General features: G+C 39.4%; 2 protein-coding genes across 2 annotated transcripts; one reads left to right on the top strand and one right to left on the bottom strand.

Annotated features, from left to right (window-relative positions):
- Positions 1–11,258: 11,258 nt before the first annotated feature.
- On the top strand, positions 11,259–12,235 carry TMEM215 (transmembrane protein 215; the record flags this gene model as incomplete). Its single annotated transcript, XM_081321126.1, has 1 exon — positions 11,259–12,235. The coding sequence occupies exon 1, from the start codon at positions 11,492–11,494 to the stop codon at positions 12,233–12,235; it is 744 nt and encodes a 247-aa protein (XP_081177252.1). The 5' UTR covers positions 11,259–11,491.
- Positions 12,236–19,602: 7,367 nt separating this feature from the next.
- On the bottom strand, positions 19,603–33,080 carry LOC308662754 (atrial natriuretic peptide receptor 2-like; the record flags this gene model as incomplete). Its single annotated transcript, XM_081318895.1, has 8 exons — positions 32,912–33,080; positions 31,393–31,480; positions 28,076–28,215; positions 26,295–26,447; positions 25,526–25,624; positions 25,127–25,173; positions 19,708–19,716; positions 19,603–19,614 (listed from the first exon to the last, which is right to left on the bottom strand). Exons 1-8 carry the CDS (start codon positions 33,003–33,005, stop codon positions 19,603–19,605), a joined length of 642 nt encoding a protein of 213 aa, XP_081175021.1. The 5' UTR covers positions 33,006–33,080.
- Between the last annotated feature and the right edge of the window lie 39,009 nt (positions 33,081–72,089).

The following is a 72,089-nucleotide window of genomic DNA, read 5'->3' on the forward strand; positions in this document are numbered from 1 at the left end:
TCCAGAGGCTTATCTTGCTGTCCATCTGCTCCGGCTAAACAATAATGAAAAGTCAAACACGACTATTGCAGGATTTTTTTTTCTCATGTGAAACCTTCCTCTTCTTGATAGCATTACATGTGTGTACCTTCAACCCCACTGCATTTAATTTCCAGTAAATTTAAAACAAAAACAAAAATGTGTATGTACTTTCACATAATAAATGTAATTCTGTAAGCAACTCCCCTCAAACATACATTGTTTTATATGAAATGTCTGACTTATCCAAGTTGGTTAGTCTTCAACATACATGTAGAGACGTGCACATTCAAAAATGAGTTCCACTGTTCTCGAGAGGCTTGCTTCCAAACAGAACGGCTCTTTAAGGTGGAATCCTATAATTGTTGTTGCCACTAAAAACCCTCTCTTCTTTAGAGCCAGTTTTCTGAACAGCCAAGAATAATTGGTGATTTAGTTGTAAAAGGCTCTATGCTGTCATCTATCAACAAGCATTTGTAGAAGTTTAGCTCAGCTGGCATCATTTGATTCAATCCTTGTTTTTCTTTGTTTTTAAAAAGAAATGCATAATTCTACACTGTATTTCAAACTGCTACTGTTATCATTCACACATACGTTTATGTGTATTTATCACTGGTTTCACACAGTCCAAAAAAGTTCTGTAACTTTACGTTGCTGAAAAGGAACAAGGACACCACATAATCAACATTCTCTCTGTTCAAATAACATATCTTTGTAGCCTGAATCTTTAGGATCTGGATGCATTTTCTATTCAAGTAGAACATAAAATAGTTGAAAAGGTTAAAAAAAATCACAAATTATAAAGCAGTCTAATAATACTTATTTTATTAATAAAATATTAATAACCTAATGAAAAATTATTTATATTTAAGCGTTAAACCTAAAAGGAATTTAGGTTTAATTTTTAACCGATGTGCTAGCAAATAAATCCTTTCTTGTTCCATGCTACAAAATAAATTCAAGTATCGAAGGGCCTGGAACACTTGATCTTTTTGAGATAAATTGCCTAGATTATTTTTGTGGCTATTCGTCACCATGCAAAGCATGTTTTAAAAATGAGCTCCTCGCTTTGTGCTAAAATGCGCTATTCAAATGATTGCCTAAAGGGCAACGATGGAAGCGCTGATCCAGAAAGCTATTTGGGCTCACATAAGGAACTATTGCTAGTACAGCATTTTTTAAATGGTTGACCTGCATATCAAGTAAACACACGTACTTGTGCAAATGCAAACAACCATTCCCATTTCAAAAACAATTTATTATGCTATCATCAATCATCGTCATCATCCAAAACCCTTTAGGCTCTCAGATTTAGTTTTACTATTCTTTGTTTCTTAGATTTAAGAGTCAAAGAAGGTGGAATTAGGACTCCTTCTCATATAGAAAGGCTAGGTGTCTAATTTATCTTAAAGTATTAAAGGTAAAGGTTCCCCCGCACATGCCTGCTAGTCGTTTCTGACTCTAGGGGCCGGTGCTCATCTCTGTTTCAAAGCCGAAGAGCCAGCGCTTGTCCGAGGACGTCTCTGTGGTCATGTGGCCAGCATGACTAGACGCCAAAGGCGCACAGAACGCTGTTACCTTCCCACCGTAGTGGTGCCTATTTTTCTACTTGCATTTTTACGTGCTTTCGAACTGCTAGGTTGGCAGAAGGCGCTCACTCTGCTACGCGGCACTCAGGATTCGACCCGCCAAACTGCCGACCTTCTGATCAACAAGCTCAGCGTCCTAACCCACTGAGCCACCGCGTCCCTGTATTATGTATTATGCTCCTCCTTTCTCCTCTGCTTGAGAGCATTAGCCTTCCAAATTGAGTTTAACAACAGGAATGGAGTTTATCAATTGCCTTGTTCAGTGGCTGCCTAAGAATGAAATGGGTTTTTAACCTGTATTTTGTATTCATATAAACTTCCTGCCATGGACCACAACTGCCAAGATTTCCCAGCTCCATGGACGTGAGTGGGGGCATGACAGTTGGGTTTTTTCCCCAGCATGATTGAAAGATAACTGGATCCTTCGTCATAACTTCCGTTTCCATTAAGATTTTTTTCTAATATTTAACAGAATATTCCTTGCTATTCTGCAATACGAGAGCCAGTTTGGTGTACTGGTTGAGGGTAATGGAGTGCATGAATGACCTTGCAGAAAAGAAACAATAACAGAAGAAGGGCAGGAGCCCGCAGTTGCTTATCAGTCAGAAAAAGAAACTTAGGAAAGACAAGTCCTAATGGATATAAGTCATTAAAAATGGAGATGGAAAGTGTGTCCCTCCAGACTTGGAACATTCTGTTAATGCAGCCTTACAATAAAGTGGAATTCATCTGGTTGTGTCTGTTCATGTGGGAGAGCTGACATTAGGCATCAGGCTAGAAATTGTGAGTTCCAGTCCCATCTTAGCCAGTTGGGTGACCTTAGGCCAGGGGTAGGCAACCTTGGCCCTTTTATAACTCGTGGACTTCAACCCCCAGAATTCCTGAGCCAGCCACGCTGAGGGAAAAGGGAGAGGTTTCCAAGCTGAGCCATGCTGGCTCAGGAATTCTGGGAGTTGAAGTCCACGAGTCATAAAAGAGCCAAGGTTGCCTACCCCTGCCTTAGGCCAATCCCTCTCTCTCAGCCCTAGGAAGAAGGCAATGGCAAACCACTTCCAAAATCATGCCAAGAAAACTGCAGAAACCTATCCTGGCAGCCACACTGAGTCAAAGATACAAAAATTTTTAAAAAAATAATCTGTAATATAAGCAGTCTAATGCACCAATGCCCTGTTTAATCACAATCCTATGTAAAATTAACGTATATCCGTGGTGGTTGGATTTTCTGCAAAATTGTTTTTTAAAAAACTTAGTAATGTTTAATAATACTACTACTTGTGAAGCCTTCTGAATAATGGTGAAATGATGCAAATGTGTTTTTATGCATTTTGAAACAAATAATATTTGTTCAGAAACAGGCCACCCTATTAAACGAAGTATCTAGCAATCTTCATCCTTAAAATGCAAACAAGATACAGCATGATCTCTAATTGGAGAGTATCATTATATTCCTCAAGAAATTCAGCACAGCATGGAGTCAATATTTCCATACATGAACTTTGCCCTGCACCATAGGTAACTCCACATCTCTGCAGACTTCGATGTTTTTATATTTGGCAGCTCAGCTGCATTATATTCAGAATGGCAGAAAAAGCAATCTTTCCTTTGTCGGGGATGAAATTTTGCATAGCTTATGGGCAGGCCTTGTGCCCACTAGCAAAAACACACGGTCCTGGCATAAGGCCCCTCCCCCCATTTTGTAAATCTTCAGCCTCTTCTTCTCCATGTATAGCTGTTTTAAACAATTCCTCCCCCCACTTTTCTAGTTGCTGTAGTAGCATGTAACCACAATTAAAAAGAGTGGGGAAAATGCTTGGCTCTGGAAGTGCCAACATGCTTTATTTCACCATCACAGATGCAAGGAATGGCATCTTGTACACAAGATGTTTCCTTCGTGGTACCAAAATTGGTTTTTTTTAAAGATTGCATCAGGCAAATATACATCACATATACTGAAAAAATGAATAACGGAACATTAGGAATTTAATTTTTCTTAGAATGCAATTTTTATTGCTCCAGCTACAGTAACTTTAAGGGAAGTACATTCATACATACTGTAAATATGATCACTTCTTTTGAATAGCTCTGTTAGTAACATGGAAACAAACAATAATTCAATTTGTGGTATACGACATTGCACAAATTATGTGAATTATATCATTTATATTACTCATATATCACAACAAAAATAATGTACACTACAAAACTCATGATGCATTTGTCTCCACTCCTTGTAGACTGATGCCCATGGCGGAACGCAGGACTGCAAACAAATGGAATAAATGTGGTCATGGAATAAAATTTGAATAATAAACCAAGTGTAAATTTAAAAAGACACCTTGATACAAACCTGCAGATTATTTATTTTACAAAGTCAGCTGATATAAAAATTTAACCCTCTTGTAATATACTGCTCAAAAAAATAAAGGGAACACTTAAACAACACAATTTACTGTATTTAATAGTAGGATGTCTTATTTTCTGTTCCCTTTAATTTTTTTGAGCAGTATATATTGCTTCTCAACAAGCAACATGTTGGCACGGAATAAAGTATGTCTCATGAAACAAACAAATCTGAGAGTTCCTATGATTATGGCCATATTTGAGCTCAAAATATCTGTTGCCAAACATGACAGTTGAATGAATTTTATTACTTTTCTTGCCAGAGTTGCTAAATTAATCACTTTAGTAACACAGTTATTAAGTGAATCTGGCTTCCCCACTGAATTTGCTTGACAGAAGGTTGCAAAAGGGCATTGATTACATGATCTGGAGACACTGCAACCATTCTAAATACGATCAGTTGCCAAGCATCTGAATTTTGATCATGTAACCATGGGGCTGCTGCAACAGTCATAAGAGTGAAAAATGCTCATAAGTTACTTTTTTCAGTCACTAAACAAACAGTTGTAAGTAGAAGACTACCTGTATATAAGAATATATTTTCCTCTAAGAGAGAAGAAAAGCATATAATTTTGTTCCAAAAGATAAAAAAATCAATGGGGTAACCACGTAATGAGATTTTCTAGCACACCTGCTATGTTGTTCCTCACGGCCTTTGCCTCTGATGAATCCTGGATGATTTAGAATTAGATGCAATTTTTTTAAAAAGTGACTTTTTTGGAACGAATTATTGATATAATAGTTAAGACTGCCTTGCACATACATTGTTTACCACTGGGCATCCCAGTGAGTGAAAAAGCAAGCACGTTAGAAGCAATGCTGCAAGATGGATGGAACAAAATTGGCAAAGTGACTGTAGAAGCTGTTAGAATTAATAGCTTCTGCAAACACACTGAAACACTAGCCCTTGTGGAGGTTTTAATTTGAGCTGTACATCAACTAGGCCAATGAACTCTAGGCTCCACATCTGTCAAAAACATGTCAGATACTTTTAAGGGGCCAGTCACAATGCATTTTTCCTGATAGTTATGGTAGTAGCTAGCTTGCATATTTCCTTTTTTCCTTTTTCTCTTCCAACAATGGAGATTTTAAAGAAGACATTGCACAGCCATTTGTCCAAATGGGATAGGGTCTCCTGTTTGAGCAGGGGGTTGGACTGGAAGACCTCCAAAGTCCTTCCAACTCTTATTCTGTATGCTATTCTTTTCCCATCATTTCTCACGTGTGTGTGTGTGTGTGTGTGTGTGTGTGTGTGTGTGTGTGTGTACATATACATATACATATATATATATATATATATATATATATATATATATATATATATATATATATACATATATATACACACACACAGAGAGAGATGTGTGTGTGTGTGTGTGTGTGTGTGTGTAAAAACATGACTTGGGTAGTTAACAATATTAAATATTAAAAAAGATGTAAATTATACAGAAAACATGCTGCATCCAGGAAAAATTACACAAGCAATCATCAGCCACTCAATATAACCAAGACATTTGCTTTATCATATACCCAGGGGCCCAAGCTTGTCCCCAGAGCCAAGTCTTGTGGGAAAATCTAATGTCTGGTGGAATGATATTCCAGAAGGTGGGAACAACAAAAAAGGCCAATCTGTTTATGATTATAACCCCTCACATAGATTCATTATTTGTTTCTGTCCCAAATACAGATAGTCCTCAACTTACAACCATAATTAGGACAGGACTTTCCATTGCTCAGCAAGGCAGTTGTTGAGTTGTGCACAATTTTATTCTCATTTTTGCCATGGGTGTTAAATGAATCACTGCAGTTAAGTGAATCATATGGTCATTAAGTGAATCTCGCTTCCCCCATTGAGTATGTTTATTGGAAGCTGGCTGGGAAAGTCACAGGTGATCCTCGGACACTGCAGCCATCATAAATACATGCCGGTTGTCAAGCACCCGAATGTTGATCATACAAACTGCAGAAATGCTACAACAGTTGTAACTGCCAGACCATTGTAAGTCAATATTTTCAATGGCACCATAACTTCAAACCCTCACTAAATGAAGTAAGTTGAGGACTACTTTCTTAATTTCATTACAGATTTCAGTTCAAATAAAAAGGAAACCTCTGGAAACATTAGAGTTCAGTGGTACTGCTGGATTTTGAGATAAGGAATTCCAACTGCATTCTACAGAATTATGGCATTCTGAAATAAGGAATATTTTACCTAATGCCAAACAATATAACTGTCAGAATCCATTTATATCACATTCATAAATGTATGTTTAAAACATTATCCCCCTCCATATGGATTCTGCCATCTCCCGAGGAAGGAGGAGCATATGTGGATTCAGCCTGCCTTAGGTTATTTCAAAGACCAAGGGAACCTTTTGAACTGGGGGGAACAAAAGGGAGGGTTAGAGACGAAGGCAGCTGGCTTGTGTCTTCTTTTAATTCTGGAGAGGAAGAAGGCAATAACCATAAAGATTCGAAGTTCCTTTTTTTCCCCACGAAAGGGTTGACAAGAAGTAGAAGGATGGGGGCTGACCAAATGGGGTTGAGGGAAGGGGGGTTGAACCGGGTACCCTTTATAAAATTTCAATTTGTAAAACAATACTAAGTCCTGTCCTGTATTCCCACAACCAAGCATGTCCTAGTAAAGATTCCTTTTGGACTAGAACTGACTCCAAGAGTTTTTGTCTTCCTAAGACGTGGTTTGGGGTGGGTCCTGACAATAACTACTCCTTTAGTTATTTAGATCTTAATTTGGAAGTGATTAGTCTTGGGGAGTAGGATGAGGAACCTGAACATTTCAAGTGAAATGTGACACTGGGAAAAAAAACAGGTACTTTTGTTCTTCCCATACATTGGTTGCAACCAAATGATCCTTTCATTTACGGTCCCAATTTATTCACATTTAGAGCCTGTTATGCGCTCCTGGCCACTTTCCTTCATGACCAGAGACAAGCTCGCCTGACCAATAACCAGCCAAGACACAGTGAAGGCCTTTTGTTTCGTTTATTGCAATAAGCGGGGCGGGGGGGAGAAGCTATCAAAGCTTGGTTCTCTCCAAAGTTTCAACCCAAAATATTCCCATTTTTATACATCCCTGGCCCCGGCCGCAAATCCCTCCTCTTTCCCCATTGGCTGAGGTACTATGAGGTTACACTCTTTCCGACCGCCTCCTACATATTTCCTGCTACATACTAAATCACACATCCCATGTACATTAAAATTAAGAGATAATTTATGCAAGGTGTGTCAGTTAATATTAATCAACTAATTGCACATGCTCAGTTGCCTGGGTTCTGGCCCCCTTTTTTATGACCTTTTAGAAAAAAATAGGTTCTTTCCTGTTTTGCTAGTTATTTTCTCTTACAGACGTATTGATAGCTTCTCTTCTTCCTTTCCCACTCTTAAGACCCAGCTAATTTTTGCCTACTGTTTCACTTAGCAACCTCACTTTGCACAAAGCTCTCCTTTTCTGGTTCTCGTCTTCTTAGTAAATTCAGTTTTAAATTTCTCTTTCAATATTAAAATTTGAAGACCTTTCATTTACTTCTATCAGAGCCCAATATAAATTCCCACATTTCTTTTAACTTCGTTGCAATTTGCATGATTGATCACAAGCAATAAAGATTTCTCTAGAGAGCAGTTCCCCCTCAGGCTTTCTTTCATATTATATTATTGAGCCAGAAGCTAAAGAAACGATGGCACAAAGAAGCATTCAAATCTGTATCAAACATTAGATTGCTGTGGTGAGTTCTACTGAAAACAAGATCTTCAGATGTATTTATCTTTCTCTGTGAAAAAAAAAACGTAGCTGACATTTGACTACACTAGCAAACACCTGGTTTGGGGGAGTGTTCTGAAGCAAACTGGCATGAAATGCTTGACGCAAATAATTCACTCTTCCCATCTGTCTTCTTGGCAGCATCACCTGACTACTTAGAACCTCGGAACCTAAGAAGTGATCCTGGCATCCATGTTAGACAAGTTTCGACAGAAAGCAGTGAAACATATTTTATGCACATCCCATCTACAAAAGATATGTATATAATGTGCAAGATGACAATGACGATTATGATCATGATTTCATCTATTCCGTCATGTCCAACTTTCGGCAATTCTATGGGCCAGGTCTCTCCACATCTTCTGATCTTGCACTACTTCTTTGAGTTGTTCTATGCTCTGGCTGGTGTTAGCATTGATAAGAGTCCAACTATTGTGTTCTTTGATGGCCTGGTTTCCTTTTGCTGCTAACTCTTCCAAACATAATTGCTTTCTCCAGTGAATTCCCCTACATGACATGGGTACAATATTAATACTCTCACAACTGGTTTCCTTTTCTCTTTCAAAAGAAATATAGTAAACCTATATAAGGGATGAAGGGACCTAGGCAAGAAAGTTGAAAAAAAGAAAATAACATATATGTCTTAATCTGGAACTAGATAACGGTATGGTATTTGCTCTTTCACATACCCCATGGCTCGGTAGGTGGCAACACCTGATCAACCTTGTATTTGCTTGAAAGATAAACAGGGTTGAGGCCAGTTAGTATTTTCATGTATGCCATGAGGATTCAGTTTAAAGTGGGAAATTGAGGAAGCATCCTAGATCAAGGCAATAACAAATCAAGAAAAGTCCACTGATGAGCTCATGAAGCCATCAACAATACAGCTCAACTTGAAGGTTTTTACCTTTCTAAATAATTTTGAAGTACTTCATCTACCACCCATTTAGACTCACAAAATATCCACTTATCCCATTATTTCTAATTCCATGAATTTTGAAATAATGTCTCTAAAGGAAGCTGACTAAAGGCACCGCCATACTCATACATACAAACCAACCAACCAATTAACTGGATATAAAAGACAAACCTTTTCACTAAGACTGCAGTTGTAATTCAGACTTTTAATCAGAACTGAACTTTGTGGTTTATTTAATAATAAACAGGAATTTCAGTCTTAGAAGTACATGTTTGTATAGAATAGATTCCAAATTCAATTCTTTGAATTCCACAGTCAAATGTAATTTTTCCTGAAAAGTATAAAATAGCAATGTGAAGGATGCCAACTTTGGCTCTTGTAGAACCCTTATGAGGTAGCACAGATTGTACTGTGATAGAGAGACTTGACCTAAGAGGAATTCTCTTACTAAACAAGCAAACAATTCCATTAATTTCCATTCTGGCTTACCGTGTCAAACAATGGGAAATGGTATTGGACACCTAGATAACATTTTGATAAAAAGGGAAAATTAATTTCTATTTAGTTCCCAATCTGAGATACTAGTTCCAAGGACAAAATGCTTTCTTCTGCTACTCTTTTCCAGACACTTTTTTCCCCCTCTCAATACCATTAATTGTTCAGATTTTGTCCCCGAGGCTGCTCGCTCTCTCACTCACACACACACACACACACACACATAGACCTAAAAAGGGACTTTACCCACAAGTATTTTTATAAGGAGAGTGCCAAATGCAGAAAGGTCCATTTGTGGGCTCATAAACTATGTTCCGTTGTAAGCACTACATCGCTTCATGACATCCTCATATTTACCAGAAACTCAGTCGCTAGGTCTGAAGTCACACATTGTGTAAAACTGTTGCCAAGTACATCCCATTTGACGTAAACCCAGGTAACTGCCCTATTGCATGAGTTAACCACAGTCTTCCACCTGCACAAACATTAAACGTTATTATAGTTAGATGTGAGGTGTGGCCACTTTTTAATCCGGCAGCTCTTTTCCTAGATGCTTTTTGTAATGTATTGGCCTTAACTGCTGAAATCAAGTTGCACAAGTGTTGACCTTAACTGCTGTGCTCAAGTGATTGACTGCTCAACGGTTTTGTTATTGCAAGCCAGAGTGTCTGTCTCCAAGCTATTAATTATGTTTTGGACAGGAATGGTTACTTTAAAGCTATTGGTTGCTGCCTACTGGCTGGCGCTCTCTCGCTCTCTCTCTTGTGTGTGTGTGTGTGTGTGTGTGTGTGCGCGTGTGTGTTTTAAAAAAGTACATATTTGTATAGATTCCAAATTCAATTCTTTGAATTCCACAGTCAAATGTAATTTTTCCTGAAAAGTATAAAATAGCAAGCAATGTGAAGGATGCCAACTTTGGCTCTTGTACAACCCTTGTAGAACACAGATGACAGCTGTTGCAAGCAGCCACTATTCTGTTGTTACCGTCCAGCGCTACAAACGAAGGCGGCCCTCACGTGCTTCCCAATAGAGCTGCTGCTCTGTGGGGAGGAACGAGGCAGACTTCTTGTTTACCGTTTAACTACTACTTGGCGCTTTAGCCGCGCTTCCCTCTTCCTCAAAACTGAGGCGCTGAGGTTTGGCGCCCCAAATTTCTAGGCGGCGGCTGCCACCCGCTAGGAAACATCCCGCCATTTCTTCCGCGCAGCGCGGGCGCCTCGGAAGAGGGAACGAAAGCGGGAAGGCCGAGCTCGAGAGGTCGCAGAAGGACTTCAAGCGCTGGTGTTTGGCTTGCGTGGAAAAGCGCGCGGGGGTCGCGAACTGCGCTTCGAGCCTACCTGGAGCACGCCCGGGACACCCACCCGCCGGCTCGCTCGCCGTCTACACGTGGACGGGCCGCGTAAGCGGCTTTGAAAAGGAGGTCCGTGGCCCCTGAAGACGCGCGTCTGCCTTGCCTTCTTACGGCTTGCCTCCTTGGAATAGTTTCGTCCAGGATCTGAACCAGCCAAGCGGTCATTTTTAGGCGCTTTTGTCTTCTTTCTTTTTCTTAGAGAAGGATGTAGGTGGATGAGGGGGGGGGGCGGAGAGAGGTCGATTTTGTTTCGTTCCTCTTGATGGGGCAGAATGCAAGTCGGGAACCGCAAGCATGTGGGTTTTTTTTTTCTTTCTTTCTTTGAGAACTAAATTCATGGCGTCCCACCCGGACTAGTCGAGGATCGCCGCTTTCACGTGCTCTCTCGTCTCCCCTATCCACGCAAGGCCGAGCCCCAGTCTTTGACCCACAAACGTAATCGCGCGTTACCTAATTCCCTCGCTCGCTCGCGTATTGGGCATATTGAGAGCCTCTGCTAGGGTAAAAAAAAAAAAAGCCTTTGCAGTTGCTTTTAATGCATCGCTGATCTCTGGCCCGGCATCCAAACGGAAAGAGCGAAGAAGCCCTCGGGATTTCAACGTTGCCTTCAGGCTGCCGAGGCAAAAGGCAGCTCGCCGAGCGGCATCCAAATCAGCGACTGGGAGGAGGGGGGGGGTGGGGGCGGGAAAGGGGAGCCTCGCAGGAGCCGCGTCCAGTTCTGGGGCTACGCGACGGCGCGCTCCGTCGAAAGGCCGGCCGGGAGTGGACGGGGAGGTGAAATGAGGCCAGGCGTCCGGTAAAGGCTGCGAGCGCCTTTGGAGTCCGTCAAGGAGCCGCCTCCCCAAGGACACGGATCTCGCTCGCTCGCCCTCCCCGCGTTTCTTCGTGGAGCGACGGGACACCCACCCACCCACCCCAATGACCTAGAGCGCCCGTAAGCCATGCGACCCGACGACATCAACCCTCGGACCGGACTGGTGGTGGCTTTGGTTAGCGTCTTCTTAGTCTTCGGCTTCATGTTCACCGTTTCCGGCATCAAGGGCGAAACTTTGGGCGACATCCCGCTCCTGGCTATCGGGCCGGCCATCTGCTTGCCCGGCATCGCCGCTATCGCCCTGACCAGGAAAACCGACGGCTGCACCAAATGGCCCAACGTCAGCTATTGCCCGCCGTGCGGCGGCGGCGGCGGCTGCTGCTGCCGCAAAAAGCCTCAGGACAAAGAGGTCCTGGAGTTGCTGAGGACCCCCTCGGACCTGGAATCCGGCAAGAGCAGCTGCGACCGGCTGGCTCCGAAAGCTTGCGACGGCCAGCCGGTCGAGGCCTCCCTCGGGGGGAAAGACTCGCTCGCCAGCCCCACCGCGCGGGACTGCCTGGGCTTGGAGCCCCGAGTGGCTCAAGAGGAAATGCTGAGGTACTTGGAGAAGTGCTATCCGGACATGCCCGGCGGGAACATCTTTGTGGCCGAGGCCTCCCCTTACGGTGCCTTAGGGCAGCCGCGGCGGGAGTCCCCTGCCCTCGAGGGGGCCGCCGCCTGGCCGGCGGAGGAGGAGGAGGACGATCTGAGCGTCGTCCCCAGCGACAGCGTCATCGTTTGCTCCTACACGGAGAGCAGCCCTTACGACAGGTACTGTTGTTATATAAACCCCGTCGAAGACCTCGCCTCGGATCCCCAGGCGGTCGTCTGAACGAACCCGCGCCGTCTTTGCCGCCTTTCTTCCTCTCTTCCGGTTGGCCCCGCGTTCTTTCAAACCGGGACGGACGAGACTGACCGGCTCTTTTTGTTTTGTTTTGTTTGTTTCCTCTTCCAAATAACGATAAACGGTAGTAAAAAGATCGTGCTAACGTTGTAATCCTATTAGCTGGGGTTTTTTTTGCACTGCATGGGGCTAGCTAGCCGCCTGGCTCAGCTCTTCACTTTAAAATCTGGTAGGTTGGAAAACGATACGCGAACCTTTGGTGCCTGAAATACTTTTTCTTCGTTTTCTTGTCGAGGCAAGTAATAATAATAATGGCTCGTCCAAGGAGAACCGGCCTTTGGTATGATGAGTTCGAAGCAGCCAGGCTTTTTCTTATACAGTACTGGGCTAAAGAAATGGGGTTGAGAATTCCCCCGCCCTTGCCAAGTTCAACGTTTAATCGGAAATGGACTGGGTGCTATTATTAATGTCTACGGAGATTCTCAGTCGTACAGGTCGTGGTTGTCCCAAAGGCGTTTTTTTTTTTTCAAAAGGCAACTGGACTTGTGTTTTTGCTTGGAAGACATTTTGCTTCACATCCAGGAAGCTTCTTCGGTTCTGACTTGAGGAACCTTCTTGGATGAAAAGCAAAATGCTTTCAAGGGAAAAACACAAGTCCAGTTGCCTTTTTGGAAAAAAAAAGCGCCTTTGGGTGCTGTTATTAATTTTTTGCAAGTTAAAATGGAGGGAGGTCCGTGCGCCCCCCTCCCTTGTCTGTCATTCCTTTCTCCAACTTTTAGCATATTAAAGATCCCATTTGGCATACTTCAAAGTGTGTGTTGTGTGCAGAAATCAAAGCCTGAAAACAATTGGGACAGACCACATCGGTGAAGGGAAATTAGTGAAATTACATTAATACCTGAGTTTTTAAACTTTACTAATAGACCATTAGTTTCCAACTGCTTTTTCTCTCTCCCTGTAGTATGCTCAGCATTGTTACATGTCATGCCATCTCCCTTCTGTAATAGATCTCCAATGAAATTGGAAATAATGATGTAAGCTAAGAGTTCTAGTTTTGAACTAACACCAGATTTTAAATTGGGCCATACTTGTGTATTCTACTGTGACTATTCTGAATGTACAGTAAAGTTAAAAATGTTATTTAATCAGCAATGCAATCTGACAAAACCAAGCCATTTTGGGTTCTATTAGTTTTGTGGGGAATCTTGAATGTGTTGCTGAATCTCTCTAGTTGAAATTTATGGCGTTCAAAAGGGCTTAAAGTTTGGCTAGGTTATCCTCCTAGCTTTTTCTGCTCCCCCTCCCCTATTTTTTAATACAAGGTTAGTAGTTTAATCGGCATGTAACTCCATAACAGTGAATTCTTAAATAAGCCTCTCAGAAAATGCAGAATCAGCAAATCTCATATACGTATTTCTGTACATGCAACATCATTTCATATGTATGTTACATATTTAATCTATGCAGGATAACTTCCAGGCATGAAATGTGAGGAACAACATACTTAATAAATTTAGAACAATTTGTACTTTGTTTTAGCTTTTTAAGTTTGCCTAAACCATAAATGTCTTCTAAAAAGCTTCCCGTTTTGAAAGCCAGGCACATTTTATTTCTGATAGGTTTGTTAAGCTTCCTGTGATCCATCTCTGTAGAAAACTAGAGGTGGTCGCGCACAATCCTCCTTCAGTTTTGTTGAGAGCAACTGACCATTGAACCCTTGTGCATATGATCCACCTTAACAGATAAAATGAAAAATACCTGTGAACACTTTGCGGGAAACATGGTTAAGTAACGCTTATTTCCAAGCAGAATATCAAAGGGAGATCTTGTCGTTTCCTGTTAGGAATTTTTAGATTTCTATCGGAAGGCGGGCCCATCACATTCTCTCCTCCCACTCTTCCCTACTACAACATCCTTGTGAGGTAGGTAGGGCTGACAGAATGGGTGGCCCAAAATGAACTTAATGAGGTTTTGTGGCTGAGGATGGGCTTGAATTTTCCCAGTGCCTGGGCAGCATCTTAACCATAATACTACTACTGTTAATATGCATGTGATATTTCTTACTTGTTATGTAAAATTCTTACTGGAGTAGGAGGACAGAATGGGAACAAATTCTTTTGGCCCTTTGCACGTTTTAAGGGAACAGCTAGAAACACCAGACAAAAGTGAGCAAGCATACATCATCATCATCATCAAAGCACAGGGCCACAGAGACCAGATTATGAAGAGAATGGAGCAAGATGTGTCCCAGGACTATAGAAACGCTTCCAGCGTTTCTTTTTCAGGCCACAAAGTTCCCCAGACAGAGCAAAGGCCAAAGTTGGTCTCTTAAAGGTTCAAGTTGATAGCAAATGCTCAATGCACCAGCGTCATCCTTTCAAAAGTCCTGTTCTTCCTGAGGAACAGCAACTAGCTACACCCACTTTTGGAGTGTGTCTTGAAGATGTGCAAAGTCTCCTGTGACTTTTGGGCTAAAAAAAAAAGTGCATCCTTGGCCAGAGGGCAACATACTGCTAAGCTTGTAAGCCGCCCTGAGTCTTCGGAGAAGGGCGGGATATAAATGGAATTAAAATAAATAAATAAATAAATAACATGTGCTGTCAGGTTCCTTAGATTCCTTTAGATTCTCCAAACATTTCAGAATTCAAAGATAACCAGATTCCATTGAGACTAGAGAGCGTTCCACAGGCAAAGTGGAGCAAAATTCCAGGTTTAATCAAGGTGGAGATGTGGTGGAAGAAGGAGGAATTCACCCTGATTAAACTGCATGTGGGAAAGGTTCATTCCCTGAACCAAGTCACTACCTTTCCCCCAGTGGCAGCAGTCTCTGTGGCACATATTAAAAGTTAAGCCCTGTTTTCTTTAAAGCCCTAAAATGATTTGGGATCACATTAGCCGAAGGAGCATGTTGTCCTGTAACTAACTTAAAATAAGATTTTAAGACCTAATGAGGCCCTCTTCCAAGTCCCCACTACCAGCAAAAGGCTTGATGTGGGTCTCGACAAAGAGAATTTTTTTTTTGCAGTAGCATCTGATTTGTGGAATTCTCTCCACAGAGAGGCTCAGCTAGCATCCACTTGAGGATCATTTTGACACAAGGTGAAAATCTGGCTTATTTCCCCTGACCTTTTTACTGCACTTTAATTATACTTTAATTTGTATTGTTTTAGCTTCGTATGATTGCCTTGCTGCTGCCTAGCTTGCATTTTATTTGATTTTTTTGGTATATATTTTTATTAAAATTGTAACTTAATATGTTTTATTGTAAATCACCCAAGAGTTTTGTTATTTGGCAATTTAAATTTTTTAATAAACAATAAATGACACTTTTAACCCTAATACCTACTTTCCCAACTATTTATTCAATAGAACCTTGTTTTGTGCCCATAATGTACCTCCTTGGGCAAATAACTGGGAAAAAGGGGGAAATTATTAAGAATTTAATAAGATGCTTTTAAGAAATTACAGAAAACAATGTGTTCTTTTTCTGGGCCTCAGCCTGTCTATTTGCACTACAGGAATAATTGTATTGATCTACTTTGGTGACTTGTTTTAAAAATTGCAAGTTTATTTAAATGAAACATTTTGAATGTTCAGAAAAGATTTATGCATGCTAACTTACTCTGTGTGACTTTGCTGGTTAGTATGTATAATTTTAGTAAGCTAGTTAATTTGGGAGGGAGATTATTTAGAGTGCCCTTAATAGCCTAATTGAAAAACTTGTATAAGTGCATGACCTGTTGCTAAAAATCAGTGCAATCACAAAATCATTCATTTAAATATGAGCCTTGAAGTTTAATTACAGGTTTTTAAAGGGACTACAAAAGATAAAGTGAAGGATTATTAACTGACTGGATACTGGAAAAGAGTATTTCATCTTAAAATTCTGATGACAGATGATTTCATCTTATTTCCATGAGATGGTCATATTTTTAAAATCCATTGATTAAAATATCAAATATTTCATATCATTAATTAAACATAAAGTAAGAATAAACTTCTTCTTTTCCCTTTTAAACAATTTAGTGTACAATTCATAATTTCAATATTCATGTATTTCTATTCTAAATTTTTAGAATATATTTATGACACTGGAGAAATTTATAGTAAGAATGATCCCAATACATGTAATAGAAAACGGCTTATAAACTCTGAAAACAGGAAAGAAAAAGACCACAATTACAAAAAAATCAACTAGAACTAGAAGCATAGTTTTAGGTCCTACCATGAGATTGCAGTTCCTATGCTTATGGAAATCAATGAAACTTTCAAGATAGAAAGCAACGGAAAGAGAGAAAAGTATTGAAAATGTGAAATGTTAATGTATTCTTAAATAAAAAGAGTTATAATCGCTATTATAATAAAGAACAAATTTTATCTCTTAACATCTGAAAAGCAAGTTTTTTTTCTCCAACTTCTGACATTCAATTAATGCACAAAGCAAAACAGAATAGCAGTTTCATATACTGGCTATACACTGAAAAGAAATTTGAAAGAGAATAGAAGTTACAAGAAGCAAAAAAAATCCTTTAAAGAGAAATTACAGACAATATGAATCTTTAAAAAATAGATAGGGAAACAATTATTATTATTATTATTATTATTATAATTACTGAAATATTACTGATTTACAATTTGGAATCTTAGGGGTAGTTAAGCTCAACATTTTTTCTAATAACGACTGGACAGGAAAACCTTTAACTAATCTAACACGAAAATATTTAGTTACTGTATAAGACTGCAGTATTTACTCCGTTAACCTACAGTTTAAATTCAAGAGTGACAAGTTCTCCAACTCAACACGTAGTCAGCATGCAGAGAAAGAGAAGGGAAATAAAATTTAATAATGACTGGATGTTCTGATATATGGCAAATTTCTCAGAGGGTATTTTTCACAATCTTTAAGCACGATACATGTTTTCTCAACCAGTCTCTGGTTTGGTCCAACAAGGTTTGTTTTTTTCTTAAATCACTAGGAGACTTGAGCATCTTTGAATGCGTGTGCATTTAACTGATGCTGCACAGTTCTGCAACATGAATATCACTCGCAGCAGTAGTTATTTAGGAACAAAGGAAAGCTTACAGGAAACAGCCAAGCTTTTGCTTCAGGAATCAGACTGCTTGGCCAACATCCCAAATTCCCAGAAAAGCCTGAGTGATTGTGATGTCCTTGATGAAAAAAGCCTTGCATTCTTCAGTAGCAAATGGAACCCAGCATCCCAAAGGTGAATTAAACAGTGCCAAGACAGAATGCTTATCCTCATAGAAAAAGGCACAGAACAGTATAGACAGCTTCATGATTTGCTTTCTAAAGTGTTTGCTTTGCATCCAGACCTTGCATTTGTGCCTTTACTGGGTGCCTGTTGCCCTTTCAGCCTCCAAAAAAAGTTCTGAATATAATAGAGGTGAAAAATTATACCATCATGTATGAGTTTTGATACAGTGCCTGGATCAAAATCTTAATAAAACTGCTTTGGACAGCATATCTAACACAAACTGCCGTTTATTTCATTGCCTCCTATTTTTAACACTTTAAGCTCCCCTATTTAGTGTTCCCAACCAAATGGAAATGGAAACGTGAGCAAGCTTGCTAGTTCCAAATTCTTGTGTCCTCTCTAACTTTGCCTAGTAGTTCTGCCCTAAGGCAAGAGGGAGAGTCTAAATCAAAGTCGGGTTTCTACGTACAGACTATGTAGTACGTTCTCCCAATCATGTCCTCTGGGTAGCTCAACAGGGATGGTGTATAAGGGACATTACAAGGGGAAAGAATGAAACCTATTCTTGGCTTTCACGATTGTACAATTGCTGATAGCTCCGCCCATCTTAGTAAAGCTGCTAACACTAGTTCTTGAACAAGAACTAGTGGCCTAACACAAGCTATAAAGCATGGTCACAAATTACAACTGCACTCACAACTCTTGCTAAGCCAAAACCAATGGCAGGATGAAAATGATACGGTATGTGTCCTCAGGTATTCAGAGAAAATACAGGTGAGCTATTGTTAAAAGAAAAATCTTCATCAGGGTCCAGTCCAAGCCGGGAATAAACAAAATGGAGACTGCTTTAGAAAGAAGGTTGTAGTTTACTGATAATGATAACTTTATTGTCACTTTGAATGTACACCAATCGGCATACATCAAAATGAAATTTTGTTGCATACAGCTCTCAAAGGGTCACCACCTCCGATATATACTCCTTGTTCGGGGCCCGCTCAAATTTCACATTGTCAAATTTCAGTATCTAGGGAGTGAACGATGGCAAACAGGACAGATGGAAATGGGGCTCCATGTGGATTAGCCCTGAAGTTAGCTTGTATTCTGAAGAGCAGAACCAGAAGAGATGAGGCTCTGGAGCAGCTGACCACACGTAGCTGAGAGTGGTGGGGTTTTATACCTTCTTGGGCTTTTGAGGTTGTTTCCTGTTCCTGTGGCATGGACCTGAGCTTCAGTGTGACTTTCTAGTATTCTGATGGTGGTGGGTTAATCCTACTATGTCCTAAAGGTCATGGGTTTGGGTGGAGTATGTCGATTTTATAGGTCTTTTATCTTTCTAATGCAGTCTCCATTTTGTTTATTCCCGGCTTGGACTGGACCCTGATGAAGATTTTTCTTTCAGCACTATAAATAAACCGGGGTGAATTCAGATGTACTAATCTGTTAAAAAAATAAGCCATAGTTTGATATGACACTTGAATCTTCACAGCGACTACTTGGGTCAATCTGTGAGCTGAGAATTGTATTGTTTGTATGGTTTGTTTGAAAAACAAGAGCCTTGAGATAACTCAGATTCTTCCTGCTTATAATTTTCTAAAAAGCTGCAGAGATCAGCCATCTGATAGCATTGTTTTGTAAGGGATTTGAAAATGGACCATTCTATACAACACCAGGAATGATACCGAAACCATTCTGGTTAGTAGCTTGAGAGGTTGCATCTGGGCTTAATACCTTCTTCTGAATTATTCCAGACTTTTTTCCTTCCAGCCAATACGTTACCATGTCGCCTTTCCCCTAAAATTAAAAACATAACAATAGAGCATTCTAGTAGGGTCAGTAACCTTACTTAGTTTCTGAGGATATTTCCGCCCTACCCATTATGACAACAGAGAAGCAGACTAGCTTACTGCTTTTTAAAATTAAGTTTGACTAGAGTTACAGGCGGCAAGCAATACTATGGATATTAATCAACTCAAACATGCATTTTAATTAACAGAGCTGCAAGTAAAGATTACAAGATGGGTATGAAGTAGTTTTATTTTCTGGGATCCTAAAATTCTTAAGTTAATTTGAAATGAAACATTATTTCCTATTCTTCTCCCCCTTTCAGGACTAAGGATTGAAATAATTTTGAGAAATGGCTTAGATGTGCTTCTGAAATAAGAAAAAAAAACGCATTCTGAAAATCCTCTCTTAGCTTAATAAGCCAGCTAGACCAATCACCCCCTCCTCTCTCAGCCAACTCACCTCACAGGGCTGTTATGGGAAAATAGGAGGAGGATAGCAATAGCACTTAGATTTATATACCGCTTCACAGTGCTTTACAGCCCTCTCTGAGCAGTTACAGAGTCAGCCTATTGCCCCCAACAATCTGGATCCTCATTTTACCAACCTCAGAAGGATAGAAAGCTGAGTCAACGTAAAGCCGGTCAGGATCGAACTACCAAACTGCTGGCAGCCAGCAGTTAGCAGAAGCAGCCTGCAGTACTGCATTCTAACCATTAGGATGGAGTATTGTGTGTATTTGCTGCCTTGAGTTATATATTATTTATAAAATAATAATATATAACTATATTATATAAAAATAATAAAGGTAGGATATACAAAAATATGAACCAGCCTTTTTGTCTATGACCAATGTGCATTCCTTCCTCCCCAGTTTGTGTTTAACAGAATAAGATAACCTTGTTTGTCACTTTTTTCTGTGAACCCCACTGGCACACATTAAAAATGAAATTCTGATGCCCGCTCTCAAAAGAAAAATATATATAACCATACACCCATGCACGCCCATGTACACATATATACATATGTTGTATATATTCGTGTGTGTGTGTGTGTGTGTGTGTGTGTGTGAATCTTTTGTTAGAATAGCTAATTTCTTTTTATCCATAGTAGAAAACTAGTTTTAGAACTTGTCCAAGATAGAAATGTTAAGTCAGATACATGGGGCTAAACAGCCTGGGCTGTCTTGATGTTGTTAGTCACTAACTAAGCAACAGATTGGTTTACTGAAGGTGCTCTAAGTTGTCAATCAAATCATTGGTCACCAACAAACAGTGAAATGGCTGTTTGTAATAACTTGGAGTTTTATTTTAGAATGAAGCTGTGCAGATTCATCAGAACTGTGTCAGCCTTGTACTACATGCAAGTTATTCAAATCCATTCTTAATTCCAACACTTTGCAAGGAAGCCAACAAGCCATATGCAGGCTTTGCATTGCACATATTCTTTAGTGCTTCACTGGATTCAATTAATGAATGCAGCACCTTTGCTATACAGAGCATCTATCGTTCTTAATAAACTCCCTACTCCCTGACAAAAGGCCATGCCTGTAAGGGAGTTATACCTCTGTAACTTTGGAGCAAATTGGAACAAAAGAAGATATTAACCAGACAGGCAGGAGTAGGCAGGGTTCTAGGCAATGAATATACCGGGGGAAACAAACTCCAGGAATTAAATGAATAGGGAACAAGAAAGAGCCACAATTCTAAACCCAGTCAATACTCTCAGAAAATTTAAAGAGCCTCTCCTGGCATCTGCCTTCCAGCTACTTCTTTCTATTTTCTCTGATAGGGCTGTTGAAAGCTGGAAGTAAAAAAAAAGTCATATAGTAATTCTATGTAGTGTTGTGATTCAGTGTCAGCCTGTGCTCCCAGCAGCTGAATCCGATGAATCTGAGGAGGAGGAGGAGGGGTTTGAAGAGCCTTTGGTGTCAGAGGCAGGCCCTGATGCTCTGCAGGACTCTAAGCCTGGCCCCTCCAGTCGTGTTCCTCATGAGGCTCAGCTGTGTGAGTACGAGGTGTCAGACTCAGAAGAGTCACAGCTGAATCTGAATCTGTTCAGAGACGCTAGAAGCAGAAGGCAATCCAGCAGAGCAGAGCAGAGAAAATCAATGAGGCAACTCAGTGAGAGGAGGAGAAGGCAGTGAGAAGCCACGCCTTGGGACTGATAATAAAAAGGGAAGGTGTGGGCAGGGCTGGTTGCTGAAGGCAACCGTTTGGAGACATTCTAAGGGAATCCTGGTCTGTTCTTGATACTTCTGTTTAACTCTTGTTTGTTGACTCTTGTCTGATATTTTGATTCATTTATTGAAGGAAATATTTTTGAACTGTAAATAAATTTGGGTTGGGTTTTCCCAGCCTATTGACTGTAAAAAGGAAACAGGGGTTGTCCCTGACACACAAACAGGGCCGGTCTTAGGCTGGAACAGAACATGTAGCAATTTAAGGCATCGGATTGGGAATGGGGAGAGTGTAAGATCTAGTTCTGCCTTGGTCATGAGGCCAACTGGATGACTCTGAGTCTTTCTCTCAATCCTAGGAAGCAAGCAATGGCAACCTTGCCAAGAAAACTGCAGAGGCTGAGGGCAGTCACCAGGAGTCAAAACTGACCTGAAATCACATACAAACATACACGGCAGGACAGAAGAAGCAATTTCAAAGTGGATGTGCCTTCAAGGCAAGTCAAGGCCAAGGAAGAAGTCCTAGGAGCCTTCCTAATCAAGAATCTGCAGGCTGAACATTTTTTTTTAAAAAAATGCTGCACTGAAATGAATTGGGTGGGTGAGAGGGATAGCTTTGTCTCTGGCACTTTTGCTAAAGTATAATGAAAGTTGATTGGTTGAAGCTATCCTACGTGATGGCGAGAGAAAACCTTTCTCAGTTTTCTTCAACTGTATTTTATAGCTTCATCTTCCAGGACTATAGCTTGAGGTTAAAAATAGATTCTGGAGAACCTCAGCACAAATGAGGCTCTAGGGTGATAATATCTCTCAATACTTTGCCCAAACTGCAGTTCTCAGGGCCCCTGGGGGTAGACATTAATTGCAAATTGGTCTAAGGAGCAATCCAAACATAAATGCAATTCATATTTCAAATACAGACAGGAGGGTGAGAACAAAATCTGCTAAAGAATGACCATTCGTTTCCCATTTGGGGAAAGCTTGAACATATTTACCTTGATTTGTAAATTCCCCCGGCACGCCAATACATACTCTCCAATCTGTTGCAGCAGCTGGTGTGTGCTTGAACTGCACTGTATTTTGAGAGCTAAAGGGAAAATGAGAAGTAGGGTTGCCATCGTTTTCGTAGGTGAAAAATCCATTTTCAAAGACAACGAACAATAGATACCCTGACTCTTAAAACAGATCGTGCTTTTACTCTTATCCTAACCTTCAGTCTTACTTTGAAAGCATCTTGACATATACACATGACTGTCAACAAGGGCTCAAGGCCACAGCTTTACATCTGATAGTATTTGTTAGGTTCTTACAATTGTTGACAGAATGATTTTTTCCCCTGCCAAAGAGGGCTTCCGACTTACACATAACTTCACTTAGAGCTTACTGCTGTTCACTGTGTAAACAGCAAATATAAAGTCTTCCTCTATATGGACCCTTTTATGAAAATTAAGAAATCGGAAAAGCTTAATATCCTTAATTTCAAGACATGTAGTTGCTAAATAAGCTTAAGAAGAAGCTCAGTAAAAGCACTAATAACTTAAATTTCGCGGTCTAACCGAACAAGAGAATGGTATCCCATTCGTCTGAAAGAGCATCTATAGGAAAACCCTGTGACATAATATGTCTAGAGAAGCACTTGGTAAAGTACCACGTAATTTTCTGATTAGCAAGCTAGTTACTATTGATTGGATGGCATGTCTATTTTGTAGATCTATAACCAACTTAAAATGCAAAATTAAAAATGCTCATCAGTGGTTGAAATGAAATCAAACGAAGCAAATTGGGCATGTGGTGCTTGGTTCTGGCCACAATACTATACATTTTTATTAATGACTTGGATGAAAAGGTGGTGGGAACGCTTTTCAAATTTGCAGGCAACACAAGTTACACGAGAAAGCCAACGTTCTAAGGACAAAAGCAAAATTCAAAATTATCTTCAGATCAAACCATGTGACTTGAAAATAATAAGATGAAATTTAGTAGAGAGTTTCGTGGTCAAGCAAAAGACATCAAAACTACAAGTATAGAAGGGAGGAAACTAGTTTACTAATAATATGTCAGAAAAGATCTTAGAATAGCAGGTGATCAGACACTGAATATGACTTAGCAGTGTGACGTGGATTTAAATAGGGTAACTGATGTTCCAGATACAAGGCAAGAGAACAAGAAAGTATAGAAACAAAATCATAGAGATGGAGAAAGAGGTGGGCTATGGTGGCATTTTCAAATACTTAAAGAGAAGTCACACAGAAGATCAAGGTTTGTTCCTTTATTGTCCAGAGTCCCAGACACAGTAATAGCCATAAATTGCAGGAAAAAGGTCAGTGGAACTTTAGGAAAAACTAATGATAAGAAGAAGGGAGGCAATTATCTCTGTTTCATTGGCTGCCTTTAAGCAGAATCTGGACAGTCACCTGTCACGGATTTGGGGACTTCTTCCAGCTGTATGATTCTCTTGCAGAGCTTTCCCCAACTCTATTATTTTTAAATGCATCCCTCAACTTCAAGAATTCTTCAGAGGATACTATATTAGGAAAAATTAACCTAGTAGATCAGGCCCAATGTTTGTCATTTTTTTACTGACTATACTGCCTCCCAGTAAAGAGAGGAATTTGCTGCTCTAAATTTGTTGATCTAAGACAGTCCACAAGTCATAAAAGGTCCATAGTTCACCATCTTTGATTTAAGACAGGCATGTACAACTGTTTTCTATGGCTTTCTTAGCCATATCTGTAGTTTCGTTATGACAGCTTAGGATGGCATGGCCTTGCAGGTAGTCCTTGACTTATTACCAGTCATTTAACAACCATTCAAAGTTATGGCAACCTCAGAAAAGTTGCTTTACGGTTCATGAAGTATAAGGCACTCCAGCCGTTATCAAATGTTGCACTGGGCCTCCAAGCTAAGTAATTTCATTTGGGGCACTTATCATCCAGCTTGCACTTATGACCAGTTGTGGCATCTTGCAATCATGTGACTGTGATTTATGACATATTTTGCTGATTTCCAGCATTTTAATTTTTGCCCATTTCTAGCAAAATACATCCATGCAGGAGAATGGATTCATTTAACAACCATGCAATTCAGTCTTATGACCATGTGATTTATGACACCATGACACAGTTTTTTGACCATGTGATTCACTCAACGATTGCCATAAAAACAGTCCAAAAATCAGGTCCAATCACAAGGGTGCATTGACTTACAACCGGAATAACGCACAACCAAAATTGTCCCAAATGTGGTTCTAAATTGAGGACTTCCTGTACTTTATTAGAGAAAGATACAACAGACTTTCAAACAACTCTATATCTGAATTAATATAATAATAATAATTCATAAAACATGAAACTCAGTCAACTGAACACTCAAATTGACTGGCACTAATGGTTGACACGGGTTGCTGCCAGCATCCTAGGTATCAACCAGGTATCTCCTTAAAATGTAAGATGTTCCAAGTAGCGCAGTTTTTTGTAGCTTTGCTGGAGTTATTGCAGGAAGCTGAAATTTCTTGTTGTATTTTGCAACATTTTTGGACATAGTTCCCAGTGCCCCGATGACAATGGGTATCACTGTTACACGTTTCATCTATAATCGCACAGTTTCAATGGCCAGGTTGCGGTATTTCTTTATTATTATTATTATTATTATTATTATTATTATTATTATTATTATTATTATTATTATTATTATTATTATCACAAGATCACACAAACTGCAAACAACAGCATGGCATTTCAGCAGTGACTCTGGGAAGTAGACAGTAATAAACATTTAAAATGTAAACATGCATCAGCCAAGATAATTAACAATCATCCACATTGCAAGGAGAAAACACACAAAACCAGAACCAGGGCCAAGTCTCTTAAGGCCATACGGAAAGCCAGCAGGATCAGGATCAACCTAAACTCTGAGGGATAATGTTCAAGGGGTCAGGCACCATACAGGAATACCTCATCCTCTGTGCCCTGCAACCCACTGTTCCTTAGCCAAGAAGGCCTGAAACATACCCATCCTTCCAGACTAAGTCAGGAAAGAAATCTGAAGTGGCACCAACTCATAGCTCACTGCTTGATGCTACTGTTAAATACTGCGCTTCACCTTCACTGGTAGATTCCATCCTGGAGGCTGTGTTGACTGTGTCCCCAAACAGACAATACCGTGGCATTTTGGTTCCAACAATTCCGGCCACAACTGGACCTAAAGAAGACAAGTAGAAAGATTCCTTTAGCTCTTGCGAGTCAATTACAGCTTATCGCAATGGAACAACTAGGCATATAGATTACTCACATGAAGAGTAATTGCATCAAAAGAGGACTAAAGGGCAGGGGGGCAAGATGAAAAAAAAGAGAAGAAGGATAACAAGTGATGACCAGAATGACATCATTCTAAGCAGAAAGCAGATGCTTAGCTGATGCAGCTGCACTCGGAAAGAAAAGACAGATGGTACCCCATTCATGCAATAATTCGGAATCCAATCTAAAAAGTTGCTTCTAGTCATGTAAATTGGTTGGCTGCAAGTAGTCTGCATTTAAGCACCAGAGTTACTGAAACTATTCATCGGTGCAAGTCAAGTGAGGGCAATTTAATGGCCAGTTCAAATGCTAGACCAAAACATTTAAGAATGTGAAACGCAAATGATCATTTACTTCCTATTAAGGGAATGGCGGCAATTCCAAGGATTATGCTACTAGTTCTCCCTCTCACTACCACTTCTTCCCGATTATGAATGAATGAAATCAATCAATCTGCTGCCATTTTGTCACTTGATAGATGACACGACTAGTGCTACAAGTACCCAGATTTCACCTTTGCCAGTTGAACATTCATAACCAGCGTCAGTCAGGGAGGTGAACAGCCCAATCAATACCTGAGTGGATTCCTGCTCGAATTTTAAGCTGGGTCTCTGGCTTGTGTGGAATCTTAAATATTTTGCACACCAAAACAAGCTCCAGAGCCATGCTTGCAATTTCACTGGCATGGCGAATGCCATTTTCTTTTGGCACTCCTGATACTACCATATCTGAAAATGACAAAAAGTACATAAAAGCGGCAAATTATAATCAACATTCATGTTGCGGTTGCAATTTCACAGATACATCTAAATGAAACCCAACATGCACACGGTCTGTAGCATCAGGCAGCGCTAAACGGCATTCTCATAGTCTCTACCAAAAATCAATCGAAAAAATAAATCATTTATTTATTTAAAAAAAAGCTATTTCTGAAAGTTTTGTACAAAAAGAAGTAATGGTTTGTTTGAGAAGAGCTTTGCATTTAAGAGAAAGAGCTCCTGGGGAATTTATATTAATTCATAAATACAAAATATAACGAATTTTTGGCATGGTTAAACATTCAGTATGGGAGGGAAATTCATGAATGGAAATGGACAGATTTTTCACAGTTTTATAAATTGGAAAAAAAATAAAAATCCTAAAATACTGCTCTATAAAACCTTTAAAAAAACATACCAGATTTATATAGATTTGCACATGCTTATACACAAAATGACTCGCACACCAGGAAAGCAAAATATTCAGATTACTGAATTAGAGCAGCCCTTGTTAAGAAGTTTTCACCACCTATAGAGTTAGTCAAACACAAAGGTTCTTTAACCAAATGCTAGTGTGGCTAGATGTATCTATCTCATCTTGGTGCGGTATTAATATTTTAAATAGTTACATCTAGAATCTGCCAATGTCTCATTACATTAAAATGATTTATTAAAATACAGATACCAAGCTGTTTTATGACCCAAATAATTCTGAACTATCTAAAAACAGACAAAAGGGCTTCTTTGTAAGCTGGCAAAGCCAGTTTTGATGTGTATTTTCATTATCAGAACCAGATTGCTGACACCGTTTGTGAAATGCATTGTAAACATTCAAAGTACTTCCTTTGCATTCATTAGTTGGATCCAGTTTATAATAATGGTAATTAAGTTAGTCTTTATTAGCATAATCCCGGCAATTTCACTGAGTCAATTTGAAATATAACTATGCCTAACTCCATAGTTGTGCTTCAAGTTGATTCAAGTTAAATTGCTGGGATTTATGTTAATTCATAACATAATGAGTATTGAAATTCATCATCACAGAAAGACATTATCTGCATGACATACACCAGTGTCCTGCCCCAAGTGACTTGTGTTATTGTGCATGTCACTCTTAAATCTATTCTCCCGTGCCTAGCATTGATTGACCCATTCATTTTAATGGCTGTCAACCATCCATATGACAGCTGTCTTAATCCTAAAATCCTCTGGCTTTTAGTTAAGCCTAGCTGCAATATAATCTGAAGAAATCCCTGAATTCTCTGCAAGAATAACCCATCCTAAGAATGCTCTATTGGAAAATGTAACTTCCATACGGCTGCAAGAACCACTGAAAACCACAACTCATTTACCTTACACACAGTACCCATAATACATAATTATACATCCTTATTCCTTCAATTATCCTCTTTTTTATCTAAATGGATCTTCATTTCCATTTTATTGTTCCATGAGTTGATAATATTAATACAGTATGTTGCAGTTTTCTATCCTTTAATTTTTCTGCCTGAGGTTATTATTGGCTTCTGTTACCTAAAGGTAAGGTTTAGAATTAAAGACAGTTGGAAAAACAGTGCTATTTTTAATTTTTAACTCACAGGCATCTCCTATAGTTTCAACTTTGTAGACATCGTAATTATCTATGATTTCATCAAAAGTGGTGTAGAGTTTGTTTAAAAAATCCACAACCTGGTAAGGTGTACTGGTGCTGGAGAGCTGTGTGAAGCCAACAATGTCACTGGAAAGAAGAAAGAAGCAAGCAAGTCACGATGTGTCCCATTAGGATTTCAGAACGTTTTGAAATTGACATGAGATGTTCATGACAAATTGCAAATTCTGATCATGGAACCCTGTTTCCCCCTCTACCACCGTTATCACCACTTTTCTCTGTGCGCCTTCAAGCTAGTATTAATTCCTAGTGACTTCCTAGACCAGGGGTAGGCAACCTTGGCTCTTTTATGACTTGTGGACTTCAACTCCCAGAATTCCTGAGCCAGCATGGCTCAGCTTGGAAACTCACCCTTTCCCCTCAGCATGGCTGGCTCAGGAATTCTGGGAGTTGAAGTCCTCGAGTCATAAAAGAGCCAAGGTTGCCTACCCCTGTCCTAGACTAATCCCTGCAGTATTCTTGGCAACATTTCGGAAGTGGTTTGCCAATGCCTACCTCGTAGGACTGACAGGCTGGCACAAGGTCCCCAGCTAGCTTCATGCCTAAGCCAGGACTAGAAATCACACTCTCCCAGTTTGTAGCTTCCTCAACCACTATACCAAACTGCCTCTCGCCACCACCACCACTAAATACCCTGTAATAATTTGTTGCCATTTTTCAGTCAAATAAATGGCAAACTAAATTGTAAAGAAAGGCATGACCAGCAAAGACAAGCTGTTAGGCTTTTAGTAAGGATTAATGGCAGGGCATCTACAGGATGTGGAAGTATTAAGGATTGCCAAATTCAGTTTAAGAAGTATTTTATCCAATGTGCTTACACCATGTGTACTTTTGGAGGCGGCTGTTGTTTCAAAGCACTTGTGTAGCAGAAAATGAGAAACAGATTGTTTTTTGAGTTGTGCTTTAGTGTTTCTGTTCTCAGCAGCCACAGTTTCTTTCTTAATAATGTCTGACTTGTTATTATTTTGGACGGTTGTTTGAAGAAAGGCAGAGCTGCCTGCTGGATTGCAGCAGCATTTAAGCCCCAGTAAATAAAATAAAATACAGCTCTTCCATTGGAAAAAAACCCAATCATTTTTGTTATTTTATAAATTCACTTAAGTCTTTTTAAGTGTAAAATGACATTTCTACAGAGATATGCTAACATACAATAAAAAAGACTTAAGTAGTTGATGAAAGGCAGATAAGTTAAATGACCATTTTAATTGGTTGACAATTTCATTCCCCAGTAAGTAACAGTCTACTCAATTGAGGCTCTTAGCATTTCTGCCATTCCAACTGCTTCGTTGCTACCCACGGACACATGTGTTCAGTTTTCATCAGTACCAATTATGTGCACTGTGTGAATATATATTTGAACTCCGTATATGTAATTCTGCTTTTACTTTTAATGAATAGTTATACGTAGAATTCTAAAACTCATCGGGGGCAAGCCCGTACCATTGTCTAATTTTATTTCTGGTTACTCTTAATTAAACGGACTTCTGTTATGTAAGCGAAGTTAATTCCTGAAATCCATTCTTAACCTATCAGATTTTGTTTTGGCTTTACTTTTGATCTCCCAAGGATAGTATTGCACTAGCTCTGCCTACTCTGAGCAGTTCGCTGAGAGGATAAATAGTTTTGAGTTTTGGTTTTGTTGCTCAAGTATTGCTTAATTCCAGCCGTGTCAATTTAATTAGCATTTCCATTAGCACTTGAGAACTGAAATTAAAACAAGAAGATCCTTATGATTTTTAAGCCATACTTTGCAAAACTCAAGTATGTTTAAACTATACTGCCCTAATCCTGTAATGTAGCTGCTGAGATTCCAGCAGGTCCCCTTATGTGAAAGGATGTTGTGAATGTTCCATATATATATTTTTAGAACAAAAAAGCCAGAGAGGAGGGGGAGGCTATGCTGAATCATTTAAATTTAATTTACAAGGAGATTAGATAACCTCTTATCTATATATTAGGTTTACATCTGCTGGGTATATAAATCTCTCAGAGTTGTTTTCCCAGTTAGGTATAAATCATGCCAATCTGCAAACAAGCAGATGTAAGCGTAAATCAGCAGACATTAATCTGCAGAATTTTAATGGACTTGCTTGCTGAAACACAGAAATGTACAACTCAGACCGGTTTTAAAAAACAGCAGTTTCTCTCAAGAAGAAGGGGAAAAAAGGGGGGGGGGAGAGATCAAATAACTGTTACATAAAATGCTGTGCAGATTATTTCTCTATAATAATTAGAACAACTTCTTTCTTTCTGCTAGCGCGGCACTATCTCAGTTCCAACATCAATACCGTAGCTTTAGGATCATACAATTAAAATAGAAAAGGGAAGACTTGCTGGAGATTACCAATATCCACACTATTTCACTCTGTTTAATCAATTACTAATCATTCCCATCAAACTTCTTTCTGGTACACAGCTAATGAGCATCTTTTTTTTTCCTCCCCTCTGTTTTTCAAAACACAGAGAACCCAATCAAGACTGAATCCTTAGTATGGAAAAATAGGATGCTTTAACTCTTTGGATTGCCCACAATACGTTCTCTAGGATTCCATGACAACTTGAGGGTGTTCTGTGAGAAAGGGGAGGGCAGGGAGGGGAGAGGGAGAGGTGAATGAGGTCCATGTTCTCACTAGAGTTTTTCCCTCTTGATGAGAAGTTCTGAGATGGTTCTTTTAAAATAAGAGGTGGCCTGAAAAAAACGTGCATACTCCAGGCATGAAGGATTTCCTTGGCGTAATGAATATAGTGCCAGCCTAGCTAGTCAGTTCTCCCCAGGAGTTTTGTGGGGCTTGGGAAGCCATGTGAGATATCCAAACCAATTATATCCCATACATGCACATACTGTATTACACACCCCTAAGGATCTTACCCTACTTTTCCTTTCAAAGTCCAATGTGGAATGAATATGGGCACCATGACGTAAATAATAACCACACAGCCATTGTTTCTTTTAACATAATTAAGGGTAGTTAAGATGGCAGAAGAGTATTTTGTTCGTCATAAGGAGATATAGATGTGTGCCAATTTGTGGGGTTTTTTTAAAAAACAGCAACACATGAACAGGCATTGTGTTCTTGCGTAGTAGCTTTCTATAGTTCAACGTAATACGCAGTGCTGTAACCGTAATGCCAATTGCGATCAATGAAAATGTATGCCTGTAACGTACTTTGCAAAACCTCTTTTAAATCTTTCAACATTATTCACGCACTCCAATTAGCTTGCGGTTCAAAAGTAATTCTTACTTACCTGAAAAATATGGTGGAATTTACATAACTTTGGGCCTGTGTTGGTTTCCCCTGCCTTAAATCATCTGCAACTTGTTTTGGCAACATACCTGTTTTATATAATTAATGCAATTACTATTGCTTTCATAACACGGCAATTAAAACATAAAAAACATGTTCACAGTGAGAAAAACTATGCCTAGCTGAAATATGCAAGTATCTCTTTACATAGCAAATCAACTAACTATGCTTCAATTTACATCAAGAACCTTGAATAAGTTCCTTTATTTTAGCACTATCAAATGGATGTTAAATTTCTTTTCCATTTCTCAGGTTTCTAACTATTAAAAAAACCCAAAACATCCTAAAATGTGCCTTCTGCATTGTATTTATTTTTCCTACCTGTCTCTTGAATTAAAAACGTACGTGTTTCTCTTTATTTCTAAGTAGCTACACAGGGGTTCCCAACTCCTGGTCCATGGACTGGTACTGGGCCGCGGCATGTCAGCAACCAGTCCACACAAACAAGCAAAGCCCCATCCTTGGGGTGCAAGCAGCACACAAAATCCGTGGAAAATCCTTTCTCCATGGAATCAGTCCCTGGTGCCCAAAACATTGGGGACCTTTGAGCTATAGCACACTATAAATAGATAACAAGCAGCTAAATCTATATCCTTCACATCAAACAATTTCCTCCTTTTGCTTCTTTGTCCTATGTTAGCTTTTCATTCATGTGTGCTGGGTGTCAGGCTTTTTGGCAGCCGACTCAATTCAAAACAATTCTTTCCATGCAAGGTTCTCAGAGTTTTCTTCCCAATATTTATTTATTGAGATGAAAGATGGATGAAATTACAAAAAAAAAACACCCCACAAAAAACCAGCAACTGAAAATTTCCGGTTGAGAACACCAATACTTAGGGGCAGAGACTTTTTTTTTTACTTTTGGCTTCTTTTTGTGAACTGTTAGATAACGGACAAACTGTTAGATGGTTATTACAAATATTTCTCCTGAAACCTTTTCCATCTATACTGGGTTTTACTGAACATTAATCATTAGTGAGCAATAATAATTGGATTATATACTGGGACACTTTGAAAACAATATATTGAAGCTTTAGTTTTCTTTGATGTTTTCACTACAGGCCGAAATCACAACTTATTCCAATTTAGCAATTTAACTGAGTTAATTGTACCCCTTTAAGCAATGCAGGTAGCCAAAACTAAGTGAAAATGGCATATAATTTTGGCAAATCTGAATGATGATGATCAAAGAACAAATAAATTTAAGAGTGTTTCCAATGGAAGCTTAATAATATATTTACCTTTCCTTATTTGTCTACTTTCAACAAATGTCCCCTTTCACTTGTTTCTTTTCCATGTCTTTTCCCTACTTTTACTAATTTACCCTATCTGATGATATTGTAAAAAGGGAAAGTCAGAATACTTGAATCACTAGGGAAATCTAAAATCTGTTTTTAACGCCGTATATTACTCACTATTTCTCAAAATAAATTGTATTTCTGTTGATGTTGATGACTTACTATACAGCAACCGGTCTGTCTTCTGTTTTTCATATGTTAAATCCTGTGTTCTTTCCGCTACTAAGACTTCCAGGTGCTTGCTGTATTTCTCCATCTAGCCAAAATAAAAATGCTTTCAACTCAAGCAACTGCAGAGCATATTCAATGAGAAATAATCAGCTATCTATTCACTGGATTTGCCTCGCATTGCCAACAGACTCCCGAGAAAATTTTTGCCCGGATTTGCCCACGCATCTTCTGCAACAAAACAGAGGTGTGAGTCTGAAATCATGTTGATGCCACATAGCAATGATGAAAATGTTTAAAGGGGGCTCACATATACCGGTAGTCAAGAAACAGTGCCTCATATTTAAGCCTTGGCATCCAGCACTATATGTGTGTTGTGAAGTTTTATTTTTTATTTTATTTTATTTTAATCCCATTTATATCCCGCCCTTCTCCGAAGACTCAGGGCGGCTTACAATCTAAAGCACAATGTGCTTAGCAGTAGCCTTCATTCTATGTATATGCCTGCTTATTAGGGCTTTCGCTCCCCCCCCCCAAGCGGCATTATTACAAAGTCAGCTTAATTGCCCCCAACAATCTGGGTCCTCATTTTACCTACCTCGGAAGGATGGAAGGCTGAGTCAAAGGATGGAAGGCTGAGTTACATTTCAAGTTCCCTTTTTATTTTCTCATAGAGCCTTTAACAAATGCTATAGTATTGGAAACATTGTGGACAAGAAGGAGAAAATGAACAACTTCCTCCTGACTTTGGCTATTATCATTTTTTGTTAGCACTGGGCAGCTGCTTTGAACAAATGAAATGTCTTGTTGACTGCTAGTAGATCTGGGCTGTAAAATTTTGGATGACCACTATGGAGCTGAAAAGAAACTCAGAAAACTTTCTTTGGGGCCATAGAGGTCACCAGATTATTTTGCAGCTTAGGTCTGATAGACCTAGTCTCCCCCCCCCTTTCTCTTGTAGCTCATTCTTATAAGGAGTGAAAGCTGGACCATACGAAAGGCTGAGTGCCAAAGAATTGATGCCTTTGAATTATGGTGCTGGAGAAGACTCCTGCGAGTCCCTTGGACTGCAAGGCGATCAAACCGGTCAGTCCTAGAGGAGATCAACCCTGACTGCTCTTTAGAAGGCCAGATCCTGAAGCTAAAACTCAAATACTTTGGCCACCTAATGAGAAGGAAGGACTCACTGGAGAAGAGCCTAATGCTGGGAAAGATTGAGGGCAATAGAAGAAGGGGACGACAGAGAATGAGGTGGCTGGATGGAGTCACTGAAGCAGTAGGCGTGAGCTTAAATGGACTCCAGAAGATGGTAGAGGACAGGAAGGCCTGGAGGAACATTGTCCATAGGGTCGCGATGGGTCGGACACGACTTCGCAACTAACAACAACAATCCTCTCCCAACAAATGTGATACAGTCCTGCAGGAGAGTCAAATATGCTATTTCTGATGCAGTCCTTTTCTTGGACAACAGCATCTAGGGAATCAGTCTTTTTTATTTATTTACAAATGTCTCTGAAAATAAAAGCTTACTTATTCCCTAGAAATTATGAAAGATGGATACTAGAAGGCAATGACTGAGCAATGGGATCCATCAAGAATATCAACAGCATAAGATGGATACTTAAATATTTAGTGTAATGTAAGCAGAAAGGTAGAAAGGGACGCGGTGGCTCAGTGGATTAGGATGCTGAGCTTGTTGATCAGAAGGTCGGCAGTTTGGCGGGTCGAATCCCGAGTGCCGCGTAGCAGAGTGAGCGCCTGTTACTCGTCCCAGCTTCTGCCAACCTAGCAGTTCGAAAGCATGTAAAAATGCAAGCAGAAAAATAGGGACCACTACGGCGGGAAGGTAACAGCGATCCGTGCGCCTTTGGTGTCTAGTCATGCTGGCCACATGACCACGGAGATGTCCTCGGACAAGAGCTGGCTCTTCAGCTTTGAAACGGAGATGAGCACCAGCCCCTAGAGTTGGAAACGACTAGCACGCATGTGCGGGGGAACCTTTACCTTTACCTTAAGCAGAAAGGTAGTGTCACTCTTTACAAAACAAAATGCCTTATGATTTATAGATTGTTTCACAGGTAGCTGTGGTTATTATTATTATTTTGTTAAATTTAGCCACAATCAAATCCAGACTATAATGGGTTGTAAGAATAACCTTGAGGAAGACGAGGAAGAGTTAGATCAAAGAAATTTCATTCCAAAGCAGAAGTATAATTTGAGAAAGCATCTTAGACTTGACTTGCTTAGGTCAGGGATCTCCAAACTTGGCAACTTTTAAGTCTTGTGGACTTCAACTCCCAGAATTCCTCAGCCAGCCATGGGAATTGAAGTCCACAAGTTTTAAAGTTGCCAAGCTTAGAGACCCCTGCTCTAGGTCAAGAGAGGAAAGGGGGATGACTATGTCATATAAGCTTACTGAGGTATGCCTGACATTCTCTCTGCCTCCATGGGCTGGACAAGCTAAAGTTTCTGAGTGGTGTTAAAGAGTAGTTTCTTGTAGAGCATGCTGCAGTAATCAAGCCATGAGATGACTACAGCATGAATGATTGTCTGAAAGGCATCCTAGTTTAGGAAAAATGCAATTGGTACCCCAAATGAAACCAAAGCCCCTCCTGGCCACAGCCACCACCTGCTCCTCAACCAGGACCCAAATCCAGGACTAACAGATTGTACACTACGTTTTAATGGGGGAAATCAAACATTGCTCAAGTGATCATAAATGATACTCAGCGGAGTAGAATTTTATTTATAATTTTAACATGCATGATAACTGTATATCCCTCACTACATATCAGCCATAGTAGGAAGACCAGATCAGGAGATTAAATCTACAGAAAGGTTAAAACTACTTTTATTGGCATTGGCTATAAAAACTGAATTTTCCAAGAATGCTTGTGCTTTGTCTCCTTCTTCTATTCCTTTTACCAGTAGTTAAGTCTGCCTCAGCTGCTTAGAAAAGTTATCCTGTAGTTTTGGACTTTAAAAAATGCTCCAGCCCATTTTGCCTATGTAATGGTTCTTGCATATCTCCATCAAGTGATGGAGATACAGGAAAGGGGGTAAGAGAACTAAGAAAGCGGAATGTGTAGGAGTGACAGATCTCAATTAGGCTTACTTCCAGATGCAGAGTCCAGCTAGTAAAAGTGGCATAGATCGTTGGAAAACATCAATATGTTAATAAAAGTTTGAGCACCTGCTTCTTGTTATTGCTTTTTTCTGTGCATAACATGGGCTACCTCAATATTAGCAATATTTAGCTGAACACGATAGCAATAAATAACGTATGTGGAAGGGACCACATTGGGAAAGGTCACTATAGAACATTGTAATGACTTTCAAATGAACTGAAAGGTTGGAGACTTGGAAGAAAGAAATCTAATATACAATTAGTGTAATAACCTTGTTTCTTACCAAAGTCATCATCATGTCAACTGGACTAACTTTGTTTGGGTTCATTTTGTACAACAATTTCTTGGCTTGCTCAAAAGTAAGTCTTTCTGATGGATTGCCTTTTCTACATTTCCTGATGAGCTGTCACAAGAATAAAAGAATATAGTATTCAGTCATTCCAGTTCAACACACCTGTCTTTTGATCTTTTTTTTCTATCATTCATCAGATTTTATCCAGCTAAGAACGTTGACAAATCCCAGTTTCATTCAACTCCAGATATAGTCTATGTGGAATTCGGTCATACTTTTTCCAGTTTTGGACACGCCCTGGCTTCTTTGTCTGCTAATAGCTTCCTATACATAAAGCTGAATTTATGATTTTTTAAAAAGAAAAATGTTATACAGACCGATCAATCTACTCTGAGCAGCTAATAATCAAATTATAAAATAAGAAACTATAAAGAAAAGTCAGCCCTCATAAATCCGAAGAACAATAACTAAAAATATCTAAACCTCATCTACTTAAATCAAATACCCACTGAGAAAGGAGAGTTTTCATAGCTTTTTAAAAAGCCAAGAATCCAGCCTTAGCTTTAGATCCTCTCCAGACGAACTAAATATCTGAAAATAAACATGTACTCCCATTTAGCTCATCAAGGTAATTCCCAAGGTAATAAAACCTGGGCAAATCAGGAGTATGGCTAGGTTGGGGTGGGGGTGGGGATTTAACTTTTCTCCTAGCAACAGGCTCAATGATTCCTCTCCTCAAAATCTATTATGAGCCTACGGTTGGTCTTGTTTCCTGTTCCTTTTTATATATCAGAGAATTCACTTGAATTATTTTATACTTCAGTTTTGAAACTGAGACAAATCAGAAATAAACCAGATCATATGTTATTGCTAATGTATTGAAAATAAGCCTGAGAATTTGGGTTACTTGCTTCAGCACAATCTAATCAGGAATTAGCCTATGATTACATTAGCAAATTATTTTGGAGCAAGAAATAACCATATGCAAATGCCTATTTTTTAATTCATTTGGCTTTACAATCTTCTAATATGAATCAAAATAGAGTTTTGACTGTTGTTTTTGCTAGCTAATTCCAGTGAAATGGATGAGGTGACAAGGGACTCTTGTTAGTGGTTTTTTTAAATAGTTAATATCCTCAGTTCTTGAATGTTTTAAAAATTGTAGAAGTGAATCTGGGAACAAAATATTTAATTCTTTCCTTCCATGCTATTTCTCAGATCCATGTACGGTGTATTTCTATGTGTGTGTGTTTGTTTGTGTGTCTACAAACATACACATGCACACTTATTCTGGGAGATGCTCTTAATTCTTTTGGGAAAAATACATTTTGCAGATACACTATTGGATGGCTGAAATATCAGAGCAGTTGCTTCTAGGGTAATTAAACAAGAGAAAAATAATAAAATTAAAGTATGGCACAGTGATTCTTAAATGATGAGCAAACGTTTGAATTCTTTTTCTTTTTTTAAAAAAAAGATCCATCCTACTGACATATTTTTTGGCTCACTGACAGCTATCTTTTGAATGGAAAAGCCAAAGCTCCATAATTATTAAATTTGATTGTGGGACTGACAGATTATAACCAACAGAAGTCTTAAACCTCCAAGGACTGCAAATTAGCTGCACCATTTGCTGCCTTCTGTTTCTGTGAGACAAGCTGAATTATCAGTTTGTGACAATAATACCATTTAAAAAAAAAGCATTAATGCCATTCACTGTTTCATGGCATTTAAATGAGAAATTGCAAGGGCAACATTAGTTGATTTGTGCTTTTAACAAAACCAAAACATTTCATTTCTTCAAAGGGAGTATGCACTGGAACCGTTAAAGTTGTCAGCTTTTATGGATCGAACAAACTGTGTGCTTCGTTTTGTCTTCAACAGCAACTTGGCTTGCAGATACTGTTAAGTAAGGAGGAGTATTATTATCATGAAATAATAATGCCCATACTAAGGCATAAATAGCAGGCCAATACAGTGATTTTTAGGGAGATAAATTACACTCGTAAAGAAGACAGTAAATATTCCAAATGTTAAATTTACCTCTGTGTATTCTGTGGCACACGGACAAGCATTTTCAGATTTTTCAGATATTAGTTCTGCCAAAGGGAGGCACAAAGAATACTTTTCTGAATGTGTATCATCCTTCTGCAAAACACAATGTTAGTGTTTTTTCACACATAGCTATACACATATAGAAATAGAGTGAGTGGGAACAGAGACTATTGCATTAGATCAGACATGTCAAACACAAGGCCCGGGGGCCGGATCCGGCCCGCAAAGTGGTTTCATGTGGCCCGCGAAGCCATCCTGGAAACAGTGAGGGAACGGCCCCCACTGCCTTGGCCCTGGCCCAGAGACCCTCCTTCTGCCAGAGACCCTCAGATCTGTCCCACTCCTGCCCAGGCCCCCAGAGGCACCCTTGATGTGAACGATGTAGAGCTGGCCACGCCCACCCAGTAGGCCATATGCACTGTAGCCACGCCCACCCAGTAGGCCACGCCCACCCTGGCCATACCCACCCGGCCCCCTGAGGGCAACTGCAATACTGATGCAGCCCTCAATGAAATTGAGTTTGACACCCCTGCATTAGATGTTAGAAGTTTTGGGAACTCTTTTGGGACCTGAATGCTTTGGCTATCATTCTTTGCACAATGCACCTAGCTTTATGGCCCTGCTTATCAAGGTTCGTAGGATGGTAGATGTATGGACTCACAAACTGGGTTTGTTATAGTTTTTATTGCAACTCTAGTCTGGAAAAGATGTTGCCCTTTTAAGAGGCTGACTTTGCACATTTGAACTATTATTGCACACTTCAGCCAATGTATGTAAAAAATTCTATAGGAAGGTCCCTGCCCATCATTGCTGATCCCAGACTGAATTATAAATTATAGAATTTTGAAGGGGAGTTCTAGGTGCATAAATAGAAATCTTCTTAAATAATAAAGGATTTTGCTCTAATTTCTTTGGTTTCTGTTTACTTCCCGAGTTGTATAAATAGGCTTAGTTAGCTTTCTGGGAAACCACTTTTCCTTTAAATGCAGTCCATTATTTTCATGCAAAGTGCTGAGCTATGTTCCTGTTGAATGAATTACATCTTCTGCTTATACATGGTTCACATGGTGTGGTAGGATGGAGGGTTTGTTGTCACTGTGTGTTGGGGGGAGAGAGCATGGGGGGAGGCTCAGCTAATCTCAATGTACACATGTTGTACTTTGACAATAAAGGTTTGTTTGTTTGTTTGTTAATTAATTAATTAATTAATTAATTAATTATTTTACTGAACTGCCACAGCTAAAGAGAAAGCAGGTATCAGAAATCCAGTGGATTTACCCCAAAGATAGCAGTATCTTCAAGGACCCCAGGACCAGCAAGGTTAACTTTAATTAAGAACCATATTTTATATCATTTCTTACCAGCGTTGAATCACTTCTTGTTGCTATTTCTAAAAGAATGATAGCGTAGCTGTGGAATTGAAACCAAAACATTATAAGGTAAGCAGAAGTTATTAAAAAAATTGAAAGAAATCAAACAGACTCTAATCTAGGTCAGATTAATCACAACCAAGTCCTCTGAAAACAATAAAACTTGAGTTTCCTTGCTCTCAAAGAGATGGTGTCATATAAATAAGATGAGCTGAATACAGTAGCCTTGTCTCTATCATAGATCTCATTAATGAAGCCTTTTCATCACAGCTGATTGCTGCTTTGTCTCCTTTAAATATTTAGTCAACTTCCCTTACATAATCATTTCAGACTATTAATCCTAGGCTTAGTACGTATAAACATATTGCAATTTTTTACGGCATATAAGTAGTGCACTGATATTATTTCATGGGGTCAATGTAAGAAGATAGGCAGAATTAAAGAGGATTGATTAGAAATAGACCACGAGTATGTAACATCTCCAGTTAGCCAGCAGGAGAATTCAAGTTCTCTGCATAATTTTTTTTTATAGAGTTATCTACGTGTATGTACGTTTTGTGCACTACTAAAAAAAGGACCAAACAACGTAGGCTTCAGTAAATTAATAATCACATCCAGATTATTAATTTGGATTAATCATCTATTCTATGAATAATTAAAACATGCAGAGAAGCATAGAAACTGTATCCTTTTTCAGAGAAGGATCAGGCCTGAATATGAAATGGAAATGGCATTACCGTATTTTCCGGTGTATAAGACGACTTTTTAACGCATGAAAATCTTCTCAAATGTTGGGGGTCGTCTTATACGCCCAGTCGTCTTATACGCCGGAAAATACAGTAGTCGTCTTTTGAATGAAGCCTGGTGCTGGTAGGATGGTGGCTGTGCATCTATCCTTCCTTTACTTTACCTCTCGGTGCCTTTCGATATCTTCAACCATGGTATCCTTCTAGGTTGACTCAGAGGACTGGAGGTGGGGTGGGCAGGGTATTGTGGTAGCTTTTCTCCTTTCTTCCAGGTTGATTCCAATCGGTGGTGATTGGGGAGACGAGGTTCCACCCCAACCCCTACTCTGTGGGGTGCTGCAGGGATATTCTCCCCTCTTCCATTTAACATCTATATGGGATCACTGGATAAGCTCATCCATCATCATGGGATGAGGTCAGTAGGCTGATAACACCCAACTGTACATCTCTGTCTCTGGAGAATTAAGCAATGCTGTGGACATCATATCCTAAATCTGAACGTTGTGAAGATATGGATGGGAAACAACAGGCTTCAACAGGCAAGACTTACTGGCTTTGGGTTTTGAGGCCCTCTGATCCTAGGACTATACTATCTTTGGTCCTGAATGGGGTTGCATTGCCCCAAACAGACCCTGTGTACAATGTGGAGGTCCTCCTGGACTCATGATCCTACTTGATGAGGTGGCAGTGGAGACTAGAAGGACCTTTGCGCAATTGCATATTGTGTACCCATTCCTAGATCGAGGAGGCTTACTCACAGTCACTCAGGTCCTGATCACCACCTGGTTGGACTACTCCAATGAGTTCTACATGGGGCTGCAAGCAGTTGTGTGTGTCCCTTGCAAAGCCCGCTTTATATCTCTGCTTCTCAAGCTGCACTGCTCGCCATTTTATTTTCAGATTCATTGTCAAGTTGCTGGTGCTGGCCTTTAAAGTTCTTCATGGAATAGGACCAGGTAATTTGAGAGACAGCCTCTCCCCAGTTACATTTGCTCATCCCACCAGATGCATCAGAAGAAGGTATGTTGAGGTTTCATCATCTAGGGAGCTAATTTGATGGACCCTATGTGATGGGCCTTCTCTGCAGTGGCGTCCACGTTGTGGAATTTTCTCCCCACTGAAATGAAGTTGGTTTCATGTTTTCTGAGCTTCCGAACATCCTCAAGATCAGGTTGTGTCAGCAGGCCTGGGGATCCTGGCAGACGGGTAAGCTAGTAAGCTGGCACCATTATTGTTAACATTCCTTCATCTACGTTTTGTACTTTAGCTTAGTTTTTTGTAGTTTTTGACGTATAATGATTTTTTTAGCTATTTATTTTTATTTTAGCTATTTATTTAGCTATTTATTGGGTGTTTTAACTTGTAAGCCAGCCAATGTCACTAGTTTTGTGTAAATCTGATCAATAAAAAGTAAAGGTAAAGACTACAGAAGAGATCATCCCAAAATACAAATATGTTTTCTTGGGTTTAAGCATACCATAAGTTATGTTCTCTAAAATAAATTGTTTATGGTATCTGCCGTTATAAGGAGTTATTGATGCCACGTAGCCAGGTGGAAGCATCCCCAGACTATACTATTGCACTCTTGATATCTGAAAACGTTATGTGTTCCACTCAATTTTACAGATATTCAAAAACTAAATCACTGTCTAGAAGTGTATCCTGATCTGTGCCAGTGTTTCTCAATCTCAGCAGCTTTAAGGTCTTAAAAGTTGCACAGATGTTAAAATTGCTGAGGTCTTAAAAGTTGCTGAGGTTTAGAAACACCAATTTATATGGTATTAAAAGTGTAGCCGATTACAATAAGCACTTCATTCCCTCTATCCCAGAATCTGAAGGTATGCTTACTATTTAAAAAAATTTTTTTCCATATTCACTACGTCAGTTTAAAACCCATGAATAGTAGGTGTACATCCAAATTTTCTAAAAGGTTTATCTTGCAGCACGTAGAGGCTGTGTCAGGTTATTTCACGGATTCACTAAAACATAGTTTAGCCAAGGCTGCCTAAACATTTGTGTGCAACATACCTTGTTAAGCGGTTGGGGTTTAGAGGATTTGTGGACGGGGATGCATCTGACTGGCCTACAGTTATTACAGTTTTTTGTGCTCCGTAGAGGAAATAATTTCACAATCGTTTCCTTCATGGTAATCAGGATTATTCCCTCTGGCAAAGATACCTCCACAGCTGTCCTGCTGATTCATCTTCTCGGTGATGAAATAGGATCAGGCAAGGCTTAGATAGAGTGGAGCCTTACTTGCAGAATACGGGGGGGGGGACTTAAGAAATGCACCAGCATCTTCAAACATTTAGCAAATGCGTGAGGCGACTAAGAGCTTAGATGGAGCTCAGCAGGTTTGAGAATGGCTTATTGATTGGTCAGCAAATGAAATGGGAAGGGTAATTTTACGGTTATTCTCCCACGCTAAAACATTCTAAAAATATTGACAATCTGATTTCCAGAGCTCTGTGCTTCTCTGCAGAAGTCATCCTATGTTGGTGGAAGGGAATGCAAATAGTAACACAGCAACAAACGAGCAAATTTCCCTTGCATTTTTCATGCATTGATTGTGACTGAAGGGGGCATTCATTTCCTAAAAACCATCACATATGGCTTAAACCAGGGGTAGGCCACCTTGGCTCTTTTATGACTCGTGGACTTCAACTCCCAGAATTCCTGAGCCAGCTGGAATGCTGAGCCAGCTGGCTCAGGAATGCTGAGCCAGCTGGCTCAGGAATTCTGGGAGTTGAAGTCCACGAGTCATAAAAGAGCCAAGGTGGCCTACCCCTAGCTTAAACAGTATATGCTGAAAAGAAAAAGAAAAAAAACCTCGAAGATAATATTTTGATCTTCTTGCCTATCTTCAAAACAAGCAGCCACCCCAGAAATGTAAAAGTGTGTATGTTCATTCAATAAAAACAATAAAGCAATCCATATTTATAGATACAGGAAAGTAACCATAAGTGCACTTATTGTGCTCACCTATATACATCTGCAGCAGGGGTTGGCTCAAAATTTGGCATGGAGTGAGCTTCAGGAGCCACATATAATTGATGAGCAATGTTGGAATTCATCACTGAATCCTCTTTTCTGTAGGACTGTAAACCATAGTCTGCCACAGAGAAAAGAAACAAAGAGATTGTCTTTCCCTCGATGTTTTGCAATCTATTTTAATCCAGAACCATCTAAACTAGACTGTGCAAATCAATACAAGGGCGTTTCCGATTTTAGAACACAAATGAATTTCTCTGCAAATTTCTCCGCCAATTTTGGATAATGAAAAAAATCCTCCAACAAGAGACTATTCATGTTGTTCTACAATCCAGGACCAGCATTTAGCATGCAAAGTTTAGCTGTGGCTAACTTCAGAATGAATTTGAGAGCTGTTGTAGAGAAGGTGTTGGAAAAAAATGTTTGTCACTGATAAACATTAACATATGATGTCACTTGAAATTGGTCTCATTTGTTCTCAGTAATAGAGTCATAGAGCCAAATCTGATTGATAATGTTAACGTGCCTGCATTTCAAACAAAAATGGGGCCAGATCTGCAGCCTACCAAAGCCGCAGACAGGTCTCCATGAGCTTCCAAACTGAATTCTAGCAACACAGAACTGATTCCCTGAATATGTATTGATAGGCCTTCTTTTGAAAACTTTTCTCAGACTTCCGGGGAAGAAATGGCGAGCTGAAGATGATTCCCAGCAGCTGCAGCAGTATAAATAGATCAGCTTTTCGTAATTCCTTCCTGAGCAAGGAGAGGACGTGAGATCACCCGTAAGAGCTCCGGAGTTACTCCTTGAAGAACTTGTTTGTTGCATTTGAAGAGAAGGTGATACATTACTAAAATGGTTTGATAATAATAATAATAATAATAATAATAATAATAATAATAATAATAATAATAATAATAATAATAATAATGAGGAGGAGGAGGAGGAGGAGGAGGAGGAGGAGGAGGAGGAGGAGAAGGAGAAGGAGAAGGAGAAGGAGAAGTTGGAAGGGACCTTGGAGGTCATCTAGTCCAACCCCCTGCTAAGGCAGGAAACCCTATACCATTTAAGACAAATGGCTGTCCAGTCTCTTCTTAAAAACTTCCAGTGTTGGAGCATTCACCACTTCTGGAGGCAGTTTGTTCCACTGGTTAGTTGTTCTAATTATCAGGAAGTTTCTCCTTAGTTCTAGGTTGCTTCTCTCCTTGACTAGTTTCTATCTGTTGCTTCTTGTCCTGCTTTCAGGTGCTTTGGAGAATAGCTTGGCTCCCTCTTCTTTGTGGCAGCCCCTGAGATATTGGAACACTGCTATCATGTCACCCCTCACCCCTCTCTTCATTAAACTACACATACCCAATTCCAGCAACCGTTCCCTATATGTTTTAGCCTCCAGTCCCCCGATCATCTTTGTTGCTCTTCTCTGTAGTCTTTCTAGAGTCTTGACATCTTTTTTACATCGTGGTGACCGAAACTGGATGCAGTATTCCAGGTGTGGCCTTACCAAGGCATTGTAAAGTGGTATTAGTACTTCACGTGATCTTGATTCTATCCCTCTGTTAATGCAGCCTAGCACTGTGTTGGCTTTTTTGGCAGCTGCAGCACCTTACTTTTTTCACAATTGAATTTCATTTTGTTAGATAGTGCCCAGTGTTCGAGTTTGTCCAGATCCTCCTGTATCTTAAGCCTATCTTCTGGAGTATTGGCTATTCCTGCCAGCTTGGTGTCATCTGCAAATTTGATGAGTTCCCTATCTATCCCCTCATCCAAATCGTTGATGAAGATGTTGAAGAGCACTGGGCCCAGAACAGAGCCCTGGGGCACCCCACTACACACTTCTTTCCATGTAGATGCAGTTCCATTGAGGACCACACGCTGAGTACGGCCTGTCAGCCAGCTACGAATCCATCTGGTGGTGATGCTATCTAACCCACATTTTTCTATCTTATCAAGTAGTAGGTTGTGATCTACTTTATCAAATGCCTTACTGAAGTCCAAGTAAATTATATCTACAGCATTCCTCTGCTTCCACTAGTTTTGTCACTTGGTCAAAGAATGCAATAAGGTTTGTCTGGCATGATCTGTTTTTGACAAACCCATGTTGGCTTTTAGTGATAACTTTGTTCGCATCAAGGTGTTCGCTGATTCGTTGTTTGATTATCTTTTCCAGAATCTTCCCAGGTATTGAGGTCAGGCTGATTGGGCTGTAGATTCCTGGATCTATTTTTTCCCCTTTTTTGAAGATGGGAACTACATCAGCTCTCTTCCAGTCCTCTGGTAGTTCCCCAGTGCTCCAGGATCTTTGAAAAATATAGTTCAGTGGTTCTGAGATCACATCTGCCAGTTCCTTGAGAACCTTGGGGTGTAATCCATCTGGTCCTGGTGATTTGAACTCGTCTAGGCTGGACAGGTGCTCACTTACCATTTTCTTGCCTATCTTAACTTGTGTTTCTATTCTGTTTTTTATGGCACTGGTTTTGGTAGGTTGGACTGTTTTTCCCCTTTGTGTAAAGACAGATGCAAAAAATGAGTTAAATAGTTCTGCTTTCTCCCTGTTGCTTGTCACCTTCTTGCCGCTTTCCCCCACTAATGGACCAATCATTTCCTTAACTTTTTTCTTGTTTCTTATATGTTGAAAGAAGCTTTTTTTGTTATTTTTGACTTTGGTCGCAAGCCTTAGTTCATTTTGAGCCTTAGCTTCCCTCACTTCATCTTTGCAGGCACGGGCTGTTTGCTGATATTCTGCCTTAGTTATGTGCCCCTCTTTCCAATTCTTATACTTGTCCTTTTTATCTTTCAGTTTATCAGAGAGTTCTTTATGCAGCCATGCTGGTTTCTTTTGAAAGCTGTTATTTTTCTTCTTTGTTGGTATTGTGCTAGACTGGGCCTTTATTATCTCACTTTTCAAAATTTCCCAAGCTTCTTGAGTTGTTTTCCCCTTCAGGATTCTCATCCATGGAATTCTTCCCAAGGTCTCTCTAAGTTTATTGAAATTAGCTCTTTTAAAGTCCAAGACTCTAGTTTGGCTGTGTTCTATTGCTTGTGCTTCCAGAATGTTGAATTCCAATATTGCATGATCACTTCCCCCCAAGGTTCCTGTGGCTTCGACACTTTCTATCATTTCATCTCTGTTAGTGAGAATTAAATCCAATATGGCTAATCCCCTAGTTCCCTTCTCTACTTTTTGGGAGAGAAAGTTGTCTGCTAGGTTTGTCAGGAATCTGTTAGATCTTCCACTTGGTGCAGAATTTGTCTCCCAGTTGATATCAGGGTAATTAAAGTCCCCCATTACTATTGTGATGCGCTTCCTACATACCTTAGTTAACTGACTAGCAAAAAGTTCATCTATTTCCTCTGCTTGGTTGGGCGGCCTATAGTATACATCTATGGCAATGTCATTTTTTCCTTCTATATTGACCCAAATACATTCAAGTTTACAGTTTTCATCATTGTTGTGCTCTATTTCTGTAGAGATAAAGTTATTTCTTATATAGAGAGCAACTCCACCTCCTCTTTTGTTTAGTCTATTTCTTTTAAATAATTTAAATCCCTCTAGCTGTGTGTTCCATTTGTGGGTTTCGTCCCACCATGTTTCTGTAATGGCAACAATATCATATCTCTCCTCATTTACCTGAATTTCTAGTTCACCCTGCTTACTGTTCAGACTCTGCGCATTGGTGTACAGACATTTGAGTCCTTTATGACTGACCCTGTGTTTACTTGCTACATAACTTGTGTGGTGCCTAAGTTCCCCTATTTTCTTAGATTGCCGGGGACAGTGCTGTTCTGTATCAATTAACTCACTGTCCCCGTTGTTTAGTTTAAATATTCCTTCAGAAAAGCTGTGAATTTATTGCCAAGTAACTCAGTCCCTTTCTTGGATGGATGCAGACCATCTCTTTTGTACATTTTTTCATTGGACCAGCTACAGACATCGTGACTAATATAACCAAAGCCTTCTCCTTTACACCACTCCTTTAGCCACATATTAAATTCTGCAATATGCTGGCCTTTTCCATTTTGCTCCTTATACACTGGTAAGACCTCTGAAAAAGTAAGCCTATAGCCTATTCTGCTGAGTTCCTGCCCCAAGCTCTGGAAATCATTCTGCACAGAGAGTACATCATTTTGGGACAGATTGTTAGTGCCAAGATGTACAATGGCATCCACATCACAGTCTTTGCTGGCATTGTTGACTATTTTGAAAATATGCTTCTTGTCCCTACTGGCAGTAGCACCTGGAAGACAGTTTATACCAGTTGCGAAAGTCATTTAAAAAAAAATATTCTTACTTTCTTTTCTGTTTTTCCTCTCAATTTTTTTCTATCCTGCACCTTCTTTTTTCATTTTATTTTTTTAGTTCATATTAGTTTTTATTGCACCAATTGTAATTTTACTAAAATTACTTTAAAAATCCTTTTTCAAACAATATTTTTTTGTTTTTTGTTTTTTTAGTAAAAGTGACTATGCTAGACAGTCTTAAGCAGACTTTCTTTTAGCTTTTCTATTTACACAAAATATTCTGAAACCCCCCCCCCCCCAAAATGCTACAAAAATGTAGAGGCCTCTGGTACACACACAGCGGTGAAACAAAATTGACAAAATGTGCTTTGTAATATAACATGAATTATGTCTCTTGTATGCTGGCAGTGCAAAATGCCAAAAGATACGGTGTTTGCAATGCCATATTGACATATTTTTCATCAATTGTCCCTCGCATAAATACACTAACCCATTGATGAAAAATCTAGTTATCTGTCCTCTTTGGGCATTTCCACAAAGAACCTTTTCAATAGTTTACCTTCTTGATCTCAAAACAAGCTGTCTCTGGGAGCTAACTTGACTTACTGAAGTGTTATTGAAATCAAACCAAAGCTAGACCTTTTTTGCTTGGAACACTGCAAAATTGCTGAATTCAGTGGTCTGTTCTCCCATTAGCAGGACCTTGCTTCCTCCTCCCTGCCAACTCTTTCTTTAAGTTAGGTGATTTTTGAGCCACTCTCAGGATTTCATCATCTGTAGACATGAAAACTATCTTAGGTCATCTTCACAGTGTTTGAAAAGAACTGGGAGTGGAAATTAAGGCTACACGTGGAAGTACCTACAGTTCAACATTAGTCCGATTGAGCCAATATTTAAAAAGTATTTGAGAATTCTCTAAAGAGCTGTGATTAATAACTTATGATAGCGGCCTCTATCAGGAATAAAAAAGGTTTATCAGCCTCTGGTAAAATGGCGGGTGTATTATTCCCTCCAGTAATTACCAAAATCTTCTATGATTTAGATTTAAAATTTCTTCAATGCAGCCGTTGAAATTGCATAAGATTTTGCATCATGACATCACATTTTTTGCAAGGTTGTGTTGAGACTTCGAAGTTTTCTTGTCATTCTGGAGATCCAGTTGGTTTAGCAGTCATGGATGTTACATTAACAGTCCAGACAAGAGCTATACTGTATGTGTTTATAGATTTTATTATCATGCTTACAGCATACCGTATATACTTGAGTATAAGCCGAATTTTTCAGCCCACTTTTTGGGCTGAAAAATTCCACTTCGGCTTATACTCCAGTCAACAAAAAAACTTACCGAGGACTTGTGCGCAGCCGAGGCTTTGGTGCTTCCGGGATCGTGCGCACCTCTCCCAAGCCACCGCCGTCCGGAGACCTGCCGAAGTTTGGGGAGGTTTGGGGAGGTGCGCGCACACCTCCCCAAACCTCCCCAAACGTCGGCAGGTCTCTGGACCTCCGCGCCCTGCCTGCCTGCTTCTTTCCGCAGCGGAAAGAAGCAGGCAGGCAGGGCGCGGAGGTCCGGAGACCTGCCGACATTTGGGGAGGTTTGGGGAGGCGCCCAAACCTCCCCAAATGTCGGCAGGTCTCCGTTCCTCCGCGCCCTGCCTGCCTGCTTCTTTCTGCTGCGGAAAGAAGCAGGCAGGCAGGGCGCGGAGGTCCGGAGACCTGCCGACGTTTGGGGAGGTGCGCGCGCACCTCTCCAAACCTCCCCAAACTTCGGCAGGTCTCCGGACGGCGGCGGCTTGGGAGAGGTGCGCGCGATCCTGGAAGCACCGAAGCCTCGGCCGCGCGCAAGTCCTCGGTAAGCTCCGGGCGGTCACTTGCTTCGCGTCTCCTGAGGGAAGGGGGGGCGACTGGAGCGGGCGTGTTTCCTCGCCTGCTGGGCGCCGCGATTTGCCCGGGGAACGCGCGGGCCCCGAATGGCAGCGTGGAGCGAGGAAGCGGACAGCCAGGGCTTCCCCGAGAGCCGCGGCCACACAGGGTATTCCTGTGTATTCAGCCTTGCAAAATGGCGGATCGAGCCTCTGCGGCGGAGGCTTGCAGAACGGCGGATCGGCTTATACTCGAGTCAATAACTTTTTCCAGTTTTTGGGGGTGAAATTGGGGGTCTCGGCTTATACTCGAGTCGGCTTATACTCAAGTATATACGGGGTAATCCCACTTTTTCTCTTGGTAAAGAGAAATGTCTCTCTTTCTTTCTCCCTTCCCTTTATCCTCCCAATAAAAACACAGTGAGATAAGATAGTTAAGACCTACGGATTAACCCACAATTACCAAGTACATTCCATGATCAACTGAAGACTTGAATCTTCATCACCCTAGTCATCAAAATTCCTGGTGTGGTAACCCTAAGACTGTCATTTGATGTAAAATTGTTTCTCCTGTAGTATCTAATTTGGTCTCCTAATACTTAGCTGAAAGTACTTTTCCCCTTCTCTTCTTACCTGAAATCTTACAAACCCAACGATCATCGACAACACAGTTCCTTGATTTCAGCTGTCCATGATAAATTCGATGATGGTGAAGATATGCCATTCCTTGGGCAATGTCAATGGCAAAAGAAAATCTAAACAGAGGATGAAGCAATGGTTAGCATTAATATACTGTACATTAAGGGAGAAGGAGAAGAAGAGGAGATAGAGGAAAAGGCGATGGTAAGATTTACAAGAACTCAACAGAACAAACATGAAAGTCTTCAATGATATTTGACTTACACCCTACAACATCCTCTCCTACACTAACAACAATGAGCCATAAGGAAAACATTCATTCATATTGTTCATTCCTCTCCATCTGCCCACTCACTCTCAAATGCATCTTCTTTAATGATAGCAATAGCAATAGCATTTAGACTTATATACCGCTTCATAGTGCTTTACAGCACTCTCTCTAAGAGGTTTACAGAATCAACGTATTGCCCCCAACAATCTGGGTCCTCATTTTACCAACCTCAGAAGGATGGAAGGCTGGGTCAACCTTCAGCTCACCAAGAAATAACTCCTGGCTGTGGGCAGAGTTAGCTTGCAATACTGCATTCTAACCATTGCGCCACCACAGCTCATATGGCACACCCAATTATTCCAGCATAAAAAAATAACTTGAAAGACACTAGTTTTAGAGGGGAAGGATGACAGGAAGAAAGTATGTCTCTGTGGCCAAAACCATTTATGCTAAGTTCAAATCCTCCCTTTTCTTGGATTGTGGATTTTATTCCAGACTGACATAAATGTGGGTCTATACGGAGATACACCTGCAGACTACTGCATTTTCTTAAAAATAGTAACTAGCTAAATTTAATTGTTTTGCATACAAAAAGTTGAGTAATTTTTCAGTGGGGAATAATTATCTCCATATTTTATTAAGGTAACTAAAAAAATCGATACTGTGGTTGCATGAAAAGGAATGAGTTTCTGGAACGTGCATGTATTGTGTAATTTTATAGACCTTTGCTTAATAGTCTTTTGCCTGCTGAGTTTTGTCCAACATTTGTTTTTTTGTGTCCCACCTTTATTATTTTTACAAATTATTCAAGGCAGTGAACGTATCCAACATATCAAATCACAGCATTCAGTGCTATATAATATTTCTGGAAAATGCCAATATGTGGTATTATTTATATTAATACAATATGAACTCTGATATCTGTCAGCAAAGATATATATCTTTTTACAGTCCAGATTTGGTAGCCCTACAAAAATCAAAGAAATATAAAGAGGTCTACTAAAATGTTCTATGAATGTCTAAGATAGAGAGCTTGGATTCTGAGTAAAATCTTAGCCATTGTGCAACATTACTTTAAAACGGCTAAGGTGGAAAAAATGTCCTGGATTTCTAGATAATATAGTTCTAAAGGAACAGTCAAAGAAAACTGGGTATGAGGTCAGAACAAGAAGTTATTTTTATAAGAGCAGCCTTCCCTAGCCTGATTTTCTGGTGGAGGTACTCTAATTTGCAATCCAATACTTGTAGTAGACAACCAGATTAAACAAGACAGTACTAAACATGACTGGTAGTTAAATAATGAGGCACACATCTTCTGAATTGGCTACTTAGAGTCAACTTTCTAACTTGGGCAACAACCAGTTTTGGCAATAACATGTCATGTGAGTGCTTCAAAATGATATTGGAATATCTATTAATTAGGATCTATCAGTGAATTATTATTATTTTTTTAAAAAAGCTGTCTTTTATTCAGAATCCATGAGTCACAACCTAAATTCTCAAACCATTTTATAAAGGTTTACGTTACTTATCATTCTGATATCCTCAAATTCAGGCATCTGCCCCCCAAACAATGCAATGTTTAACTCGAGAGAGCAGCTGTTCAGGAGTATGACAGAAAAAGTTTCCTATAAAACAGGGGTGTCAAACTGCCGGCCCATGGGCCGGATGCATCATGCCGATACCGCAGCCACCCCATTGCCGGCAATGGAAAAAAAAGTCGCTATACATTGCAACACCTCACGTGACGTTGCGAGTTTGACACCTCTGCTATAAAACAATTCCTTTTGAGCTGAACTGCATTTCATGTTCATGATAATAAAAGATTAGAAAATTTGTCCTCGTTACTTTATACAGAGTGCTGGAGACATAGCCTGATATTCCTCTTGGGTGTGGGTGATGAGGTTAGAAATGATCAGAGGTAATTTTTCCCCTCACATTTTTTAGCATTTCTTACACAGCACACAGCTAATGAATTAAAGTAGGTTTAAGTTAAGAGGCATCTTAAACTCACTGGCTACTCTTCTCCTTAGAACTATAATTCAGTGTCTAGATGAGAGTTTTACTTAGTAGATATCTGCAAATATAAAAATCTAAGAAAACTTTTCATCCATTACCTATGAATCGTGCACAGTAAGTTCTGTCAGGGAATCAGTAGAAATAATTTTCATTAGGTGTCTAAATCCTAATGTTTTTCAATACAGTTGGAGGTAAGATATAAATTTATTTTTCCTTCACCCACCCACTCTGCTTGGACAAGCTATCTGTCTCCAAACTCAGAGCAGAATCTTAGCTGCATGAAAAGCTTGTTCTTTGTCAGTCACACTCCAGACTTTGCTTCTGAGCAAGATGAGAGTAAGTTTCTGGCTCAGCTATGATGGATGTAACAAATTAGCAATGTGGTCTCACATAACAAACCAAACCAATAGGCAATACTCCTGACTTTAGGTTTCTAAGTAATGTAAAAGGTAAAGGTAAAGGTTCCCTCACACATGCGTGCTAGTCGTTTCCAACTCTAGGGGCCGGTGCTCATCTCCGTTTCAAAGCCGAAGAGCCAGCACTTGTCCGAGGACGTCTCCGTGGTCATGTGGCCGGCATGACTAGACGCCAAAGGCACACGGAACGCTGTTACCTTCCCACCGCAGTGGTCCCTATTTTTCTACTTGCATTTTTACGTGCTTTGGAACTGCTAGGTTGGCAGAAGCTGGGACGAGTAACAGGCGCTCACTCTGTTACGCAGCACTCGGGATTCGACCCACCAAACTGCCAACCTTCTGATCGACAAGCTCAGCATCCTAACCCACTGAGCCACTGCGTCCCTTCTAAGTAATGTAGTTAGTAGTAATAAGTAATACACAGAATATAATATTCTAAAGCCCAGCTGCAATCCTACCATCACCAAGATCTGAACAGTATTTGATTACATATTATGCTCAGTCTGTTATTTATTCCTAAAGATAACACTAAATTTGCACTATCCTGTTAATGAAGTTTCACTCTAATAAAAATACAGTATTCTATCTGCTCTTAAATGGACTCCAGAAGATGGTAGAGGACAGGAAGGCCTGGAGGAACATTGTCCATAGGGTTGCGATGGGTCAGACACGACTTCGCAGCTAACAACAACAACAAAAGAGCCTTGGTGGAGCAGTGGGCTAATGCCTCCTTAAGTAACACCAGCTGCCTGCAATTAGTGCAGGTTCGCATCCCACCAGGCTCAAGGTTGACTCAGCCTTCCATCCTTTCGAGGTAGGTAAAATGAGGACCCAGATTGTTGGGGGCAATTAAGCTGACTTTGTAATAATGCCGCTTGGGGGGGGCGAAAGCCCTAATAAGCAGGCATATACATAGAATGAAGGCTACTGCTAAGCTTGTAAGCCGCCCTGAGTCTTCAGAGAAGGGCGGGATATAAATGGAATTTAAAAAAACATTCTTTCTACTATGTAGATTCTCTCACCTGAAGCCCCAGTTTAAAGGAATGTTTTCATTAAGCAGCACATCATTCAAACTTCCCTTAGGGCAATATTCTGTTATTATGGCAATATTTGGTACCTCAATGCAGCCTCCAATAAATTTGCAAATGTTTGGATGGTCTAATTGTCTGTAGAGGGGGAAAAAACAGAACCCAGCATACTTATCAGAATTATCAGTTTGAGAATATCCAAATTGTGTTATGTTGCTCCTCAGAAATGCATTTCACTACAATAGAAACATATATGGAGTTGGGATCAAATCCTAGAATAATTCAGAATTCACTTGAACATTAATTACTGGAGTGGGGAGCTGTAGATGATTTGGGTGGATTAACTAGTCCAATTTGCTGAAATTGGAGGTAAATCTAATGTAGCCTTTCCCAGCTTTTGTTGGGACTGTGAAGATTGGAGTAGATGGTGATTGGGTATTCTGAATGTTGCTATGCTTCTTCCAGAGCTGCATAACAAAACAGTGGGGAATTCAAAAATCGAAGCTCAAAACTAGCAGAATGGACATCACTTAAAAAATGTCCGGTAGATAAAAAATGTGGTCAAGATCCAATCCAGAGTCCAGTTTCAGAAAAACCTGCTATTAGTAGAAAATTCAGAGCATCAATGCGTTCAGTTCTATCAGAAATTATGTACTCTTGCTATTCACAGAAACCACAGAGTATGCAACATTCCTGGAAAAGACATAGCTGCTTCAAAGGGTTGCAGACAGGAGATAGGCTTACAACTCCTTGAAGCATCTGTTTGGAATTGAACCCAAAACATTGCATAGTCTTATTTGGCAGACACTTACACAATGGAAAATAAAGCCCATCAAACCTACTCAGAGCTGGCTGAAGGAACAAAAACTTCCTCTTCAGATAGAAGAGTGGGTATGACAGTGGCATTCTCAATATGTCTGCTTGTGTTTTGAAAATGGTTTAGGAGTGCTTCGGCACCTCTATGCAATACATAAGCAGCTTGCTTTTTTTTAAGGCTGCTGAGAAATCTGGAAGAAAAGGTGGCACTGCCTTAAAAGTTATATTAAGTTAAAAACATCTGTTTCTTAAAGGGATTCAATCTCTTCCTCCCCTCCCCCCATATTTCACAGAGAATCTGCCACTTTCAATGAATAGCAGAGACGTTGTGCTCGTGGAACATTTTTCTTAATCATTTTGGAAGCACGCATAGGCATAATACCCAGTACATCTGGTGGATGCTTGGCTGGGGAAAGCTGATAAAATGTATTTGATTAGAAAAGTCAGCAGATCATGTAAGCAGCAGAATGGTGGAATCTGAGAAGTGAAGGACCAGTGAGTTTAGGACAGGGTAAGAAAACCCAATCTTATTTTATTTCACTGCCTTCATTCCTGATGTGGAATCCTTTATTGCCCACATAAATATTTAGTTCTTGTGATTTTTTTACCCCATTTTTTATTACAGTTTATTTATTTATTTAAGAAAATTTATATGGCTGTCCAACTCACTCCGGGCATCTTACAAAGATAGAGATATTATAAGATTTAATACAAATAGAAACAAAAATTGAGGACTTCCGGTTTGTGCTCATAGCGCATGGCCATGCAAGAGCCGACCTCTGCTCACCACGGCTAATTTCGCCCTGCCAGGGGGACCCTAGATGGGTCTGAAGTTGCCCCATAGAGCTGACTTCGAAGGAGGGGCACCCCATTGATCATGAAGCGATGGGAATCACTTTGTTTGATCTGGGGAAAGCCCTGCGAACCCGATAGGAGAAAGGTTAGCCGCATGCCAGCGTCTAGCCCAAGCTACTGCAGCCGAAGTCCAAGAGCACTTCCAAGAACAGTGAACAGCATGCTTGGAACTAGTGAGAGTATTTGATCTTCTCTCCCTTATTTTACAACTAGTCCCTGGGAAAGATCTCCAAAGCAAACAACTTCCGAAAGTGAGGGGAGGGGACTACATTCTCATTCCCCGACAGACGGAAGTGGCAAATTAACCTTTAAGGAGGAAAGAACCTTATTGAAATTAAATTCAAAATACTACAATCTGATAAAACTTAGAAATTAAAACAAACTGCTAAGATTATATTCAAAGGATTTTGATTGAATTACATAAAACAAGAAAAATAATAAGAACTTTTTGTCTCAAAGAGCTGGAAAATAAATATTTGCTGACATCTAGTGGACAATGAGAATATAGCACATTAAAGACAATGCCCAGAAACCAAGAAAAAAAATCTGTTCCCATGAACTCTAGCAAATATCTAATAAGATAGTTGCTAAGGAACAGAGAAGAGCTTGCATACTGGGCCGGCTATAAGACTGAAAAGTGTTTGAAGGAAAAGAAATACTTTTGGTTTAAATTTATGAACTGTTTAAAAACTTCGATCTATGACAAATTATTGAGAAGTGAAGTTACAGGAAGGATTTAAGCTGGCTAAATATATTGAATTGACAATTGACTCCTGAAAGAAAGAATTGTTATAAAACATTGCTTTTACTGAAACCTTGACAACTTAAAATTACAATGAATTACCTACAAAAATCATATATAAAAAGAAGAACTATACAAAATTGAACTGTATGGATTTTGAGTTTTGGTTAGTTTGACAAGGCTAGTTACAGAGACTATGGCATTTATGATGGATTACTTGAAAGGGGAAGACAACATGGATATGACATACTCATCAAAAAATGATAGAAAACCACACTTAATATCTACTCGTGAAAGATTTAGCCTGAAATATCAAAGACCTTTAGAAACACTTCAAGATCAAAGACCTTTGGAAACACTCCAAGACAAAATGTATGCAATGCTACGACAGATACAAACTACAATAGATCTAAACCATGAGGAGATTACTATAAGTGAATATACTTCTAACTTAAATCTACAATCAAAAAATATCCAAAGAATGATGGTAAAAAAATGAACGAACAATCCAGACAACAGAATGTGAACTGGAAAAAAATGACTTAACTGGTGAAGTTACAAATGAGGTGAATTATAACTTAATACAAACAAGAAAAAAACTTAGAAGACTTGGATACAACAATAAATATGGAAAAGATACCTTATGCATTATAGAATGTCAAAATAAACCTGAGAAGAAAGAAGACTTAACAAAATGAATACTGCCAGGAGAATCATTGTTTGGGAGATAAAAAGCATACATCCTATCTACTAGGTATCCTCTACTCCAGGGATGTCAAACTGCTGGCCTGCAAGCCGGACATGTCACATGGAAGCCGCGCCCCCCCATTGCCAGCAATGGCAAAACAGTGCCAATATGTCGCGCGATGTCATGTGATGTCGCGAGTTTGACATGTCTGCTCTATTCCTAACAATAACTACAAAAATACAAGAACTGGACAAGTCGAAAATATTAATTTGGAAAGCAATTTGGCAAAGGAAGAAGATTAGAGACAGGCTGAAGAAACTGGATTATCCCTACCAGGTGGAATATTACATGAGTAAACACTTGTTTGAATATGGCTAAATAAATAAATAACTTTGGCCATAAAGGGACTTTAGAATAAGTGGGACAAAAGATATAAATAATATAATATTTTTGATAAGATACAAAATGTAAAAATATTAGGATGTTGTAAGTGAAGGAAAAGTTTGAATTTTAAAGACAAATTAAGTTTAAAAAGACTTAGGATTAAGGAATAATTGAAATATTGAGGGGAAATTAGGCTTAATCTCTGGAAAAAAGGATATATACTGATTTAACTAATTTTTACAAATAGAAGTGAAATATAAATTGACTAATAAGATGTTATGGATAGATGTTATGATAGATAAGTAGTATAGTATCTCTATAATATATGAAATATGAAAATACTGGGATGATATATTTAAATGGAAAATTTGGATATTTAGATGTTAAATACTGGGAAAAATATGATTGACAAGAATTGTTTGAATATAATGGAGAAATTGAGCTTAAACAAGATTTATGAAAATAAGATATATGGTGAATCAATAAGATGACTCTTACGAAAATAACATAAGCTGATAAGAAAAAAATGCTATATATGGACACTACTATTGTTGGTATAAATATAGAAGAAAATGTTTTTATTTAATCATTTAAATATGAAAAATATCAAATATTAGAAATTATATTTGTTTAATGTTGTAGAAGGAGAATACTACTGGGTGAAGAGAAGATCAAGGATATATATTATTAATTGATATATTAATTATGGAAATATAAAAATTAATTATTATTGTTTATTAACTAATATTAATTGTATATTCTTTTCTAAAAAAAATATGAACGAAGACAACACTATGTACACCAGGCACCAAGGTTGTTAATGTAAAAAAACAATAAAATTGTTACAAAAATAACCACAAATAGAAACAAAAATTGAGAAAGTTAAAGAAGTGCAGAAAGAAGAGGGGGGGAAAGGGGGGGAAAGTAATGACTTCTGACTTTCTTCACTACAGTAGAATACAAAAACAATTGCAACTTCAGTCTTTTGCTTTGTATTTCTAAATTTTTCAAGCCATTTCTATAAAAAAACCCAAAGTCATTCTAAAATCAAATCCTAAAATTAGAGTTTCATTTTTTTCAGTTTCAAGTACAAAATCTCCAAATGAAAATAAAATGAGATAATTTCTTCTGTTGAATTAAAACAATAAATTTTACCATCTCCATCAACCCCATCCCCTTTACCATTCATTCTTCCATGGTGGAAAGTTCTTGTGAATTTTCTTTAGAATTCCATAATCTATTTTATTTTTAAGAAATCAAATTTCTAGTCCTCTTGTTTAGGTGAGAAGCTTTACATGAGCCAGTTTATAATGCTAATATTTGAGTTAAATGGGAATTTATTTTAGAAAAGAGGAAGATTTCACTGTGTTCTTTTTGAATTCTGACTGATGTAGAAAAATACCAGCTATGATCAGGTGCTTAATAAATGAAATAAACAGCACATGTCATGCAAGAGGAAAATTAATGTAAAGTCACATAGGATGCTTATTAAGCTCGTTAGTAGACATGCATCTAGAAATATGTAGAGAATATATTTGTATACTTTACCTTACTTGCTTGACTTCTTTACGTATGGTCTTGGTAAGGGTGAATGTCTTTTTCATTATTTTTTTGATGGCAACTGTTCTGCCATCACTGAAAAAATACAAAGATGCTTGTCTTAACTACCAACAGTCATAAAATCCAAATTATTACCTTGAAATCACTTTGGTTTTCTTTTTTATCCCATGAAACAAGCTAGGTTTAAAAATAATTAACTATTGGTTATGCAGTAAGCTTCATCCATGGGGTTATTCTACATGAAATCTCTTCATATCTCAACTATGAGTTATGGACTACTTGAAGAATACTAGTAGATTTACACAATAAGATTTCCCCCCCTCCTCTTCTCCTGCAGTCTTCCATGTGCCCTCGAAATCTCATCCCCAAGGTTGAGGAAATATAACCAGTGTTCAAAAGCGTGGCTCATATGTATGTGTGTGTATCTATGTATGTCTATGTATGTATGTGTGTCTGTGTTTATATATATATGTGTGTGTGTGTATGTGTGTGTGTGTGTGGATTGCTAACAAAGAATTAAAGGGAGACTAATATGGCCATTTCAAACTCATTTGTTCTCATCAGTCAGCCATACCCTTCTGAGATTCGAACCTGGGCCGATTGCACATTAGGCAATTGTTCTAACCTCTAGGCCACAGGCTCTTTCTCGCTTTGTTAGCTGAGAGGCTAGGGAGATATGTGTTAAGTGTTTGTTAAGTATTTTAGAATACCTTGGATGGCCTTAGGTTAGGCTGAAACAGGCAATAAAGGCGCATGGAACACTGTTACCTTCCCACCGTAGTGGTCCCTATTTTTCTACTTGCATTTTTTATGTGCTTTCGAACTGCTAGGTTGATTATATGTATGGAGTAGCACCCTAGAAAAAGAACTGATGAGCATGCTTTCAGATGTAAACTAACGGAAAAGATCTTCTTTGAGGGAACATAGCATTTTGACTCAATGAAAGCTCCAAGAATTGCATGAATGATTGAAAAATACTTACTAGATTCCAGAGGGCGAGAAATAGTTCATCCTGGAAGTACTGACAGGTGCTGTACAGGAGCTCAACCCCGTGAGGCAGCTGGTGTTGGATATGCTGGGTGCATGTGGGATACTCAAGACACTCCCCACGGCAGTTCTTGGAAAACAGTCTAAGGAAGTGAGAAAAAGAAATCCAATAGTTTATAGACCCATTGGCATGAATTCTCACAAATTACTATAATGTACTAGCCATATCACTGCACATACACTAGTTTGTTGTATTGACTGACAGCCATTCATTTAGTCACCATCTGAAGGTACAAGAGAACTAAAGAAAGTGACTTGCAACTGGTCTTGCACTTAGGACCATCACAGCAGCAGCATCACAGTCATGGGATTAAAATTTTGACTTTGGGCAACCAACTCATATTTATGATGGTTACAATGTCCTGGGATCATAAGGTCATCATTTACAATTTTCCTCAGTTAGCTTTCAACAAGCAGAGTCAATGGAGGAAACCATAATCACTTAAGAATCATGTGATTCACTTAACCACTGCAGCGATTTGCTTTAACAACAGTGGAAAAAAGTCATAAAATTGGGTGTGACTTACTTAACAACTGCCTTGCTTAGCAACAGAAATTCTGGCCCCAATTGTGGTCATAAGTCAAGGACTACCCGTACTTTACAATGGTGGAACTTTGGGGCTGCTTTTCAGTAAACCTTGATTCCCCCCCCCCCAATCTTTTTAGTATATAGCTCTCTTCTTGGTTATTTCTCTTATATTTGCACATTTATATTTATTTTTCCCTATTTCTTAGTGAATGAAGCAATAATCTCTTTTGTTTACCATTCTTTTGCATGCCTAATTTATGCTTTTTTAATTTGGAACATTTACTAAATCCAGGTTAATTGCAATGCTAGTACTTCTTGATCTTCTTAGCATTAGATAGAATGAATTTATTAGGGCACCTTCTTTTGTGCAGGGCCTGCATTGAAACAAATAGTTGCTTCATCGTAAGACAATAAATCCACACTGAACGAATAAGGCAGAAAATAAATCAAGTTTAATACTCCAATGGCGCTAGTATATTATAATAATATGAGCTCTTGGATGAGACAGTCATATGTGTGGTGGCGCAGTGGTTAGAATGCAGTACTGCCGGCTTTTGCTGACTGCCGGCTGCCAGCAGTTTGGCAGTTCGAGTCTCACCGGTTCAAGCTTGACTCAGCCTCCCATCCTTTCCGAGATCAGTAAAATGAGGACCCAGATTGTTGGGGCCAATATCGCTTAGAGTGGGCTGTGAAGCACTGTGAAGCGGTATATAAGTCGAAGTGCTATTGCCATATGGAAAAAGATATGCAGTGCTTAAAACTGATGTATCTTCTCTGTCACCTTAATGGAGTGATGATGGTAACTTACCCATATTTGGTTTAGTCGTGCTCCAGCATCTGCTAAAATTCCCCAATCTGCACAACTTTGCGGAAAAAGGTGACCCTCCCAAGCCATCAAACACACAAGGGAGTCTGATAAAGTGGGCACAACAGCTTGTTATAATAAATATCTTAGTTCACAAGATGTGACAAACTATTTCCTACAACAGCATGACAACCTGACACGCCTATTGTGTTGAAGATATGAATCTAAGACATTGACTGTTGAGAACCTAATAACCCCAAAGGGACAGCAAGGGGCAGATAAAGAGTTAAAGATTATTCTATGTTCCCTCTTGTCTATAACTCTCCCTGCACTTTTTCTAAGAAATTACAAATTTCAGGTCATTTCGTTCCATCCAAGTACTTAGCTGTTTCACTTCCTGTTTCTATAATGTATTTCTGATTAAAACATTCTCTTTCTTGTTATAGTTATGAAACCTGTTTCATTAATTATTGCTCTGGCTGGGTTCTCTGCTCTTAAAATAGCTCATCTGCACACAAGAGCATTGAAGTTCCCAACATTTTGAAACAGTGGTTGAAGGATTTGCAATAAATTGACAAAACATTTTCTCCCTTCCCTTTAAGATAAATAACAGGGAATTTAGTAAAATGTTTCCTTGGGTAATTACCAAACTGGTCCATTCCCAATTTGTCAGTTTTTTGATTCATGAAGCAGAACACTTACATACCTTGCTTGATACAGCTGTAATCTATAATCCAGCTTTCATCCCAAAACATTTTTTGTTTTTGGTACTGAAACCACTAAAGGAAAGAGCAGAACAAATTTATTCCTAGGAATTGTTCCTTTGAGTCCAGCAATATTGCAGCAAGGGGGAGGATACCTCATACATTGTCAAATGCAAGCAATTTCGAACAATTTAAGAAATGCTATTTGTACAAACATTTCTACACTGCCACTCTTTCTAATCAAAACTCATGCCTAATAACATAACTCCTTGAAGATACAGCTGGGGCAGAAAGCAAAAAAAGAATCATATTATGTAGAATTAGCAGTCATTTATCTGAATCTTGTAGTAATTGCATCGATTACTTATCATATCAAGCAATTTATTTATATACTTATTTATAGACCACCAATTTCTCAAAGAGACTTAAGGCAGTTTACCATATGAGAAAAATAGAACTAAGACCATTATCCAACAATAGGCATCATTGGCTATTTATCCAAAAGAAAGTAGTAAATAAGAATTAAGACTCCTTTGAGAGCCTGTTTAGTGCAGTGGTTAAAACATTAGGCTAGAAACTAGGAGACTGGGAATTCTAGTCTTGACTTAGGTACAAAGCCTAGACCCTGGGCTAGTTTCCTTCAGCCCTAGGAAAGACATTATGGCAAACTACTGAAAGAAAGAAAGAAAGAAAGAAAGAAAGAAAGAAAGAAAGAAAGAAAGAAAGAAAGAAAGAAAGAAAGAAAGAAAGAAAGAAAGAAAGAAAGCTGCCAAGAAAACTGCAGGGACTTATCTAGGCAAATAGCATTATGAATGGAAGTTAAAAAAATACCTCTTCATGTTATCCATGGAGACAGTTTTAACACAAGAATAACATGACTGCTGTAATATATAATGCACTTTTCACACTTCATTATAGACCAGCATCTGCTACATGCATCAGCCTAAGCCTTTCCACCCCATCTCCTTTAAGAAGATACTTATACATACACATACACATACATACATATCCTTTTGCTTAAACATACACAAACACTAACATGCACCCACCCACCCACACACACAGCCCCACACACACACAGAGGGAGGGAGGGAGGGAGGGAGAGAGAGAGAGAGAGAGAGAGAGAGAGAGAGACATGCACCCCCCCACACACACACACAGAGGGAGAGAGAGAGAGAGAGAGAGAGAGAGAGAGAGAGAGAGAGAGAGAGAGAGAGAGAGAGAGAGAGAGAAGCTGTTTTGGCCATCAACATTACATTTTGTCAGAATTTCAGTGGAGTGGAGGAAGGGAGAATAGACAATACAATATAAAGATATGCAAAGTCTATAGGAAAGAGCAGGAGATGAAGAAAGAGGAAATGAAAGAAGATACAAGATGGAGTGGTAAAGAGCTGAAACCCAATTTCATTATCTAAAAACATGGGGTACATTATAATCCTGACCCAGTTTGACAAGGTTGATCATCACTCCAGAGCAAAGAATGTGAGGTGTCTTTTAACACATTCATCATATTGGTTGTAAAATGGATGTATGAATTCAACTTTAATTCCTTTCCATCCCGCAGTGTTTCCTTGAAAAGCTGAAAAGACAGAGATCTCAGTCTTTTTTTTTTAATCCCATAACGTAATGCACATGTAATCATTCGCTATGCTGAGTCTCTGTCTATCCATCTGTGTGGAAAGTAATTTATAGTGAACAAAATGGCAAAGGAATGTACCCATCTGTCAAGTTCTCTAGGGAGGATCTCTGTAATTATCGGTTCCAAAAATATATCTCTGAGTATAAGGCCATCACAGTTGCATTTCATCCAGGTACATCCATGAGGCCAGCAAACAAATAGTAAAATAAATATAGTATATAATATTAAAGAGGGTTAAAAACTAGAGAGGAATGAAGAAAATGGGAAGGAGAGCAGATGAACGAAGACCGCGAATGAGAACATCTTATTTGATACGTACCAAAATTGTCAAAATGGAACCAGTGCAGACTAAACATATTGGTAGAGCAACGGCTACCTTGATTTCAGTTGTCAAGGGACATTCCCCACAATCAGCTGGGCATATGGAACAGCTCTCATCATCTTCGCAAATGTCATCCCCACAGACTGAGCACAAAGAGAAAAAATGATAAATATCAATAATGGAAGAAACAGAGGTACAATAAGCCTTAAGGGTAATTTATGTAATTTAAAAGAAAATTGTTCCAAAAAGCATCCAATGCCTTTAAAAGGCAGCCATCAAATGTAGGGCAAGATTCGATCAGCAGATATTAGCGTGAAATTGATAACTGGCCAACTAGATGTAAGTGAGACTTACAAGGCAAAAATTTTTCCTCAGATTATCCAGTGAAATGCTCATGTGAAATAAATTTTGAACAACGCATATTCAGTTTGCTGTCCATACTCTAAGTCAGGGGTGTCAAAGTTGCAACGTCATGTGATGTGTGGTGATGTATCGGGACTTTTTTGCCATTGCCGGCAATGGGGTGGGCGCCGTTTCGCTATGATGCATCCGGCTTACGGGCTTGCAATTTGACACCCCTGCTCTAAATTGTTACAATTTTTAAAAAAAAAATATTGTCCAGTATGAAAGAAGTCTTTTAAGTGTTTGAAGCCTACTTTAGTCTTCTTCAGTTCTGGCCTTCTAAGTATATTAGACTATATATCAATTTCACCCAGCTTGGAACCCCGTAGCTGTGACAGGGAGATGTGATCTAATGGATCTGGGCAGGCAAGGTTGAGAAAAACTGATTTAGTGCAAAAAGCAAGTACCATCTTCTTCTTGTTCTAGTCTTCAGCTGCATTTCACAAAAGGAAACAAAAGGAAGACTGTTGGACTTGCGATGGCTTTTTTTTAAAGTAGGATTATGTATATTAGAAAGGAAGGGCCTTAGAAAGGGAAATTCAGTGGTCTATATACTTTAATTGTAGTCTCTCAGCTAAGTAGTTCCCTTCACATAAAAGAGGTATCCATGTCTGTCTGTCTGGAAGTTGCACAGGATAATGTACCCCTCCCTCATCCTCCCCTCTCACTCTAATGAACATTCAACATTCATACCTACTGCAGGGAGCACTATTGTTTGGGCCTCTAAAGCAGCCTGCATTTTCCCCACTCTGACATGGGCAATGAGAGATGTCACACCCACATGTACCAGGACTACCTGCAAAACAAAGAAGAAATATAGAGAGCCAGTCAGCCTTTTGCATCAGAAAGACCAATCTAATCTAGAATGCAGTGCTTCCTCTGGATCAGGGGTGGGGAACAATGGCTCTTTCATGACTTGTGGTCTTGAACTCTGAGAACGGACCAGAAGCAATGGATGGAAACTAATCAAGGGGAGAAGCAGCCTAGAACTAAGGAGAAATTTCCTGACAGTTAGAACAATTATTCAGTGGAACGACTTGCCTCGAGAAGCTGTGAATGCTCCAACACTGGAAGTTTTTAAGAAGAGACTGGACAGCCATTTGACTGAAATGGTATAGGGTTTCCTGCTTGAGCAGAAGGTTGGACTAGATGACCTCCAAGGTCCCTCCCAACTCTGTTATTCTGTTAATTCCTGAGCCAGCCATGCTGGCTCAGGAATTCTGGGAGTTGAAGTCGACAAGTCATCATTTCCCCACCTTTGCTCTAGATGCTCTGGAATCTCACAAGCAGGCCTCAGAATATATTTTCCGTTTCTCCCAGCCTCGGTTATTCCACACATGGATTCATATGAAGCTTGTTAGGTATTTTATTCTATTTTTATTTTGAAGATATAGATAAACAGGCTCTATGTTGATCTAATGATGATCCAAATTGAGGAATCTACATTTTGTGGAATTCACACATGTAAAACTTGGTTTTTGTGAGAGCAAATATTTGAGATAATGAAATGAACGTATGTAAGTAAGAAAGCTAGCACTTTCCAAGCATATTTTTCCCTAACATCAAAAATGGCTCTTCCACTACTTGCTCTCCACATGAAAGGGTCAAAATATTTAATTCTGAAAATTCCAGTCATCTTCTAAGGATGCTTTTATATGAATGTTGTTTTCACAAAATAAAAATAAAGAATATAAGCAGCATCAGGGAAGCTGAATGATGTGTCAATACAAAGGGTAAAAGATATATTTTTTTAAAAAATGGGAAAATAATATTTTTTTCAAATATAGAAATACTTTTGAAGGTTACTGCTCAAAAACATCATTCGTGGGCTATTCAATATTTTTCCTCTTTACAAACTTTTGTGGAAGATAAAAGGAATAGGAGCACAAGACATCACTGTCCCCCAAATTCAGTGAATAAGGCAGGAATTATTCCACAATTAAAAGGTCATCAGAAAGTAGCCTAGATGTATTGACCTGACTGTTACATGTGCATTATTCTTTTTTTTCCCTAGTCCAAGAGCAACTTGCTGTTTTTTAACAAATGTCCTCTGTACTACTACTACTGGGCCATGTTACACTCAGGATTTTATTCTTTTATTTGCAGGAAATTACTGCCAACTGTTGCCTAAACAGGCTTTGAAATAGACGTAAGCATAGTCATTTTCTTCTTGAAGCAGCAACTTATGGAAATAATCCACCATCCAATGCAATTGCTAAGCTTCCCGAAATTCTGCTAATGCCTAATGAATTCCTGCTGAACTCCAGAAGGGAAGGAAAGCGAAATGCAATTCAGGTCCAAAGGGAAGCAGAGCATCATCTGTGTGGATGAATGAAATTAAGGAAAGAAATCCATGTCTGTACAACATGGATGAAAAATCCCTTTACCCAAGGCCGGGAAATTGAGAGTACAGGTAGTCCTCGACTTACAACAGTTCATTTAGTGACCGAAGTTACAACGGCAGTGGAAAAAGTGACTTATGACCGTTTTTCACACTTCTGACCATTGTAGTATCCCCATGGTCACGTGATCAAAATTCAGATACTTGGCAACTGACTCACAGTTATGATGGTTACAGCGTCCCGGGGTCATCTGACAAGCCTTTTGCAACCTTCTGACAAGCAAGATCAATGGGGAAGCCTAACAACTGTGTTACTAACTTAACAACTGTGGCAAGAAAAGTTGTAAAATGGAACAAGACTCACTTAAATCTGTCCCTTAGCAACAGAAATTTTGGGCTCAACTGTGGTCATAAGTTGAGGGCTATCTGTAGAGTGAAGATCAAATCTTGTCTTACCTTAGCAGTCCAGTTTGTCTGTGTCATTTTGCCTGCAGTAGACACGGTATGTGTGAATATCTGACCATCATCTGGGATCCACGGTCCACATATGCCACCTTTTGCCTTTTGCCAAATAGATTAGAATTAATTTACCTTAAAGGTTTTCTATGGAGAACCCAACAACAGAAAAGTATTCTACATTGTATGCCACAATTAAAAATGAGAATATATAACTCAGCCTTTTGTGAAACTTTGGCTAACTTCCCGGGAACATAAAATGAGTTACACAATTACAGTAACCATTTATTCTGCATTTTTCTTTGTACACCAAAATATTACTGGTGTAACTCTTACATTCAACATCATTAATTTCATTAATCTGAACAGTTTTAGGTCATTGCAGAAGAAATTGAAAGAAAGAACAGTGGGCATTGGAACTTAGAGGCTAAATTAGGATAGCAAACAGATAGCAAAAAAGTAGAGACATTAAATTTAAGACTTCATGAATAAGAATGAATTTAAACTATGAATTATTTTTAGACAAATGAATGATCTCCAATATATATTGTTTTTGTAGCATTTAAAGCCCTCTGGCAAATCATTGTCAAAACATCACAGTGGGAGAAAATAAGGAGTGGCAGTAGAACAGAATAAAAACTTTAGATGGCTTGCACAGTTTGTAACATTCGCTCTTCTGAATCATTACACACAAAGCAATATTTCAATTAAACTGATTTAATGCGGTGTACAAGTAATTCTGTACTTGAACCTTCTTTAACTCTTACTGGTATTTCTGCCGTGTAAGATATGCGGGATGAATATATATGATAACATAAGCTGAATCTTCAGAAGACTCGAGATGTAAGGAACATTCATAGGAGTCCTATTTTCTATACATTGAAATAACTAATGTACTTCTAGAAAGTTCCTTCAACAACGTGTGATATCTGGCTTAATCATATTTTCACCAAGGGGAAACATAAGAGTACATAAAGACTCTTAATTCCTATGCCAGCCAATATGCTACCAACAGGGTAATGTTCCTGTAATGTATTGGGGTTTTTACTTGTACTGATTCACGTGTCTGTTTAAATGCTGCTTAAAGGTTGCTCAATGGTGTGTCTGTGTAACGGTTACTGACTAAGCCAGACTTGTTGTCTCCAAGATGATCATTGGTAGATTTGGGGTGGGAATGGTTTCCTTTAAACCTATTGGCCACCACCTAGTGGCCAACCGTATAAGTAGCTGCGCAGCAGCCACTGTTTCAGTTCTGTTCTGCTTGACTCCAATAAAGCATGTTCCTGTTTGCAACTTTCCGTCTTGCTCATTGCCTGAAAAGAACCGGCCACACAACAGTTCCTGTGGTGGTCTGCAGTGAAGACATGATCAAAATATAGGCCAATGCTGGAAGGTATGAGTAATATGGGGAGGGGGGGTCCTTGGTGCTCTCTGAGCTGGCTTGTTTTCTTGTAGAGGTTTCATTACCCTAACTAGGTAACATCATCAGGGCTAGTAAGGAGTGCTTCTTTGCTGTCAGTTTATATTCTGGTGTCTTGCCTGACCCAACCAAAGCCCAACCAAAGAATCCCTAAGGCCTCCCCCACCCACAAAGGCAGGCACACTTTGATACTTTATTGGTTGATTAGTCTTAGGATCATATCAAAAATATAAAACAAATATAAAACTCAGGATATAAATCCCGGGTATAATAGATATGCTTTTAAAAAACCAAATTACTCCCTCCACTTTCTATAAATCTGAGTGACAAAAGATAATGGTAAGTACAATGGATGGGTAGGTGCTAGCTGGATGCCAATTGTTATGCCCTATTTCTGGGTAGTGCTGAGTATTAAAGAAATGGCAGCAATGTGAATACTCACATGGAGACACATGTGAATATTTTCACTGCTGCTGTTTCGGTAATAGGTTTTTGTGGGTTTGGGAGATGAAAATGATGGATGTGTGGAAATAGTGGATCAAGTTGTCCTTCTTTTGTGAAAGAAGAAAGATCTGCTCTCTTTTAAGACTCTTCTTAGATGTCAGTCTGAACTTCACTTCCCTTATCACTGCAAACTGACAGTCATCCTTACACGGCCCATGGAACAGTACTTGATGAGGCACATTACAAAGAGCAGCATAATTGTCGTCCTTTGGTTCAGTCACCACCGCCAGTAATGCTCATCTGTCACATGACTGCCTAATCAGAGGTTATTTTCCCCACTCGTTTTAATGGAGTTGCCTTTTCAGGGGACTGTAGCATAAGGCGATTTTGCTTATAGACTTCCCACGCAGAGAATTTCCTTCATGCTTTTCCTTTGATGTTCAGCTCATTCTGACAACTGCTCTATAGACTTCCTTTAATTTGATAATGCTGTTTTTGAAGCAGTATTTTTCAAAGCTTCTCATTTCCCAGGAAAAATAATTAATGCTCATTGTGTTGTAATCCTTGCACAGGATGAAAGTTTTAAGGTATTAATTCTAAAAATGTCTAATTTCTCCTTGCTAATTTCAGGAGTTTGTTTGGTCATCTGCACATATGATATATCAAAAATGAGGATACCACTGGCAAGCTATGATTTAAAAAATGCCAAGTATAAATATCTCCTGCTTAACTAAGCCAAGTTCTTGAAATACAAATGCATTTTATATAACAAGACCAGAGTCTTTTTAGCCTTCATACTTCATTCCATCTAAGCAAGGGAATATAAAATATAGAATATCTGACCTTCAAAGCAACTTTAATAACCTAATGGCTAAGCTCACAGACATTCTTTGGATCAGCTCACAAGTCTTATAACCACACAATAAATTCAGAAACCTTTTTTTTAAAAGGAAGAAATGGGAGAAACCCTGCATTTTTTTAAAGCATCCCGACATTGGAAATGAACAATGGATGCCAGCACTATGATTCTCTTAACAGCACTGTTATTTCCAAAATAGATGTATGTCATAAATGAAAAGAATACTGTTTCCCAGGCCAGCTGTTAATATCACTGGTTGAGAAAAGATTTGGACTTATGCAGCACCAAAGCAAAATTGAGTGGAGGAAAAGTGCTATTAAGAAATGCTACTAGTCAAGAGTTGATTTACTATTTCTCTACTTACGGATTGCCTCAGACATAGATAATAAAGGGGTCTATCTCCAAAGCTCTCATTCCCTGTTATTATGTATTGGTAAAAGATGCTCAGGTTTGTGGATCAGGGTAAGGTTCATTGTTCAATTTGCTGCACAAAGTCTTAGGTCCTATATACTTAGGGAAGTATACAGGCTATTAGACAGCCCTATTAGTATATTCATAATAGGACTTTCCCTTAGTCCAGATCAATGTGTTCAAAAATAAACCTGGAATTATTCTTTAAAGTAGTGCTGTAAAAATAAGATTTACCAGAGGAAGGTGAAACTTCACTATTTGGTAGTCACACACTGTAAGCAATCAAATATTCTGACTGCTATATAATCACTTCATAAATGCATACATGCATTCAGAAAAAGAACTAGTCTTTGTACATCTGATGTTATTTTCTGGCTAGAATAAAAAAATGGTTGCTCTGATCCTTGTCTCTCAACAAGGTCTAAGACTCCAAAAAGCCCCACACTGGATAAGATCAACGGAGAAGACATTTATTTTCCCTCCATTGGAAATAGATTTTAAGAGCAACAACAACAGAATACAATGATACCCTTCTTTGAATAATAATAACTTTAACAAATAGAAAGATAAAAAAATCCACAACTATGTAGAGACAGTTTAATATAATATAGCGGTTGGAGGTCCAGCCGATCCGAATCTGACCGATTGCAGTTAAGAACCTTTATAAGGTCTTATCTTGCGGCGATGAGGACAGCGAAGTCTAATTACTTTGCTGCCCTCATCGCGTCCGCAGATAATCGCCCGGCCGCCCTGTTTAGGGTGACTCGCTCCCTCCTTAACCAGGAGGTGAGGGAAGATCCCTTGCAGGGACGAGCCGAGGAGTTTAGTCATCATCTGGTGGACAAAATTGCTCAGATCCAGGCTGGTCTGGACTCTGACTGGGCAGAGTCTGACGTGGAGGAATCGGACGGTCTTGAGCATGTTATCTGGACTGAGTTCTATCCTGTTTCCCCTGATGATGTGGACAGGATCATGGGGAGGCTGAGCACCACCACCTGTTTGTTGGATCCGTGCCCCTCCTGGCTGGTTTATGTGGCCCGGGAGGAGACACGAGGCTGGTTCCAGGCAGTAATAACTGCTTATTTGAAGGAGGGTGTCTTCCCTGCCGCCTTGAAGGAGGCGGTGGTGAGACCCCTCCTCAAAAAGCCTGCCCTGGACCCGGCTGTTTTAAATAATTTTCGTCCAGTCTCCAACCTTCGCTTTCTGGCGAAGGTTGTTGAGAGTGTGGTGGCGCATCAGCTTCCTCTCTTCCTGGAGGAAACTGATTATCTGGACCCGTACCAATCGGATTTCAGGCCCGGACACAGCACGGAGATGGCATTGGTCGCACTGGCGAATGATCTCTGGCGGGCTCAGGACAGGGGTTGCTCCTCTGTCCTAGTCCTATTAGATCTCTCAGCGGCTTTCGATACCATCGACCATGGTATCCTACTGTGGCGTCTCAGGGGTTTGGGAGTGGGAGGCACCGTTTTACGGTGATTCTCCTCCTATCTCCTGGGCCGCTTGCAGTCGGTGTTGATGGGAGGGCAGAGATCCACCCCGAGGCCTCTTGTTTGTGGAGTTCCTCAGGGGTCAGTTTTCTCGCCCCTCCTGTTCAACATCTACATGAAGCTGCTGGGTGAGATCATTCGTGGTTTCGGGGTGGGGTATCATCAGTACGCTGATGATACCCAACTTTTTCTTTCCACCCCAAAC

This window comes from Vipera berus, assembly GCF_964194415.1.
Source record: "Vipera berus genome assembly, chromosome: 2".
Classification (NCBI taxonomy): domain Eukaryota; kingdom Metazoa; phylum Chordata; class Lepidosauria; order Squamata; family Viperidae; genus Vipera; species Vipera berus.